Source organism: Sciurus vulgaris, assembly GCF_902686455.1.
Source record: "Sciurus vulgaris genome assembly, chromosome: 11".
Lineage (NCBI taxonomy): Eukaryota > Metazoa > Chordata > Mammalia > Rodentia > Sciuridae > Sciurus > Sciurus vulgaris.
In genome coordinates, this window is record NC_136472.1 from 115,032,597 (window position 1) to 115,103,562 (window position 70,966).

A 70,966-nucleotide genomic window follows, 5' to 3' on the forward strand; every position below is an offset into this window, starting at 1 on the left:
CCCGTGGGATTTATGTCACTGCCCACGCCCCCATGCCCCCTCCTGACGTCAACCGTATTGCCATCTGACATGGGTCTGAATGATCTGCCTAATACCCTGCTCTCCAGGGACAGTACCGCTCTGTTAGGGCTGGGGAGCTTGTCTCTTTCACTCATCACCACTGTGAGACCAAGAATGTTGGGGGCTGTGCCATGTGGGCTGTGCCAAGATGGCACCTGGCAGCCAGCCAGAAGTGTTTTTGATCACATCGGTGGTGGAGGAGGTCGGTTAACATAAACACACTCAGGTGATTTATCATTGACCATATCCAAAGGAGTCCATGCACACAACACGTGCACATGTGTTCCCGAGTGCTCCTGCTTGGGCCTGCTCTTTTTGACCTTTGCCGTGATAGGGCAGCTGGCTCCTCACCTGATCTCAACTGGTGTGGCCCTGCCCTCCGCCTCCTGGAGGGAATATAAGCAGGCAGTAGGTAGAAGGAAGAGAGAAGCAGCTAGCAGAGAGGAGCAGCAGCAAGCAGAAAGAAGCAGCTAGCAGAGAGGAGAAGCAGCAGCAAGCAGAAGCAGTAGAAGCAGTAGGCAGAAGGCAGATGGCAGATCGCAGAGCGGAGGACTAAGCACGCACCTCTGGCACACACCTTTACTTCACAAGATGCAGGACGCACCTCTAAGAAGAAGCAGCAGAACTCTAAGAAGAAGTAGATCTCTGAAAGCGTAGCAAGCCTGTCTTTCTCTAAAACTTCCTCTATAAGCAAAGCCTATCTTCCTCTCAAAGCCTCTCTTTCTCCTCAAATCAAGCAAGCTCTTTTCCTCATAAGCTAGGGAATAAGCAAACAAGCAAGGAAGCAGCACAGGAATAGAAGTAGTTTATTTCCAGTCCCACCTCCGATAAATACCCACACAATCGTTGCTCCGGGCGGCGACACAAGAATAGTGCCTGGCTTGAAGCAAATGCTCCAGACGCACGCGCTGAGTGGAGGAGAGGACGAAGGTGAAGACCACCGCTCTCAGCTGGGCTGCCAGCCTGAGCCCCGAGTCAGCCCTCCTTCCGAGTGGGCTGCTCCTTCCAGCTTTCCTGACTTCTCCACCTGCTTTCTGCCCCGCCCTCCTCCCTTGCCTTCCTCAACTTTTTCCCCACCCATGACATAGGGGCCCAAGCACTCGGGCCTGAGCCCAACCCTGTCCCTCGGCAGTGGCTCACCATCTCCAGAACAAACTTCCTGGATTTGGCAACTTGATTGGCTTCCCCAGTCCCCCACCACCTCCTTGTTTCAGACCAAGCAATCTCAGTACCTTGAAAAAGAAAAAGGCAGCGTTTGACCACAATAAGTCATCCTGCAGCCTCAGAGAAGCCATCTCCCATGGAAGGCTGGTGGGACAGCAGGGTGTCTTCCAGGGACTGGCCGGCCCAAAACCCTGTGTGCAAACCTGACCCAGGATCTCCTCCCAAGGGACTGCTCCTTGAGCCAGAATTAAGGGGAGGTTAACATCAATGTTTATAGCAGCTCAATTCATAATAGCTAAGCTACGAAGCCAAACTAAGTGCCCTTCAACAGAGAAATGGATAAAGAAAATGTGATATGTATACACAATGGAATATTACTCAGCCATAAAGAAGAATGACTTTATGACATTTGCCAGTAAAAGGATGAATCTGGGGACTAAGCCAATCACAAAAAACCAAAGGTCAAATGTTTTCTCTGATATGTTGGAGCTAACCCTCAAGAAGGGGTGGGGGGAGAGAGAAGTTCAGTGGATTAGACAAAAGGGAATGAAGGGCAGGGAAGACAATGGAATGAATTTGACATAGCTTTCCTATGTAGATATATGAATACACCACAGTGAGTCTCACCATGGTGTACATCCTCAAGACTGGGGTCCTCATTAGAATAAGATAAAGTCCATACTTGTATAATTACATCAAAATCGATTCTACTGTATGCATAACTACAAAGAACCAATAAAATGAAAAAATAAGTAAAAAGGGGAGGCTGTCCCTAAACCAAAGGAACAAGCGTCTTCAGAATCATAAAGCACACGAGGACCAGCAGAGAAAGTCAGTGGACATATCTCCCATTCTTCCAAGGTGTACCTGACATTAACTTCACCAGCTGGTGTCTAAACAGCCCCATACAAACTCAGGATTTCTCAGGGCTGTGGAGCAAAGCAGAAGCATCAGTTGTATTTCTCTTAAAATTTTCGAGGAGACATAGTACCCCTAGCTTGCAGATGCATTAAGGCTATATTACGGTTTAGATACAAAGTGTCCCCCAAAGACTCCCGTGTTAAGGGCTCCTTCCCCAGTGCAGCAGGTCCTGCGGGTGGGACTTTTGGGAAGTGATTGACTCATGAGGGCTCTGACGTCATCACTGGACTAAACCCTTGACAGCCAAATGGCTTATTGGGAGGTGGTGGAAACTGTCGTGGTGGGGCATGTTTGGAGGAAGCAGTTCACCGGGGGCATGCCCTGGAAGGAGGGTATCTCTTTCCTCAGCATCCCCCAACTCCCTGGCTGCTGTAAACTGAGCAGCTTTCCTCCACCATGTCCTTCTGCCATGATGTTCTCCTCCGCTCAGACCCAAAGCAAGGGCGCCAACTGACCACTGACCGAAGCTTCTGAAACCATGAGCCAAAATAAATCTCTCCTCCTTTAAATTGTTTATGCCCTGGATGTTGGTGTTTCACATCTACACCAAGTGTGGGGGCGGAACGTTTGCAGACCTTCCCTTGGGGGCTGTGAGGCTTAAGCAGGCAGGTCCCCCCACCCCTGGCAGGGATCTGAACACTTCTGGAGACCCCCAGGAGCTAGGGCAAGCCTGCTAGAAAGCAGAGGAGGGAGACCAACCCTGCTGAGCAATATTCCCAATCTCTCTGGCCCAAATTTGGTTGAAATGAGATGCTTTTCAAAAACAATTTCTGGGTAAGTGGTGGAGAAAATAAGCACGTGGAGCAGAGAAAGGAGCAGCCACCCGAGCGCAGAGATGGTCCTCTTCCGACAGGCGTCAGGGCGGAGTGAGCCTGGACAAAGCGCGTTCCACCACCTTCACACAGAGGCATCGCTGGGACAATGACTTGTGTGGGTTGTCATGACGATGAAATTGAAACTGGGATAAAACAATAGCCACTCAGCCAGCAGCCTCACCTCTGGGCTGACCTGTCATTTTGATAGCAGCTGCCTGGGCCCCTGAGCAGACATTAGGAGGTGAGCGTCTCTGGGTAAGCTGTGAGAAGGTGCCAACATAGGCTGGGAAGCCCACTGGGTCCTTTTGCCCTTTCTTGGGCCAGACTAGGGAATGGAGCAGCCTCCCTTTAAAGGGAGAACCTGGGGAGGCGTGACAAGCCCAGAAAATTAGTGCACTGGACCCCAGGATACACAGCATACCCACAGAAAAGGCTAAGGGCTAGGGGAAGAGAGAAGTTCAGTGGATCAGACAAAAGGGAATGAAGGGAAGGGAAGACATGAATGGAATAAATTTGACGTGATTTCACTCTAAGTTTAAAATCCCTTGGAAATCATCCCTCACTCACTGGGGGATAGCACCCCCAAAGCTCGAAAGGGCTCCCAAGCATTCCTCACCAAATGGACCAAGGCAACATTTAATTATTGAACTAATAATTGAAAATCCCAGCCAGGCATGGGATGCCCACTCACAGTCCCAGCAATTTGGGAAGTTGAGGCACGAAGATGGCCATTTCTAGGCAGTCCTGGCAGCTTAGCAAGACCTGTCTAAAAATTAAAAATAAAAAGGGCTGAGGATTTAGCTCAGTGGTAGAGCACTTGCCTAGCACACACAAGGCCTGGGTTCAATCCCCAGCACTGCTAAAGAAGAAGAAAATCCCTTTGAGTTCAAAGGCAAATGCAAGTGCCCAGCTTCGGCAGCCCTGGGCTCCACCTGCCCTTCCATCTCTGGCTGCCTCAGACACATCTGTAGAGTCTGAGCACCAGGAAAGAGAATAGAATATGCCCCAAAGGGCTCAGCTTGGCTTTTAAAAAGTGGTATTGTTATTTATATTTAATATCAGCTTCCAAAAAAGCTGCAGATCCTAGGGCACGGTAGAAATGTAAATGCTAACTGATTGTTATTCTTACAGAAACTTAGAATTCAAAAGTTTAATCATCCTTATTAGCATAATTTGGGCGACTTCAGTCCATAACCTTACCCTGGAGTTGATTATTTATGGCGCCTTGAACAGAAGTTGAAAATTAATTTTGATTTAATGTTACAATTCCATCCCCAATATAATTCATAATGCAGATACATTCGTCAAAAATAAATCTGGCCCCTCTCCCAACTCAGAACAGGAAATCAAGAAAGGGACGGAAAGAGAATCCCTTATCTTTGGTTTCTATAGTAGTTGCCACTGTACCTTCCTCTCCTCAAGTCTGTGCTTGCTGAGGAACTAGCTCTAGAGAAGGCTGAAAACATTGGAATGTTCCAAGAAAAATCTAGGGATCAGGCAGATGGGCCAGGAGGGAGGGGCTCCCCCAGGATGGACATCCTGCTTTTCTTGAGGGTTTTATCCACGTCCACAACTTTCTAACAAGACTGAGGGAAGAGAATGCCCGCCGGGAGCAAGTCTGGTGGCGAGCACGTCATAGTTTGTGTACTGCAGCTCATGGCTGCCTTCCACTCGATCCTTGCCACAGCAGACAGGGCAGCTGGAAACCGAGGCCCCGGGGAAGCTAAGCAACTTGTTCACATCCCATGGTCTGTAAAAGGCAGTGTGCACCCTGGGATCCTGGTCTCCCAGCTCTATGTACAGGGCTCTCAATCTGTCAGCAGGTGGAAAGGAAGGTGCCCAGCTGAGCAGCATGTCTCCTGTTCCAGGAAAGCTGAGTCCCACGCACACCATCAAGGCAAGGGCTGAGGGTGACGATGGGAGGGGGCCGGAACAGTTCTGACAATGTCATCAGCTTGCCAATTTTTTCCAAAGCTCAGAAGTGGCATTTATTATCCCTGCAAGAAAACCTTAGAAAATGCAAGTTGCAGACATATGGGGCAAAAAGCACTGTCAGGAACCACCCTACACGATGGCCTCATGGTCATCCTGAGATTATGGTCAGATCTACCCCACTGTGTATAAATTTGCCTGTGCAATGTACCAAGCTCTCTCCTCAGAAGGAACTGTTTCCATGGGCAGTACCAAGGAGCCAGGCTGGCACTGCTGTGGGGCTCATTCTCCCTGCTAATTCTGTCTGGGCTGCCGAAGCCACCCAGACGAGCCAAGTTTTAGTGGCAACAGGTTTGCCTGCCAGTAACCAGCCTCCTCTCCCTCCTCCCCATGAGCACCTCCAGGCCGGCAGTGCCAACTCGCCCCTCTCCATGCCAGGCAGAACTGATGCTGTCTCACCATGGGCAGCAGAGCTGTGTGCCAACAGCCAGAGCCTGGCCCAGTGGCTGGCAGGAAAGTGACCACATCAGATTCTGCCATTTGGCTCTCTGGCTTCTGCACTAGGGGAAAAAACCTGGCTGGGAAGAGGTAAAAGCTGTTGGCAAAAAGATGAATTTGGGGTTCTCTGGGTCCCAACTCAGTGGGGGTAATCAAGAGTTGGCACACCTTCTGCATGTGTGTGCATGTGCTCGTGTGTGCGTGTGCACACACATGTGTCCTTGCGCTCAATCCCAGAATTTTAATAGCTGTAAAATTAAGACAGAACCAGACCAAGAGGCTCATTGTGAAGGAGAAAGCACCCAGGGCCTTGGATGAAATCATGGCCAATCTTAGATTGGGTCACCACGACACCAGAACAAAGAATTGATTCACTCAATTAAAACAATCAATTGGTTCATCCAATTCAAACAACCACCTGATCCCACCAGTAGGAAAAAAAAATGTCAGTCATTAGAGTCTTTGTTGACCAAACACTGAAGGAGCTGGCTGAATTGATGTTTTACCAACTGAAGGTTGCAATGCTGTGTGAATATGGGTTTTGCCTCCCTTCTTCCCAGGTACCACTTTGCTGAAAGAAAGGACACAACATTTTGGTCTCTCCTGCTTTCATTTCTGAATACATGTTATTAATAATAACAATAGCAATAACAATAATAGGTGCACATAAGGACAGGTATATCTGCTATAAGCCAAGCACTCTATGGCACACTTCATATACTTTCTTCAAATAATCTTCACAACACGCTATGAAATCAGTGTTATTGTAATCATTCTGACCTTAAAGAGGAGAAATGGAGGCTCAGAGTAATTGAATAACTTGCCTAAGACCACACAGCTAGTATATGACATATCCTGGTACAGACTCAGGTCCAGCCCTTTGTCCTCTTCTTTAAACAAGCTCACATGTATGCCATCGTCTCCCCAACTAGAATGTTCTCTCTGTGACAGAAGGGACCTTGTCTCTTTTGTTTGTTCCTGGATCGCCACATCTCAAACAGAGCCAGCTCAGGAGCAGAGAATAGACTCCCAATAAATAACTATTGGATGAATTAACCAGCCCCACCTTATCTTTGTCCTGAAACCAAACAGCTCATACCCACCCTCTGAGTTGTAGCCCCAGCACAGAGAGCAGCCAAGGATGGAATCGGGGCACTCCCAGAGGACAGGGCTGGGGTGTGCCCACACTCTCTGCCGCTGGCAGGTCCAGGAGGGGAGGGACTTCTGCCTCAGTCAGTGCAGGCTCCCCACCAGTCACCTGTCTCCCCAAGAGGCCCCGTACTGGGAGCAGCCAGTGCCTCTGGCTCCCAGGGTCCCTGCACGGACATTCCCACTCTGCCTTGCCAGGCGGCTGCTGGAGCAGGCAGCAGATGACCCTGGTGTCTTGGCAATCCAACCAGGCAAGTTTCTACCTGAACTTTGGCTCCGATAGTGGTTAGTGGAGGAGGTGAGAGGAGATGTGGGTGAAGGAGGGTGTCTTCTAGTTTCTCATTCCCAACCACACAGGGCCAGGGGATCAGGATGTGCTCAGGATGGTGGGAAATGCCAGCTTTGGGCCTTGGGGAGCTCAGGTCTCCCATTCATCCCTTTTCTTTCAGACATGCCCACTCACGACTCTCCCAGGAAGGATCTGTCTTTCCACAGGCCCCAAGCATGAAGCCCCTACGAGATTACAACTGCTCCACCATGTTCAGAACAGAGATCCATCCTGATGGGCAAAGTCAGAAGAGGAGCAATCCAACATTCTGATGACTCTCTCCAGGGCTCAAAATGGAGCAAACACCCATTCTCAGTCAATGTGTGATGTGGCTGCAGCCGATTTCAAAGGCCTCAGCCTTGCTCCTCCCTAGGGACATGAGAAGCTGAATAAACCAGAAGGTGGGCTCCGTCCTTCCCTTGGCATGGACAGGAACTCACTGGAGATGAAAAGTTTGCAGGATGAGCACCTTGGGCCTGGCCACATGCTGCCCACTGGAGAATTACAGCTGTGGAGTGAGGACTACTATTTTAACTCCGTATCATAGGTGAGACGTGGAGACTGCATCAGGGCCACTAAGGTGCATCTAAGCTACCTCACCTCTCCTCTTTACCCAGGTTCGGGGTCCAGGAGCACAGGGGGAAGAGGAACAGTGGAGAGACCAACTACATAGACAGCAGCGTTGCCCACCTAATGGATGGTACGGTCATCCCGCCTGCAACTCCTCGCTCGCCTTCTGCTCCACAGGGGCCAGACAGGCAGAGAGGGATGTGCTCATGATGTGCTGGTTCACGTTCATTGTTTCACTTGCTCTTTTTTCCCAATAACATTTATATCAACCAATGTTCAACGGGAAGTCTTGGAACTTACCAGCCTCTGTAATTCCTCACAATAAACCCCTTTCCATTTACATATATATAGGCACGTCCTGGGTTTTGTGAACAACACAATCAATAGTCCCTGCTAGTGCAGAGCAAGAGCTGGGATGAGGTGGCCTGAGGCCAGGGCGCCTCGTGGGCCATGGTAAAGACACTAAAGGGGGCCATCAAGGTCCAGCAGAGGAGTGACAGGATATAATTTGGATTTTGAAAGGATCCCACTGACTACATGTAGAGGGGACAAGGATAGAAGAGGAGAAGCCATTTCAGAGGTTCTTGTCAAAACCCAGGTCACAGTTAAAGCCTCCCCCTAGGTGCTGTCACTGGTGGGATTCTGGAAGGAGCCAGGAAGAGGGCGGAGAGGCCCCAAAGCTGAGCAGGCAAGTGCCAGGGCCTGTAAGTTCTGCTGTCTGCCCAGGCAGACAGGATATCTGTTCCAGGACTCCAGAAGGAAGTGCCCGGCCAAAGCTATGAACATCTTGCTCTGGTGGGGGTTGGGAAGGTAATGAGAAGGTCAAGGATTATCCCCTTCCCCAACATCTGGAGGAGTTACTAAGGACTGATGACACCATATGAGTCCTAGAGCTGAAACTGAGACAGAAAAGATGAGGATAATGTCCTCTCATGTGGGTAAAGTCAGTGGTGTGCTGGCAAATTTAACAACTGGTTCTCCAGGAAAAATGTGTGTTGGTGCACATGTGTGTGATTTTACTGACAGAAAGGAAGCAGGGCACGTATTTTACAAATGATAATAAAATATGCAATACTGTTTATTGCAAAGCCCATATAAACAATTGATTTGCATAGAATGCTCTAGATGATTTTTTGCAGGACTCCTGTATTTGTACGTAGCCAGCCATGACTGCAGTTGACAAATGAGTGTGGTTCCCACATGAATGTTGGCTGATTTTTTTATTTACATCATTGGGAGAAAAGAAAGTGAAACAATGAAAATATTTGTTGGAACTTCCTCTGTTCATCAGCTACGTGAGTGACTTCTTTGCTGCATCAGATAATAGTTTTCACTTAAAGAATATTTCCTCGATTTGGGGGGCTATTTGCAACATAATAGCTGCAGACGCAACACACTTTGAGGTTTAAGATGCATTATTAAGATTTTCTCCATCACTTTTTAAAGGCTAGACAAATACAAAACAATAAAGTTCTGATTTACAGCATTTGCCTCTTTTCGTGTTGTGAATATTTCCACCCTGGCCAATTTCAAGGCAGCAATATAATGTTCCTGAATGTGGCGTTGGGAAGAGATGTTTGGTAGGCTGTCCTTATATAGAATTTCCCCCAGATAGAGACAGTCGATGTAAATAACCTCAAGAGCATAGATAAAAGTAAAATGCAGTAAAATAATTAGGAAGTAATGAGTTTTGAGTATTTATTACCTTTGTGTTTAATGCAACTTGTTTAATTGTAGTTTATATAATTTAATTTTAGTAATAGCTATGTTTATCAACCAGCTCACAAAATCACTAAAAGTTTAACACTCAACTCTCGTGAGCATAGAAGCCAGCTCCAGCTGATGATGTGTATCTTTACAGAAATCAGGAAGCTACTGCTGGTGGCAAACGGGGAAACTGGGGCTTCCAGGGTGGGGCAAGTTGCCAAAGGTACCTGGTAGCTGACATTACAGGGCAAAGGTGGTCTCAAGGGATGTGTCTGGTTTGGGGGCAGAGAGAGGGACGGGGGCGGGGAGAGGATCCGAGAGCCACAGGAAGTGGTGTTACACAAGGGCAGTGAGGGCTGATGGAGGTTCCTGAGTGCCCACGTTGCCATCGCTGCTCCCCTAGCCTGGAGGAACTTCATGGAGAGGCAGCTGCACCCAAGTCACATAGGCTGTGGCTGATTAACAAATTAGCTGCAAATCACGCACCCATCAACATAATAACAAGTTTGTCCATGGGGTGGAAAATCTGCCAGTGCCAGCCTCCTCAGCTGAGCGGTCGCCGGAAGTCAGGGGGAGTCTCTGGGTCCCACTGGCCCAATGCACTATTGTTTCATTGTCCCAGAATGCAGGGGAAGACCAGGAGCGGGGTTGAGAGACAGGCACTGGCACCTCAAAGATCACAGATGCCTCTTTCATATAGTTAGTACCTGCTTTGCCCCGGGAACACCCTCGTTTTTCCCTCTGAGGCTGAGTCCTGACCTGGCTCCCTAAGTTCCTTCTCTACCGTACCACCTGTGTTTCCAAACTGCCCACTTGATCCTATGATCCTTGAAATAAGAGCAATAGCAATTCCTAGCCTCCCCAGGCCCACCTAGGTCCTAGATGCGGAGGAAACAGCTACAGTCAGGGACACTGAGCAGTGGCCTTGAATGACCGCTCTGAATGTGGCCCGACTCAGATGCTAAGGGCAGAGCAAGCCTCCTGAAGTTCCAGCTGCTGAAAGAGGTGAGGGCAGCAAGGACAGTGTATCAGCAACAGGCCAGAGTGACCCATAGCCTCGCTTTCATGTATAGGAGGGAGAGCTGGCCCAGCCCACAGCTGTTTTTATCTGAATCCATTAGCTGTTCAACCTTGGACAAGTTAAAGAGTCTCTGTGAACTTCCATTTGATCCACAATAAAAATGAGTTAATAAAAAATGAGCTAATACAATAAATCCTTGGCTTTCATAAATTGAATAGGGGCTGTTCTTGTTTAACTATTTCATGACCTTGCCTGGGCAGCACCTACTGGGTGGCCCTGTTTACCTCTGCAGAAGCCCTTGGTCTGTCGCTTTGCCATCCCTGATGATCACTTGGGAAGAAGGATTCAGTGTCTGCCTCTGCCCTCCTGATTCCAGGCCCCAGCACAGAAGCTCAGCCCCTGAATTCCTTCCTCCAAGGACTTGGAATCTGGGTTGCTGCCACTCGTGCCCCAGGATTGATGGCAAGGCACTAGGGCCTCCACCAGGGTCCACGGCCCATGGGGAACAGCTCTCCTCACAGCCCTAGTGCCCAGGCATTGAGGACCTTGGGTGTGTTGGAGTTGCAGACCTCTGCTCAAATGCTATTTCCACCACTGACCAGGCACCTGCTGCCTTCAGGTTCCCCAGAGCTGCTGTCCTCCTACAGCTTAGCGCAAGTGCCTCAGCCCAGAAAGGAAGGAGCTGAAATTAGGGCCAGCTCAGCCTTGGGCAACCAGGGAAGAGGGAGCGGTAGGAGGTGAGTGGCAGCCCTGGGAAAAGCAGGGCAAGAATGGCAGATAAAAGGAGGCAGAGACCAGAGTGGGAAGGTAGGCGCGGGAGCGAAACGCTGACGCAGCGCTCAGTCTGCGGGTTTCTGCCATAAATCACTCTCAGGGCAGCGGGAGCCCTCGCAGTGGGAGGCCAGGACTCAGAAATCCCAGAGTCTAAGCCCAGAACCTTCCACTGGAGGGCCAGGGGACCACGGTTGGCTCTTTGTTCTCACTAGAACTTCGATCTACCTCATTGCACAAAGGGAAGCCTGTCCCTCCCTGGGTCCTGTGCGGAGAAGATGCTTATATCAGTGCCGGGCATGGACGTCTGCATACAAGGGTGCACGGATCAGCAATGGGCTCATTAATAAGTCATTTTTAACCTGACTTATAATGATATGATAATCATTCTGAACAGTATTAATAAAAATAAAAATATTTAAAATTAATAAAAATCATTTTAAAATAAAAAAGCCCAGAGCTCAGGAATATGCCTGCCATGGGCTGTGGTGTCCTTAACTAATGTTTATGTCAAGTCTCACAGTAAGAACACCACAATCGTATGTATTTTTCTCATTCAAGTCCCACAATGAAGTCATGCAGATAAGACACAGATTTTTTTTTCCCCCTTGCTTATTTAACAAACCAGAAATTTCAGTTTTGAAGGGGTAAGAGGTCACTCCAGGCCATGAAACCAGGTACTGGGGAGCAGGAGGCTGAACACAAGTCTCCGGTTTCTAGACCTTGCTTTCCTTTTCCCCACCTGGAAGCGGCTGGGAATTGCATTGGATGCTGGAAAGGCAGCCATTACGGGACTTTGGGGTCATGTTTGGCTCCCAGCTCTGTGATCTCACCACCCTGGACAATGGAGGTCAGACTGCAGATAGCACCCACCTCCTAGGATGGCAGAGGTAAAGTACATTAGAAGAGATAATGGATACCAAGCTCCTGGCACTAAGTGCTCCATAACATTAGCATTTGTTATTATCTTTCCTGAGGCGCAGCACAAGGGAGCTCCCCCACCAGCTCGCCTGCCCTCCAGAGGCCAAGAGACGGACATGGTGACCTTCCAGTTCTCACCCAGTTTGAGGAGCCTAGGAAGTGATGTTTCCTTTACCCCGGAGGTCCCTCCCCACACAGCCGGTAGAGTTTCTGTCCACAGTCACTGACCTGTCAGACAGGGTTGGGGACACCCCCAGGTGATGGCTATCCTGAGCCAAAGTTGGAGGGGAGCAGGGCCTGAGCCGTGGGAGTTATGGGCTGTGTTCTGACCTTGGGCTTGGAGCTGACCTGGAGCAGGAGACTGAATGCTCACCAAAGCCAAGATTTAGGAGGAGGTTCACAGCCACGCAGAGAATATGATCCGTCACCTAATCCTACCCCATTTTCCTCAGTCATAAAGTGGGGTTCATGGTAGTTCCTCTTAGCAGGGCCCAAATGTGGCCATCTGGGAAAGTGTCCCCCTGCTTCCAGTCCAGAGCAAGACCAGGATGCCTGGTTCTCCAACTTCATGTGACTTTCACTGGGGAGGGAACTTCTCATCAGTCAGGTATGATGGGGTGGCATGGTGGTCACAGGGACATCTGGGGTCCTATCCCACTTCTCCAGAGCAGGTGTCACCCCACCTGCTGCTGTGATCCTTCAGGCACTGCCCGCACCCCTTGGTGGCTGCCCAAATGCCTGACTCCCTGAGGAGCCATTACCTGTCCATCAGCCCTCCTCCAGAGCCACCTTACTGGCCCTGCTGCCCCTCAGAAGCCCCCGGGGCTCTCCTGGCCCCACCCCGTGACAGCAAGCAGGTCAAGTGACGCATGGCAGACCTGGAGGGCTCCACGGCTAAGTGGTATAATTTAGCCCGGGTTCTGTGTTTTGATTTTGCCCAGCTGCGTCTGTGTGCATTTAGATTAATCCTGTTAGCCGGCGGGAGCGGGGCTGCCTGCTGTTTATCAAGAGTGCTTGTACGATTCCCGTTTGATATGCAGCCACCTTCCCCGGGCAGCGCAGACTCCAGTCTCTTCATCTCTCCACAGCCAGAAAGGTCCCCTGAGGTGAATCACTTGGTTCCCCACACTCAGTCTTGCAAATGGTGGCACAGGGTCGAGCAGCACGCAGACCATGCACCTGTGTGCACCTTCTGTCCCTCCTCACTCCCTGCAGGGGGCCTTGCTTTCATCGCCAGGACCGTGGACAGGGCTGCTCAAAAGTCAGCGCAGACAGGGTGCTCTGACTTTCCCTCACTTGGTCCAACTGGCTACCAGGTTGAGGGAACGTTACAGTGTCCCTGCCGGTGGTTGTCAGTTGTGGGACCTTAGGCGAGTCCTGTTTTCCCACCTGGGAGATGGGGCTGATGATACCGGTCCTGCTTATGCAGAAGTGTATCCTCATGGTGGAATGAATCTTGGAGTATCTTGACAGGGCTCTTGGAGGTGTCCAGCCATGTCCGGTTCAGCAGCCAGGCAGGGAGGATGTGGTGGTGGACATGCATTTGCAGCAGGGTCCAGCACCTCTTGGCCATGTGTGCTTTGGAAAGTCACCAATACTCATCCACCCTCTGTTTCTTCATCTGTAGAATCATGTGAGTATCTGCTCACAGGGTTGACTCCAAGTCCAGGATCCCCTGAGGTCAATTTCTGTCCCTGTGCTTTATTTTATTTTATTTTATTTTATTTTATTTTATTTTTTGGTACTAGGGTTGAACCCAAGGTTACTTAACCACTGAGCCACATCTCCAGGCCTAGCTTATGTTTTTATTTTGAGACAGGGTTTCACTAGTTTCCTTATAGCCTTGCTAAGTTGCTGAGGCTGTCCTCAAACCTGTGATCCTCCTGCCTCAGCCTCCTAAACTGCTGGGATCCCAGGCATGCACCCAGCCTCCTGGGCTTTTAATACAACTCCCACTGCCAGGCTGGCAACCCCGTGAGGGGGAACAGCACCCTCAGGCAACTGATAAGAAGACAGAAGCCAGAGGTTCAGACCCTCCATGTCTGTGCTCCTGTCACCTGTGTTCCACCCTGGGGGACACTGAATGGGTCATTTCTGTCCATCTGCACAGAGCCAAGTTGGTGATGTGATGAACTCTGCCTGGAGGGACAGGGTACTGCCAGGTGGGTCAGTGTACAGCCCTAGGAACTGCACAGCATCAGAGGAAATGCCAGTGGGAGGGGGCCCCCATCGGAACCCCCCACCCACCACTGAAGAATCCTCCTCTTTGGAGGCCATGGCACCGCCAGCCTCCACCAGTGCAGGCCCCTGTCATCCCAGCACCTCCTGGGGTGCTCCAACAGCACCTCTTCCCCAGGGCCTGGGCATCCTCCCACCCAGGAAAGACCTCTGAGTGAGGCCCGTGGCCTCGGGGTGTCCACCCGCTGCCTTGCCGTGTCTCCAGCCTCCGCCTCCACCACACCTCACGCTCAGCCTCAAATCTTATCAGTTTCTTTCTCTTCCTTCTCAAAGAGCCCCATTGAGACACAATTCCCATAGGGTACAATTCACCCATTTCAAGTGTGCAGCGCCGTGGTTATTCACAGAGCTGTGCCACCACCATAGTCAATTTTAGAACATTTTCATCACCTCCAAGGGAAAAGCCCGTGCCACTTAGCCCTCTCCTCTGTCCCCTACCTCCCGCCCAACGCAGTCGCCGCTCTACTGTCTGTCTCCACTGATTTGCTTCTTCTGGGCTCTTGTGCAAATGGGAATCACACACCACGTGGACTTCTGTGACTGGCTTATTTCACTTAGCACAGTGCTTCAAGGTGGCCTGTGCAAGAATGTCCTTCCATGACTGAATCGTGTGGCATGGGTTGGCCACATTTCGTTTACCGGTTCATCAGTTGATGGAGGTTTTCCTTGTTTCCACTTGGAGCTATTACTAATTATGCTTTCACGAACGCTTCTGTACAAGTAGCTCGTGTGGAAGTGCATTTGCAACTCTCTTGAGTGCACACCTAGGAGTGGAGTTGCTGGGTCACGTGGTAATTCTTTATTTGACCATTTATTTGGACAACCAGACTGGTTTCCAAAGTGGCTGCACCGTTTGGCATTCCCACCAACTGTGTTATGAGGATTCTCATTTTTTTTTTTTTGCATCCTCACCAACGTTTGGTGTCACCTGTCCTTTTTGTTTGTTTGTTTGTATTTTGAGCACTGGGAATTGAATGAAGGGCACTTTTGCCACTGAGCCTCACGCCCAGGTCTTTTTGCTTTATATTTTGAGACGGGGTCTTGCTAAATTGCCCAGGTCATCCTCGAACTTGGATCCTCCTGGCTCAGCCTCTGGAGTCACTGGGATGACAGGTGAGCCACTGCACCAGGTTTCACTGTGGCTTTGACATGTATTTCCCTGATGACTTAAGATGCAGAGAATCTTTTTGCTTGTTGGGGTTTTGTTCGTTTGTTTGTTTTTGGCCATTTGTGTATCTTCCTCAGAGAAATTGTATATTCAGCTCATTTGCCTATTTTATAATTGGGCTGTCTTATGGCTGAGTTATAAGTGTTTTTATATATATTCTAGATACAAGTACCTCAGCTCAGATTTGAAAAAACTTCTTTCTGTCATGAAGCAAAGACTGCCCATCTCTCATCCCAACTCCCTCCCACGGTCCCTGTTCTGCCTTCTGGAGGACACCTGAGGCCCAGAGGCTGTGTCACCACAGCTGACTCCATCTGACTCAGGAACTCAGGAGGTCCTTTCTCCTCCTGCACTTGCTCATTTGTACTGAAGTGGGGACTGACCTGGGGACTGAGATTGGGGCGTGCAGCCCACATGTCCAGTCTGGCTCTCCCACTGGACAGAGCCAGGCTGCACTTCCCAGGGATCAGGGACTGTGAGTGCCACAGGGAGATGAGGTCCTCATCAATGTTGAAGTGGACCTGTGGATACTGGATTCATGACCTGTTCAGCTGACCCATCAGGAGCCAGATGAGAACAGCAGTGGCCTGTGGTTGGATGACGGGACAAGGGTCCCCAGGGGACCACTCATTACAGCAAGCTTAGCTATCTCATACTTGGTCAGCTCTGCAAGTGACACCATTGCAGTGAAGGGCAGCAGGGATAGGGAACACTTCAATATCTGAGCCTCCAACCCCACTGGAGGTAGGAGGGACCCCCAAGTCCACAGCCAGCTCTTCAGGTATCCCCCAGACTCCTTCCCCATAGCAGAGGTCCTGAGGAGGGGCCCCTTCTGCCCACCCTGGAGAAGTCAGACTGGAGTAACAGGCTGCCACTGCCCTTCCAGCCTCTAGCACAGGACCTCAGTGATCCAGGGCCGGGACCTACAGCAGTGTTCTGGAGTCCACATGGACTCCCCGAGCATGGGGAGAATTGAGGGCCTTCGGTTCAAGTGGCATCTACAGGCCAGCATCCGGTCTGAGAGCCTGGCCGGGGTGAGTGACCTGAGCTTGATCCTGCCTCTTCAAGTCGCTTCACTGCCAGAAACTTGCATTTCTGTAAAATGGGGATGGCGATTTGTATCTTGCTCTGGCCACGGTGTTTGATTCCGAGTTTTTCAAGCCAATCCCCAAAGGTTGCACACTGTATCGTTCCAGTTTTGGAAATTACAAAGCTACATAAATGAAAGGATTAGTGATAGTTGGGGTCAGAAAGGAAGGGAGAAGGGGAAAGGAGGAGTGATATGGTTGGGACCTCTCTTTGGGTGATGAACCACTGAGCCCTGTCCCCAGCCCTTTTTATATTTTATTTAGAGGCAGGGTCTTACTGAGTTGCTGAGGCTGGCTTTGAACTTGCAATCCTTCTGCCTCAGCTTCCCAAGCTCCTGGGATTACAGGCACGTGCCACTGAACCTGGCTGGTTTGGATTTCAAATGTCCCCCAAAAGCTCCTGTATTGAATGCTTGGTCCCCAGTGCAGCAGAGTTCAGAGTTGGGGCCTTTGCAAGGTGACTGGATCATGAACGAAGACTCTGACCTCATCTCGTCAATGGATCAATCCATTGATGAAATCATACCTTCATCAGGTATCGAGAGGAAGTGGAAACTTAGGAAGTGGGGTCTGGTTATGCCCTAGAAGGGGCTATTTTGTTCCCAACCCTTCTTCTCTCTCTGTCTCTCTCTCTCTCTGCTACCCAGCTGCTATGAGATGGGCAGTCTTCCCCTACCAAGTGGTTCCACCATGATGTTCTGCCTCATCACAGGCCTAAAAGCAACTGGGCCAAGTGACCATGAACTAAAATCTGAACCAAAATAAACCTTTCCTCCTTTAAGCTGATTTCTCTCAGGCATTTTGTCACAGCAGTGGAAAACTTACTAATACAAGGAGCCTATGAAAGGGCAACAGCAGAGGGTCTGTGATGAAACTTCTCTGAATCTTGACCATCGACAACATCCTGGACATGATACTGTGCTTTGGTTTTGCAATATTGGGGGAAACTGGGTAAAGGGTACATAGGTTCTATTATTTCTTAAAACAAAATATGAATCTATAATTAATCTCAAATTAAAATGTTTAATTTTTTAAAAAAGAGAATGATAAATAATGTCAGGTGGAGAGTACACATCTCTAACCTTAGCTGTCCTTGCTCCTGGTTCTCCTGCAGGTCCTCTATGGACCCGTGTGTCCTGGGGATCATTATTACATGAGACCCTCAAGGCAAACGGGGAGAGGGCTCAGGTAGGAAGCGCCTAACTGTGGGTTTAACAGCTTTTCTTTCTGCGCCTGCCCTGAGTGCTAAATAAATGTGGGAGGGAGGGACGGAGGTAGTAAGGAATAGAGGATGGATGGATGGATGGATGGATGGATGGATGGATGGATGGATAAATGTTAGCAAGGACCTATTGACCTCTCAGGAACTGAAATGGGTTTAAAGCAAAAGGCACTTGGCATAGACCCAGGGACAATCTCAGCTCTAGCTTGGCGGTCCCAGGCCCCTGCCTTGCTCATCCACGGATGCTGGGGCAGGCTGTGTGCCTGCAAGGACAGCAGAGCGACACACTTTAATTAGTGTAAGAGTAAATTACATTGGACGAAGAGAGTCCCGACTTCTCCCGACGGCGCGGGGAAAATAGAAGCCCAACATTTTCAATTTAAGGTTTAGTTAGATAATGCCTATTGGTGCCAGTAGATTACAGAGTGGATATTAAATCCTGCAGGATTTGGAATCGGAGCATACAAGTGGAATCCATAAATAGGGGGAGGCAGCCGGAAGGAGCTGGCCCGGGGTGCTCGGCTAATGAGAGTCTCTGTGAAGGAGCAGCTGGTGCAGAGCTGGGTCCTAAGTGCCCACTGACTGCTCCAGGGTCAGTGATCCCTGGGATCTAGGGACTGGGATGGCTCTCCTTAGCGGCTCCTGAGCAGTTTCCCAAGGTTCTGGTCACAACAGGACCCACACTTCAGTCACATTCAACACTTCCTCCTTTCCCTATCGTCAGCTCGTATACTACCTGCAAAACTCCTCAAGCAACCCCTCCTCCTGGAAGTCCTCCTGGACTACCCGCTTTCATCCTTTCTGAGACTCCGGGCTTCCCTGGCGTTCCATCCACCACCAGTCATCACAAACAAGGACTCTCCTCTCTTCTTCATCCCTCACTCTCTGAAAGGTGTGACCATCACTCTCCATGCCTTGGTTCCCACGCCCAAAGGGGCACCCCACGTACATGCCCTGCACGAATGGATTTTACAGTATATTTGTTTTTATCTTGCAACATTTTTGAATATGTGATGCATTCACAGTATTTGAGACTCAAGACACCTCCAAGGAAAGTCTCCCTGCTGTGCCTGGCAGCTTCCGGCTCCTCCCCCAGGACAGCCTTCTCTTACCCATCCAGGAGGCTTTGTCCTCATCCAGGTAAATATGTACGGGCATTTCCCACTTTCTTGACAAAACAGTAGAACGTGATGCGTATTATTCCCACTCTGCTACCTTTGCTTTACAACCTTTAGTAGAGACAGTTCCTCATCACCCCACACAAGACATCTTCATGTTCCCAGGCATCTGTGCCCTGCCCTGCTCAGAGGGAGAGCGAGCTGGCAGGGCTTGGGGCTGGAAGGATGCACTCCCAAGGCAGGGTGTTCCTTCGATGGGTGCCAGTGTCTCTGAGGGGCCTGGTTCCAGGACCCACATGGTACCCAAATCCAGAGATGCTCAAATCCTTTACATAAAATGGTGCAGTGTTTCCAGATAACCTCCCCACATCCTCCTAGACACTTTAAATCATCTCTAGATTACTTATAACATCTAATACAGAGTTAATGCTCTGTCAATAGGTATTACACTACATTTTTTAGGGAATGATGACAGGAAAAAAATCTATATATGTTCAGTACAGATGCAAATATCCTCCATCTGCAGTCGGTCAAATTCACGGATGCAAAACCCGTAGGTATGGGGGCGGACTGTACTTGTTGATGGGCACCTCAGGATGGCTCTGGGGCATTCCTGGACTAGCAGTGTCAGGAACTGGACACAGGGCCTTGAAGCCTAGGGCCAGGGCATGCACAGCAGTGGGGAAACTCGGTCTCCCCAGGGCCCCATGTGACGTCTCTGGCAGGCCCAGGGCTCAGGCTCGGGCTTGGTGATGGCGGTCAGGGAAAGCTTATTAGTTTAAGCAGGATGAAATGTGTAAATTAATTACCCCAGTCACCCGTGCATGTAGCAGCCGGCCCTGCGCGCTGGGGAGAAGCTCTGGCCTCCTGTAGCCTGGCTCCCCAACCAGATGCAGCCCAGAGGACCTGTGGCCACATGCCCACCAGGGAAGGAAGGGCCCAGGAGCCTCAGTCAGGAGATCTGGAGGAGATAAGCAGGCCTTTCCTCCAGGCCACCACCAAGAAGTCAGGAGCCAAAACGACAGGGAGGGGAGGGAAAGGCCAGTCCTCTGCCTTGCTCTGTCATTAAGCTCCTATTCGCCAAGTGATTACAATGTGCAGGCATGGTGGTGACCCTTCACTTTCTTCCTTTTAATCATCACCAAAAAAAAAAAAAAAAAAAACCTTCCACTTAATCCTCACAAAAACATATTGGTCAAAAATATTAGTCCCATTTTGCAGATGAGAAAATTGAGTATCAGGGGAAAAAAATATCCTGTACCATGGACCCAGATGCTCCCTAGCAGAGTCAGGATTCCAGCCCAGGAGAGCACGCTGCCTCCTTCATGATCACAGGCCAGGCATTATGGGGGTTAGGTCCTTGCTTCCCCATTCAGTCTATAGCAGAAGTCACCCCTCCCTGGTGTTAGTGTCCCCTGCAGCTGGGACCTGCTCCCCCTCCTCTGCCCACCAGCTCTCTGTCCCCCAGGAATTTCCCAAACTATGAGATTCTGCTCTGCGTCCTGCCTCTGTGTCTGCCTGTCCCTCCACCTACCCCAGTTAGTCCCATGAGCTATCTCAAGCCACCAGACTAGATCTCCACTCACAGTGTATCCTGAGTCCTCTTCTGAGCACTGATTTGATCTCTCCTGTGCCCAAGAAGCAGCCGCGGGACCTGCAGCGAGAGCCCAGTTCCTTTGCAGCCTGCGCTTCTCTGCTCCTGGGCTGGCCTCTGCCCTCCTCACACCAGAAACATCCCAAGTCTGGTCTCCCCAGACCTTCCCAGCACATCCACCCCCTCCTCAGAGAGCGCAGCTCCCGCCACCCTGTGTCTCTCTCCCATTTGCCACACCTAGAGGAGCCCACGGGTCCGTCCACCCTCACCTCCCCAGGAGATGAGAGGGGGTTTCCCTCTGGTGCCTCCTATCACCCATGCAGAGATCTTGCCACAACACCAGTACAGTCACCCTTGGAGTCCGCAGAGAACTGGATCCAGGTTCCCTCTCCCATGAATACCAAAATCCATGGACGCACAAGTTCTTTATATAAAATGATGTCAAATTTGCATATAGCCTACCACACATCCTCCTGTATGCTTTAAATCATCTCTAGATTACTTATAGCTAATACAATGTAAATGCTATGTAATTAGTTGTTACACTGTATTGTTTAGGGAATAATGACACGAAAAAAGACTACATGCTCAGTACAGACGCAATTTCCAGTATTTTTGATCCACAGTTGTTTGAATCTGGGGATTCAGAATCTCAGATGCAGAGGCCCACTGTATCTGTGAAGGAATGAAGATCTTTTCCTTCATACCCCTCCAGTCCTGGTCCTCCACGGGACCCTTATGCTCCTATGTGTCACCTGGGCCTGGGTCATCTCCAATCCACATCCCTAGGACAACATGGAAGTCCTAGACATAAGCTCCCAGGGCTGTTCCTTCCACGGCCAGATCAACCTCCTGCAAGCTGCCAATCCAGAATGGGGTTTGCAGTCCATTGGTTCAGCCCCACGGAGGGTCTTAACATGATATTGAGACCAACCATCGAGAAATTTAGAGTTTGGTACCAGGGCCCACCACAGGCCAGTGAGGAACCAAATTATATGTCCATATGAGGTTTTTTTCCTGATCACCATGAACTCAACCAAAGACCTCCCATCCCTCCCTCACCCAGCTCCCTGTCCTCCTTGGTGAGTTTTGGAGACCCTAGGAATCACTCTCATCCCCTGGAGAGGAGGTTCCTGGATCATACATTCAGTGCCACATCCTCGTGAAGGAGGGTCTGTTGGCCCCAAAGGTCCCGGTCACCTCTTCTCTCTTCCTTTGCCTGTTCTTAGCCTCAGCTTTGGCAAGGTGATGAATTAAGAACCAGAGGTTGGCACATCCACCAAGCAATTAGTGTTTATCTCCCTCGTTTATGTGGCTGAACAACAGCTCATTTTCAAACTTTATAGTCAATACTCAGAAAGATAAAATTGACTGGGTCACTCTTGGGAGATGGTTTGAAGGCTTGATGGAGAAACAGGGATGGGTCATGCAGAAATGATCCAGGCATGCCCACCCAACCGGAAATGCCCACCCAGGCCCTCCTCAGGCCAGTCTCCTGCAGACAGAGGCCAGGGTGGTGCCCCCTGTCCAATCTGTAGCCTCCATGCCAGCCTGGGCAGGAACTGGTGGGGTGAGCAGTGCACCCCTTGCTCCTGCTCAGACTGGGGTCTGCCATCCTATGGTCACACATTCCAGTCTAGGACAGAAAGGTCTAGAAACAGGGGAAAGGGGTTTAGTGCTAGGGCTGTGGAACCCAGTGCTGTTGACCACTAGGGCTGGGAAGGAAGGCAGAGTGCCCATTAACCATGGTAAAATGCTGCCACCTGCTGGTAATGCCTTCAAATTGCAGGAGACCTGGCACAGGTTTTGTGACTGGGTAAGAGTTAAGAAAAGGAAACTAGCCAGACTGCAAGACACCCCTTCCCTCCCCAGGTGCATTAGGTTAAAAAAGATGGGAAATTCAAGCTTCCTCCAAGTTTGGGCAGTTTCATTGTTGCTTGGTTGTTAATTTGACAATAATGATAACGATAATGATGGTATAACATAACCTCTATATTACTGAACACTTGCTATGCAGGTATTTGCACGCATTGGTTTTGTTGCTTAAAACAGTAAGTTGTTATCCCAGCTGAGGCTCAGACATGCTGGACAGCCTGCCCAAGGTCACACAGCTGGGGTGTGTGCCCAAGGTCACACAGCTGGGTTGGGGGTGGCACAACCAAGATCCCAGTGGAGGCCAGTCTGGCTCCAGATTACAAGCTGCCCTTGTGAAACTGTCTCAGCTCCCCACGGGATAGAGTGCCCTATCACTGGACACCTTCACAACTCCCCTTCATTACTCATCCTCCTCTCCCACCACCTCCTTTCAGATAACTGCATCTTAACCTCCAGGATTAGTCCAGGTGTTGGAGGGGTACAGATTCCAGGCGTCCTAGAGGATCAGAGTAAGGACCAGAAGTTTCTGAGGTTCCTAACCTCCCTCCCTTCTGGACCAGAAAGCTTGGAACCAGAGTCTTTGACAGTCAGTTCTAAAGGAGAGATAGACAACTGAGGTGGGTAAGGAAAGCCCAGGGGATCTGAGAGTACCAACTGCCTGACCCTCAACCCAGTCCTGGTCACAGAGCCCCAGTCTGTGACCAAGCCCAAGTTTACAGTCTTCCAATCCTCTTACCATGGTCTTTATCTCACAGATTATAAGAGCTAGAAAAGAGCCCCAGAAATGACCAGATGAATAGACCTCGTTTTATAGATGGAGGTCAGGACCAGAGAGGGCAAGTGACTTGCTCAGATCATAAAGCCAGAGGTACAGAGCCAGGATGCCAAATTGGGTCTCCCAACCATCTAGCCAGGGTTCCCTGATGAGCCCAGGGCCACCTCCCACCTCCCTTATCTGCCAGCAGGCTGCCAGTGTCGTGCTCAGAACTGCTTACAGCCTCAAGCCGGGTGAGAAGAGGGGATGGGAGTACAAGCCAGCACTTTGCTCTGGGTCTGAGTCACAGCCACAGAGGGGATGGAGTCTCGCTGCGTTCCTTCCTCCCTGGGAAGAGAGGCCTCCCCCCACAGAGCCCTGGGACTGCCGCAGGCCTCCTGTCCTCACTGACGCTGCCAGGGGAGGGGTCTCAAAAACAGCGAGGAGAGAGTCTCTGGTTGCTGCGTAATCACAACTCTGACGGTAGTGGGACGAGCAGGGATTGGAGCAGGGATGTGGAGGGGGGACAGCCCCAGTTCCCGGCAGACGGCCAGGTCCTCTGATCACTGTGGTCTTCCTGACTTCCCATCTTGGCCCCTCCACACTGCCGGTGGCGGCTGCTGGGGAGGCCCAGGTCCAGGTCAGGCAGCAGCCCGTCTGGGGAGGAATCAGCCTGACCTGGGTTCCATCCAGGGCCAGGTGGGTTAGGGCAGGACCACAGGAGCACCTGTGCCTCAGAGTGTGGGCAGCACGGAGCCCAAGAGAATGGCCTCCCACCCTCACAGCCACAGGGACTGTGGGTCCTAATGGTCAGGAGACTCCGTGACACTGTGAGTTGGCCCTGCTGGGCCCCTGAAGGCGCATTCCTCAGAGGGCACTCCTGGGGGACACCAGCACCCAGGGCAGGGGCTGCAAGAAGCAGCAGCCAACCCAGCAGCACTCTGTCCTCCCTGCTCCCATGGGTGGAGCCCATGCCAGCGGGAGCGTGCGGGCCACTGCGTCTGGCAGTGCAGAGGGCCCTCTGCAGGTATGTGACCCGCTCCTGTGCCTTTTGAACCCTCCTTCTCTTCTTCTCTTTCTATTCATTTCTCCCTTCCCTTTTCTGGCTCCAAGGAGTCCCCTTCTGGGAAACCTGGCCACTGGCTAGGACCCAGAGCCTTCCTGGTCCAGCAGTGCGGGAGGGGCAGGAGGGAAAGGCTCCCCCTCCAGGAAGTGCCGGCAGTGGGCCTGGGTAGGGGCCTACTAGGGCTGGGCTGCTGCGCCCACGTATCTTTTAGTGCTGCATGAGGACCAGGAGAACGGAGGGCCTCAGGTGTCCCTGTCACATCAGGGGAAAGGCTGTGGTTTCTGCATCCTCTTACCTCCACAGGGCTCAGGCACCTCTCCCAGGAGCCTGCCCTGACTGCCCCTCCAGGCCTCTCTGGGCTCCCAGGAACTGGAAGGCCTCATTTCCTTCCTCCATCCCCCAAGCCCACGATGGAGCTATCCTCGGGTGTCAGCCTCAGGTGCTGGCTCCCCTGCCTTGATGACCCTCCCCATGCTGAGGAGGCCCCCAGGTCTAGAGCCTCCAGTCGGTTTCCACCTCTGGCATGGTAGCACTAGAGGGCTCTGGGTTCCAGGCTCCCAACGACTCTCTGGGGACCCTGGTGCAGGCTGGCCAAAATCCCCAGACTCCCACCCTTTGTGCTTAATGTCAATCAAGGCCTGCCTGAGAAAGTTCCAGTCTCCTGCACCCCAGAGAATCAGCCTGGGGTGGGGAGGGGTGGAGGGAGACCCAAAGGTGCCCCATCTTCAAGGTGAAAGAGGGAAGATACTCGAACACTCCGAGCCCTCTAGGGACCCTCAGGGAAAAAGCCATTCAATACAAGAGAAATGAGTGACAATGGTTTATTCAGGAGGGGAAAGCCCAAGCTGAAAGTCTGCCACCCCCCTGCAAGCTGGCCACCTCGAGACAGACCCCATCAGTCCTGGGGTGAAGAACGACCCCACCACGCTGCTCCTGGTTTGGTCTCTCTCCCAGCCCGGGGCCCCATGGCCTGTGACATGGAGGGCAGGCAGGGAAGAGGCAGGCTCCCCTCTGGGGCAGCATAAGACACCCTGGTAAGCAGCACTGGCTGCCACGAGCCAGCTGGCTCTCCATCACCAGGGAGAACCACTAATTAGAAATTATGAGATTCTACAGGTAAATGGTATTTCCCTGGGGCAGCCGGGCCAGTAGCTACTTTCATGAGTGGATTATATCATGTTGAAGAGGGGAATCTCTTGGCTAAAGTCAACCTGTCACTCTCTGGGGTCTGGGACTCCAAGTAGATATGGCAGAGACCCATGGCCTGGACTGGGTGAGGTCGAGACACAGGCCTCGCTCTGTGGTGACCAGACCTGCAGTTTCTTCCAGGTTGGGCATTACTGATAGAACCCAGGGGACAAGGGGCTGGTCCTCTCCTCTCAGGACCAAGCGTCTGGAAAGAAGACAGGGATGGGAACTGGGCAGCCGCCTCCCCGGGCACCTGCTGACCACAGTGGAAGAGGCCTTGGAGACCAAAGGGCATGGGCAGGAGGGCAGGCTGATACCATGAGGACTCAGTGACCCCACTCCGGAGGAGGAGGGTGGCGGGTTGGGGAGAGAAGCACCCCTGTCCTCACCCCTGTGGTGGGTTGGCCTCGGCATAGGAACAAGGCGCCCACCCAAAGACACCAAGCAGGACAGGGGCCTGGGTGGAGTCCTGAGAGAGCTGGCAGAGGAGGGGCAGCAGGCAGAGCCAGGCCCTCCCACCCGGAAGAGCACAGTGGCTTAGAAGGCAGGAGCAGCAGGAGGAGCAGAGAGGACAGGGGTGGCGGCGCCTCTTCCCTCTTGCCAGAGCTCAGGGGGCCTCGTTAGAGCCCATCCCGTTGCCTTTGTTGACGTAGAATGGCCGGTAGTGAGACTGTGGGGAGACAAGAGAGGTTAGGGAAGCTGATGGCCGCTGAGCCCACGGGCCAGCCTCCCCACACCCGGCCTCCCCGGAAGCAGCAGTGGCCCAAACCCCAACAATCTAGGGGCCCCGTGGCTAGACCCGCAAGATCCACCTACCCAGGGGTGGTCCTAATGCTACCAAATCTCTGAGCTCAGATCCTATCTAGAGTTCATTCCTGCCAGACAGTTGATGCGCTGGAGCCTCAGCCCACACCAAGGCCATGGCGCCTTCCACTCCATAAAGCTGCACAACACCGTGCCAAGTGTTTTATACGGGTGGACTCGTTTAATTTTTACAACCACCCAATTAAATAGGTTACTGTTATCATATCCATTTTATAGCTGAGCAAACCAAGGCACAGAGAGGCTAGGCAACTTGCCCAAGGTCACTCAGCAGGTGAGTAGGGGAGCCAGAGTTGAAGACCTAGCAGAATGGCTCCAGAGTCGCCCCAGCCCTCACCCCCAGGCCATGATATCACTTCTTGAGTCTCAAGGACTTCAAGCATCTGCTTCTGTTCTCTCTGCATAATCCTCCCAGACAGAGGAGGGGCAGACAAGACAAACAACTGCCACCATTCCACAGGGCCCTGGGCTCCCCCAGCCCTGCTGCCTCCCTCCTAGGTATTCAGGGAGCGTTACCTGACAGCCAGGAACATCTCCCAGCCCTCTCTGTGTCCTCCAACTTGTAATTTCATCAAAATAGTGACCCCCTCTCCTTCTAACCCCTTCATCAGGTCCTGAGAAGTTAGCAAAATTTAGCTGCTGCTTGCCCAGGTGAACCGTTGGCGCCTAGAGGGTCTCCGGAAGTGGACTTGTCCCTGAGCTGGGTCAGAGACTGAGCTTGCCCCATGCCCACTGGCCCCCATAGAGAAGATCCCATCTCCCGCACATACACCCAGGTGACCTCAGCCCCTGCCCTGGCCCTGCCTGCCTGGGCTTGCAGCTCCCAGCCGGCACCCTGCCTGCATGTGGTCCATGGCAGCACTCGTACAAGGTCACTCAGCAAGCTGGCAAGAGAGCTGGGGCTGGAACCTGGTAGCGGGGAGTGTCGCCCCAGATCCAGGTCAGCACCACATTGCCCAGGCCAGTCTCTGCCCACTAGCACCTGCCCCATTCTCCAGCCCTGAGAGCTCATTGGACACCGGGACCCTCTTCTGCCAGGGTCTCAGGTCGTGATGCCCTTCCTCTGCAGGGACCCAGGTTCTGGGAAGGTGGGGGAGGCTGTGGCGGGGAGGCGAAGGGCTGAGCCCAGGAGGAGGGGCCTTCTTTTTCTCCCTATCTGCTTTTGCAGCCCTGCTGTGGCCATGCCCCGGGGCCCAGCTCCAAATTACACACGCGATCACTTAGCTCCCGACACCAGCAAATTAAAGTTTCTCTCCAATTAAACCAGCCCCAGACACTCTTTGTGGTCCACAGAGTCACCTCTCATGTTCTAACCTCCGAATGCAAAGACCGCAGGAGCCCAGGGCTCAGCCCTGTCCCCAGCAAACCCTTGACGCTACCCACATGGCAGAGCCATCAGCGGACGACTCAGCAGGGCCGGGCATGGGCCTCAGAGAAGAGCCTTGGGGAGATGGAGAGCAGCATGTGAGCCACCGCTCCTGACACAAAGTCCTGGGCAGGTCATTTTCTACTGAACCCTCAGTCCACCTCTTCCTAATATTCCAGCCTCTCCCACACCATCACCCCCACATTATCATCCCAATGGTCTCTATGCTGTCAGAGCTGGAAAACTGCCCCAGGGAGGTAGGACCCATCTCCAGGCCCATCCCTTGGACTGGGCACTTTACAATCTCAGAGTTGATGGAGGACGAACCACCCAGTGCAGACACCCACCAATCACTCAGAGAATAAAGAACCAGATTGTCTAACTCATAGACTAGAAAACTAAGGCCCAGACAGTGTGCTTGCCCAGGCCCTCTCCTTGTAAGCCCTGGATCTCTACTGGTATCAGGGCCACTGCTGCTTCCTCCCCAACACATGACCCAGAGAAGGCCTCCTCCTCCCGCAGACCCTGGGACATGAGGACCAGGGGCCCTGGGAAACCCACTCCATGCCAGGCCTCTGGCCATGCCTGTGCCCAGCTGGCCCTCCTGGCAGCGTCTTACTCACCAGCAGAGTCTGCTTGCCAGATTTCCAGGTCTGGGGCTGGGCCTTAGGGGTCTGGCTGCGGATAAGGGAGGGATAGCCTGGGAAGACAGGAGGCTGTGGTCAGAGGCAGTGTCTGGTGGTGCAGCAACACCGCGGTTACCTCTAGTGACCAAAAGGCACCATCCAGCCCCTTTCCCAAGGCAGCCACTGAAGAGATGAGCAGCAGCCTGGAACCGCAGCTGACAACTGAAAACCCCGGGAGGCTAAGCCAGCCACAGGGAGGAAGCAGGGAGGCAGACAGAGGAGGAGCCCGCCAGGCAGCAGGGAGTGTCGCCCCAGATCCAGGTCAGCACCACATTGCCCTGCAGATTTCCACCCACCCAGCCCAGGGCTCACACCATGTCCCTCCTGCCCCTCAGCCCGTAAGCACACTTGCATTCCTTTCTATAGGCTGAGAAACTGAGGCTTCCTTTTTGCCAAGCCCCACTTGTGCCAAGCACTGTGCCAGGGACTTTGCTTGCGGAAGGCTCCTCACCTAGCCCTCCCTGTTTCCAGAAGCTCAGTCGTTTGCCTGACTTCCTTGGCTAGTATGCAGTGGTCAGGATTTGAAACCAGATTTTGCCAGACTCCAAAACCCTTATTTCTGCTCCTTCCACCTAGCTCCACTGCCTCTAGTAGGAGACTGGGACCCACAGAATGGCAGTGAGTTTCCAGGGTGGCTGCCACCCAGGGTCAGGACAGCAAGCCGAGACAGGCCCAGAGCAGGCGGCACTCTCTCAGAGCAGGCCAGCCCCGGGCCCGCCCTGCCACTCCTTGCCTTCCCCGTCAACCCAGGCGGGCTGTAAGGAGCTCTGGTCCCAGAACAGGGAAAAGTTGGCCATCAGCCCTCAGGGACAGGCAGCAGTCTGGGAAGAAATAGGCTGTGACCTGGATGCTGAGAAGCTCAGGAAATAAATAGGGTTTGTCCTTGGACAGTCCCCTGCCCAGTGAGGCTGTTCCTGCCTTCCTGGGGGCATCCCTGTCTTGCTCTGCTCTGCGCCAGGATGAGCAGGCCAGGCCAAGCCCAGATCATCTCAGCACGTCCCCATGGCACTGAGCAAGGAGGCAGGGCAAGGAGACAGAGCCAGGACCCCAGGACTGCACCTGGGGTGGGGACAGGCTGGGAAAAGGAGCTCCCGTGAATCCTGAGTGGAGACTGAGCGAGGGAGGATTCAGACCTCACCAATCAATTACAGAAAGAAAATCCCATGCCAGCCATGAGAGAGGTGAGGGTGGGGGCTGGGGCAGGGAGAGGGGTGGCCCGGGAGAGCAGCCTTGAGCAGTGGCAGAAATCCGGATAGAGTGAGTGGGGCCATGCATCTCTCTCCAGGGAGCTCTGGGGAGGCAGGACCAGGGTACCCTAGAAGTGACAGAGAACCCCCACAAGATGTCCCCTCTGCCCTGCTGTGGGAGAGGGAAAAGGGAAGGGACAGAAAATGGGCAGATACCAGGATTATTTTTAAACAGCCCACTGCGGTCCAGTGGCTTGGAAAACTCTGCAGTGGCCTGTCCCAAGGTGGTGAACTGATAGGGGGTTTTCCCAGCGCCTGCTGGGAGAGAGAGAGGCATTAGCGGCAAGTGCCGTCCAAGGAGCCCGAGGCCCTCAGTTCCTGCGGCTGTGCTCTGCGCTCTGCAGCCCTCTCTCAGCCCCTGGAGCCTGCAGGCAGCCCAGGTGCTGTCCCTGCCCAGGGGCTGCTCAAGAGGAGTGGATGGGCCCGGTCCTAGCAGGTTGATCTCCTTACACCCAGGGCAGCCCCGCCAAGAACTCTCTTCAGGCCACTCCTGGATGGCCTCGCAAACTGATCTGCATGAAGGTGGGAAAGGGTGTTCTGGGTTCTTCCTCCGAGGCACGGTACATTGGAGAGGAGTCCTTCTCAGGAGACCCGAGACAGGAGGGTCTGTGCAGGTCCATGGGGGCATGTCGGGAGGTGTCCAAATCATGCCCAAGGGTGACTGTCTTCCATGCCAGGTGGCCCTCAGGCCAGGCTTGACCAGAAGTCATGGAAAGTGTCTGCTGGTCAACACAAGCCCCAGAGCCTCCCAGGTCAGGTTCAGGGACAGGACATCCCTGGGGTCCCTGCCTTCCTGTTCCTTTCTCCTCCACCTTGCTGGTTCCTCCATGAACTATGCTCCAGGTACAGGCTGCGCCCTAGCCTGGAAAAGACTGCTGGGTGCTACCACCACCCCAGAGGCCATGCTGAAGAGTGTCAGCCTCGCAGAGCCCCTTCCCTCCCACTCCCTGCCAACCCCGAGACAGCCGATCCTTTCTTCCAGGACAGTAATTTGGGTGCCAGAGAGGGTTATTCCCACCACAGCCCACCAGAGCTGACCCTAGGACCTATCAGGAGAGACACGAGGGCCCCAGGCCTACTGTAAACCGAGGTCTGGTTCAAGTCTATCCCTTCAGGATGACCCCAACCCTAGTGGACAGGAGGCAGTGACCACTCAGGCTAGCCCAAGAATTTTAGGGAGCACGGCAGGCAGGTGGGGTCAGAGGGCTGGAAAAAGATCACACTTGGGAGGCCTCGCAGTCATCTGGGCCACCTTCTCCAAAAGCACACCTGCAGGACTGGCTCTGTGGGCTGCTGAGGGTACACCATGGCCCAGGGGCCTGGGAGTCACTGGGTGAGCGAAGTTAAACAATCTCTGCAGTAGAAGACCCTGCATAAACCTGGGCTCATGGCCCATGAGGACAGGGCACAAGAGGACTGAGAAGTCATCCCTTCCCCTTCTGAGTAAGTCCTCTTGTCATAGCACATCTTGAGGGACGAAAGGAACCCAGCCCCATCCTCAGCCCTATTTACAGCAAAGATCTTGGCAGTTTTTTTGTTTGTTTGTTATGTTTTCTGGCCAGGGCTCCCATCTGCAGAAGGTGAGGGAGGAACTGCAGGAAAGGGAGCAGAGACAAGCAGGGACCAGCAGGGACCAGCTGGGGACCAGGTGGAGAGCTCACCTTTCAGGGAGAAGGAGGAGCTGCCCTGGACTGCGGGCAGGTCATCGGAGCTCTGAATGCTGGAGGAGTACTCCCAGACCCGGGAGGTGTAGTTACCTGGCAGGGCGAAGAAGGGGCATCAGACCTCGGCGGGGCATCAGACCTCGTCAGGGCATGGAAGAGGGAGGCAGGACCTGGAGACGGCTGACTCTTTCTCTCCGGCCTCTCGCCACTTCCCAAAACAGGATGCTAATGCCCCTTAGCCATGCCTTCCCCCATTCTTCCTGCCATCAAAGTTATCTTTTTGAAACCTAAAGTGTCCCTGCCCTACCTAAAGGCCACTGTCTTCCAAATAAGGAGTCAAGTCTTTTACATAGGCCACAGGTCTGTCGTGAGCTGCTGCCCCCGCCACCCCCACCCTCTTCTGGCTGTATCTCTTCCTCTCTGTCCCTCAGCATCCCTCAGACCCCACCTCTGAGGGGGTGTCTCCTGCCTCAGGCTTTCCACCCACAGCAAAATCATGTAGTGAGTCTTCATGCGTGAGCTTCCATGTCCCCGCCACCAGTCTGTGTGTGCCTCAGCCCTCTACCCCAGAGCACCTACATTCCCTGTCCCCCGGGATGCAATCATTTAAGTTCCCAACAGGGCCTATGGGACCTGGGGAAATGCCTGTGCGGCCTGGCCTCACACACCGTGCCTGGCACACAGCCCGGTGCCTGCAAGGTGCCCACTGTCTGGTTGGTAGGTGGATGCATGAACAAACGAATATATGCAAACTAACATATCCAAAAACCTGGGTACAGAGGCAGCTGATAGAACACCTGGCTTTCTGTTTGCTGGGTTGAACAGGCTAACAGATGTCCCTGTGTACATATGTCCCTGTAGTCTGGAGGAGGAAGCAGTAGGGAGGTGGCGGGAGAAACAGCAGGGCACCATGAGGACGTTTGGGCCTGGACTCAGGGCCTCGTGCATGACACCCTCTCCAGCCCCTCTCAGCAGAGCCTCCAGTCTGCTCTGCTCTGCAGCAGGGACCACCAGTCCCTGTATCCTGACATAGCTGCCTCAGGGAGGATAAGGATACCATTTGGTGCTCAGGGGTTAGAGGTGGCTGGGGCTGGGTCCTCCCTGGTGCATGCCTCTCCCACAAGGATCTTGGGAAGCTCCTGTGCAAGGCCCTCACCACCTGAGGCTCTGGGAGGTACAGGACTTGCCTGTCCCTTCCCTCCTGCCTTCACTGTCTCTGGGTTTCTGTGACTATTTCCTAGGATCTCCTACTTCTGGGCCCTGAGCTTGCAGCTGTGAGCTTGGCAGATCCCACTGCTGCCTACTGCAGATGTGGAGTAGAGGATTGTGATGGGTCACAGCTGGGCATCTAATGCTGGACAGAGAGGCCTGGGCCTGCCATCCACTCCAATCTCCATGGGCCTGGTCACCACCTAAGTGTCCTTCTGCTGTTGGTATAGTGTCTGGGGTGGAACTCTGCCAGAGCTGGCCCAGTTCTCTTCCTCCCCACACACTGTGGGCAGTACCCAGGAGCCAGGGTCTCCCAAAGCTGGGGTTCATGGAGCACATGGCTCTGTCCTGGCACACAGGGGACCCCTCATCCTGCTGGACAGAGGGAGACCCAGTGCTGGGCAGCTCCCCCTGAAGAAGGCACATCCCTGCCTCCATTTCACCTCCTTTGGGTCTTAAGGGGTCTCCTCACCCCATGTAAAAATGATAGCTCCTGGATTTCTGGGGGTGGCCCCATTTCATACCACGCCTTCCTTTCCATTCATAACAAAGCTTGTTTGTTTGAACCACTATTCAACTTTTCAATGCAGGAGAACACAAATCAGTAGAGGTCTTCCGTGGAGATACTTGTTGGGAGAGGTTCCCGAATCTGACCTCAAGGTGGCCACTCACCGTATTTCCTCCAACCCATCGTACAGGGACAGGAAGAGCACAGGGACCCAGGGATCCACAGTGATGCTGAGGTTCCAGCTTCTTCTCTCCAGCCTAACTAATGATCCCATGTACACCTGTGCACGCCCATGTGTACACAAACACACACACACACACACACACACACCTCGAGCTCAGGAGAAGCCCTTCCTGTCCCAGCTCCCCACATGCATCTCATGCTCAGAGCCCCTGTGCCCCACCCTGGTCCTAGCCCCAGCCCACCTCCACCTGTTCCTCATGTGGGTCTCTGCCCAGCCTTGAGCTGAACCCCTCCTACCTTTGGTGCCATAGAGGTTGTTGAAGTTCTTCTGATTGGTCTCCTTGGAGAGGCGGCCAGGGGACCCTGGCTGGTAGGATGTCCGTGCGCTCCCTGTGAAGCACAAAGGCTCATCATTGCCGAAAGGTGGGTCCTGCTCAGTTTGGGACACCATAGCCTCTAACTTGGGAGACCTCCCAAACAGGTCTCCAACTGCTCACCATAGGACCTGGACTCCCCCATCAAGAGAGGTCACGAGGTCTAGCATCAGGCTATCACCTAACTTACCCGCCAAATGGAGACCCTTTAGGAGCGAAGAGGCTCGTCGTTCCCTAAGCACTGGGGTTCTCCTGGATAGTCCTGGATATGCTAATACATATGATCACTCTACTTAGGGGACATAGGGGCTACGAGGAGGCTGACAAGCCAACAAGTCTGTCCTGAGCCAGTCCCCATGTGCTTGAAAGGAAGGAGAGGCCATAGCAATGACAGGAGCAGATGTGTCCTTGGCTGAATGAGGGGCTGAGTCACCTGCATGTGGCCAGATAATCTGGTACTGGCACAGCACTGAAGCTCACCCAGGGCTCCGGGAGCCTATGCCAGCCTGTGAGGAAGGCAGTGGATCAGTGCCTGTCTTTCACAGATGCAGAAAGTGAGCTCCCTGTGTTCCAGGATCCCCCTGTCGCATCTACCCATTCCCGCCTAAACTTGATGTGACCCCATCCCCAAGCCTGGTCCACCAGGTCCAGCACCAGCCAGTCCTTCTAAACACTTGTGCTGTGATGGTGATTCCTTCATCCTCCTCTCTGGGCACTCAGCTCCTCCTTCCGGGAGCCTGCAGACCACTTCTCCTAAGATGTCCCAGCTCCCAAATCTCCCCGGCTCAAGGCCTGTGACCTTAAGTGGCCTTGCTTCCCTGATATTGACAAATCTCCTTGACTTCTCCCTTGCCGCTTCTCTACCTGGCCCTCCAGAAGGCAGGTGTCCTGCCTCTCCTGTCCCCAACACAGGTCTCTGCCACTGTGCCGGGACAGGCATACCGGGAGAACCGGTTTCTTCCACCTACAGATGCCACAGACTGATTCATAGGGGCAGAGCTGGGAGGGCTTCCAGCCCTGGGGGCAAACTGCTGCTCTTCTCAGATAGGAACGGTGAAGCCAGATGGGGCACTGACACCCTCGGGTCACCCAGGCCCTGGGACTCTCCAGGTGACAGCTTGGCAGGTTGATTCTTTCCTTCTTGTGGCCTGCAGGGAGGTCACGCTGACCCTCAGTCTCTCACTGAGGGTCAAGGAGGAGCCAGTTGGAGGCCTTGCTGGGTGAACAGGACTGGTCCATGGACAAAGGGGAGGGCCAGAAAGATCAGGCTGGGGACAGGCAGGTTGGGGGCCTTCTGAGGACAGTGACGCTGGGGCTGCCTGGTTAGTGCAGTTCACACTCTCACACAGCTGGTCCAAAGAGGCAGTGCCCGGGCAGGGGAGCAGGTGGCACTGACTGAGGCCTGGCCCATGCCAGGAATGCTGAGGGGTGTACCTGGCACCTGGGCTGCTGGAAGAAGCCTAGGTATTGTTTTCAAATTGGGCTGGGCACTAAGGTTCCTCTCCGGTGAGCTCATTCCTCCAGATTCCCAGCCCCTCCCATTGTACATGTGAGTGACAGCTCAGGGCCTCGGGCTTACCTTCCCCAGGTCTCCTTCCTCCCCTTCCCCCATGTCCCCATTCTTCTCCTAGTCCCCCGTCCCACACATACAAGTGCACTCCCACCTCCATCCTGGGCTGATGGCCTGGCACACCCACCCTTACATAACAGGTTTGTTGTTGGTGCCCAGGGATGCACCAGGCTCTCCCAGGGCCAGGCCAGGCAGGCCCCAGGCTAGACCCCACCAGACTGTTACCCTGCAGGCTGGGGCTTCTGCAGGGCCCAGGGAGAGAGAGTTCAGGGGCCAAGTGGCCAAGAGAAGCAATGAGGAAGAAGAGCAGTTGGCCCCAGAGGAGGCCCCAGAGGAGGCAGCCCTCCCAAGGCCCGAGACCCGCAGAAACCTAAGTGGAAGCTCCACACAGCTCCTGTCCAGCAGAGAGGATCCCAGGGAACCCTCTGGAAGGACTAAGGAGCTAGGGCAAGGGGTGAGACAAGCTGCCTGGGTCAGGGATGGAAATCTCTGAGGAGTAGGGTGCTGGATGATTTGTCATCTAGTTTAGTTTACACTTGTCGCTCGTGGGAGTGAAAGCAGGCGCTGTTCATAATCACACCAAGACAACAGGCAGGCGCCAGGACTTTCCCAGGCAGGTGGAGGGTAGTGTCGCTCCACCCAGGAGGAACCTGGATGCAAGTTGCTCTGTGGACTGGGGAGCCCTTGGGCAGCAGGGGGATGCCAGACCTGGGCCAAGGAAGTTCACCCTTACCCTTGGGCGTGAGGTACATGGAGTATCTCTTCATGGTGTCCGGGGCACTCCACTCGCTTCCGTAGCTGGTTGAGAAGTTGTTCATGTAGCGATGGTCACCACCTGGGCAGGAAGAGGTTGGCTCAGGGGAGGGGGAAGAGGGAGAGGAGGAACTGACCCATTGAGACCTGCCTGGCTGGCTGAGAACCCAGAGACCACCCACTCTGTCCTGGGGAGAATCGAGGTCCCACAGCCTCAGAGAATGTGACGATGCTCCACCAGGCATGCGCTCTGCTCTTCAGTTTTTGGAGTGGGGCGGAGGAGGTCCTGCAATGAGCCACCTGCTCTGCTGGACTATGAGCAAGGTCATGTGCACAGCACTTTTCAGTTTATAAGAGGCTATTGATATCCATTTCTTATTTGATCTGTACATTGACTCTTGGGTATAAACCTCTCTCTGTGACAGATAAGAAAAACAAGGGGCTGGGGAGATAGCTCAGTTGGTAGAGCGCTTGCCTTACAAGCACAAGGCCCTGGGTTCAATCCCTAGCACCGCAAAAAAAAAAAAAAAAAAAAAAAAAAAAAAGAAAGAAAAGAAAAAAAGAAAAACAAGGTTCAGGAGATGAGAGAAGCAAATTGACCCATGTCACATGCCAAGAAGAATGGCATTGGGATTTGAGCCCTGACTCCCCACTTTGCAGCTCAGTCCCAGTCACTATTTGCAACCTCAGATGCTGGAACGAGGTTCCAGCATTGGCTTCCATGGCCCAGGAATCCAGGCAGCTGAGCAGAGTTAGCTGTACCCACCCAAAGACCCTGAAACCCAAAGAAATCTGCCACTCGATGCTTGACCTCTCCACCTATCCTCTGCCCCATTCCTGTCTTCTACACTTCCCTTTCTTCTAGTTTCTCTGTCCTTCCACTTTTCTCTCTCCCAGGCAAGAAGACGGAAGTGTGGCTCAGACACAACCTTCATCTTCAGCACGTGCATCTGGCAGGGTCCTTGTACTCAGTAATAGTTCAAAGAATAAATGCAGCCAGACACGGTGACACATGCCTGTAATCCCAGCGACTTGCGAGACTGAAGCAGGAGGATCACAAGTTCAAAGCCAGCCTCAGTAATGTAGAGAGGCTCTAAACAACATAGTGAGATCCTGTCTCAAAATAAAAAAGGGCTGGGGATGTGGCTAAGCATCCCTAGATTCAATCCATGAAACCAAAAAAAAGAATAAACGCATACTTGACAAGGCAGTAGCCCAGCCCTCTGCCTCACTGAGCCCAGGGTGAAGGTGGCCTGCTGCTTCTTAACCCCAGGGCCTGTGAGGGTGGGATGAGCCCACCGTCAGGAGCAGTAGACAGTCGCTCCACAGTCTACCTCGCCAGCCTCCCATCCCCCACCTCCCGGAGCAGACACAAAAAATAACACAGAGGCAAAGGAGGGTCCCCTGGTGACCCCACGGAGAGGCACAAGGCTGCTGATTCATGAGCGCCCATCTTGCTCCTGGCTGCCGTCGCTCCGCACACCTCATACAGGGACCAGGACCAGCACCTTCATGACCTAGAAACAGGATGTGAGCAGCCAGGAGGCTGGATGGTCCTGCAAGGCTCACAGGTCAGTCAGGGACATCTTCCCAGGTCTTGCCAGGGTTTGAACTCAGGGACAATGGTCACCACACCCCTCAACTCGCTGTAGCATCTCAGATAAGAAGGCCCCAGGACACTGAATAGCACCCCTGTCCAGCGACCTGCACTTTGAGAACATGCTTCTCTGAGTTTCAGCCTTCTCACCTGTAAAATGCAATGCACCACAAAGGGAGCAAAAAGTAACATAGGTGAAGAGCTCAGCTCTCTGCCCAGCGTCCAGGGAGCCCTCTGTCACCTTCCGCCATCTCTATCACCATTAGGAGCATCGCTATTGTCATTAGGAAGAGGCTGCCAGAACCTGAGTGCCATTTAAAGCCAAATGATTGTCTTGCTAAAATGTCTTATCTATCCTCAGGTATGATGGAATGTCCCCTTATATTTCACAGGGATACTGTGTGAAATCAGCAAGATATATAGGTAGCCCCTTTCCTGACCCTGCTCAGTGGCCTACTCAGCCCCCTCTCCTCCTGGAAAAATCCTGTGCTCCATCAAGAGCAGACAGGGGACATTTCCTTTGGTGTTCATGGCTGGAAGATCTTCATCAGGTTGCATTCTGAAGACCTCATTTTAAAAGCTGGGCTGGGCTTGGGCCACTGGGTGGGACCTTGGGGAAAGTATCCAGGCTTTAGGCCCTAAAGGGACTGGATAGAAAAGGACTTAATAGGGGTAGTTTCTCAGGTTTGGAGAGTCTGTAAGATGTTCAGTTGACCTTTGCAAGGACAGCATGATTCAGAAGAGGGGTTGATTTCAGGGACACATTGAGTCATAGAGACACGCTACCTCCTGTTGTCCCCAGCCCAGCCCACCAGGCCAAGTGAAGCCTCTGGGCTCAATACTACTCAACACAGCCATGGTGACAGGTAAGTCCTCCCTCCAAGAACAGGTGCAGTTCTAGGTCACTTCTGCTGGAGCTTGCAAAGCCACCAGCTTGGTGTCTAGCCCATGCAGCAACAGCATCCACGCAGCTGCTGGGTTGGGCTGGACAATTAGATGTAGATCTGATTGAAACCAATCCCCAAGTTTGAGGATGATCCACAGAGAGGAGGCACTTATGCAGCCCATGCCCAGGAATGACCCTTCCCTGGAGGTTGCTTGCAATAGCTGCAGACTCAGTGGGCCCTAGTTCAAATCCTCATACGTGAATGGGTGGGTAGAAACAGTGAGGGTCTCACTGAGACCCTGTCTTTAAATAAAGTATTGGGCTAGGGATGTGGCTCAGTAGTTGAGCTAACTAGGTGTCAACCTGCACCAGGAAGCAGGAACTGACCTGGGAGAGAGAAGTTCATGACCTTGGGCCTGCACACAGAGGGGACCTACCATTCTCCATGTGGTTCCTCTCAATGAAGTTACGGCTCAGATCGGCCTTGCACATCTTCTCAACATGGCGCATGCACACATTGAGCAGGTCATCCTTGAAGTTGCCGAGTGACTGTCCCAGGCCCTCCCCCTCCAGCAGGACATGATAGGTGGGTAGCGGTGGGGGGAGAGAGTAATTGCTCATTAATGCACCAAATTCCTACCAAGAAAGGAAAGAAACCATTAATTTCCTGGGTTTTTCTGGGTCTTTGGTCAGCAAGGGGCCTGTCACAGCCCAGCTGGAAGATTCAGTGCTGGGAGCCAGAGGAGACAGGTTCTAGAATCAGCTAATTAACTAGCCTCACTCTTTCTCACTAGGCAAAAGGTTCTATTAAAATACACAGATGCAATCAAGTGCTGTAGTGCACACACCTGTAATCCCAGTGGCTTGGGAGGCTGAGGCAGGAAGATCATGAGCTCAAAGCCAGCCTCACCAACTTAGTAAAGCCCTGAGCAACTCAGTGAGACCCTGTCTTTAAATATAGTACTAGGCTAGGGATGTGGCTCAGTAGTTGAGTCCCCTGGGTTCAATCTTCGGTACTCAAAAAAAAAAAAAAAAAAAAAAAAATCCACAGATGCTAACATCTCTGATGGTTTTAGCATTCAGATATATGACGCCACAGTTCCTACCTCTAATCTGGGTGAGCATTCCTACCTCACCTTTGTGAGAGGGACACAGGCTATAATGACATTCTGGGAGAAAGCAGAAAGAAATGCAAGGAATTACCAGAGTGTTCTGGGTCAGTTGGAGAGGTTTTTCCACCTTTACATGCCTTGCTCCATCCTGCCTCTGCACATTTGTGCTTCTCGTCTCCCTTCCCCTGTAGAATCCCTCCTCCCTCTCAAATTCTAAGTGGCCTATAAGACCTCATCCAGACTCCTCCTTCTGTACAAAGCTGTCCTCAGATTGCTCCAGCCTGTTCACCCTTCTCTGAGTTTCCACAGGCACTTATCTCCTGAGCCACATGCTTTATCATTTAATTACATGCTTTCCTATATTGTTCCCTAATTGTACATGTCTTATCTTCCCAGCTGAATTGCAGCAGCTTGGGGGCAGAAAACATGTCTTATACTTCTCTATTCACCACAACACCTAATAGAGTCCTGGGCATCAAGGAGTACACAAAACATTTTAGTAGACAGAAAGATGGATGCACGAAGAGACAAACTGACAAGAACAAAGATAACTATGCAGCACTCATATGCCATTCCTCCCTCACCCACAGCAGACATTACTAATCAATCACAGAACCCTTTTACTTTGCCTAGAGCACTGCTAGGACATATCAAATGAAGTTGGTTCAAGGTGATCTTCGTGCACCATCTTTAGGGGAGTTAGGAAAATAGACTGGATGGAAAAATTAATTGTGCAGGTGGAACAAAGTGTGGATGGATGGATGAATGGAAGGAAAGATGATTAATGAGGGTCTGGGAAAGTGAATGGAATGATAAGGGGTAGGATGGGGGCAGTATTTAGGGATTGAATGGTGGAGGACTCTGTTTTTACCTGCAGAAATAGCACTGAGTCGCTGATGCTGTGTAGCTGCTCCCGGATCTGCTTGTCCTCATGAAGCACCTTGGCCCTCTCATCCAGGGCATCCACGATCACCTTCACCTGGTCCACAGCATCCTGCTCCCTCTGCTCCAGTGCAGCCCTCACTTCCTCCTTTTGCTTCTCCAGGTCACGCACCAGGTCTCGGAAGTTCTGCTCCAGGATGGCCTTCTCATTGGTGGTGAAGCTCTAGGTCCAGAATCAGAGGAAGGATGAGCGTTTCATGAAGGAAAACTGAGAGAAGCACACCCTTAGGTTCTCGACACAGGATCGGGGCATTCCCAGAGCCCTAACTTGGCAAGCCTGTTTGGCTGTGAATCTCATTCAAAGGCATCGATGAGGAATAGACATAGCCAGTGCTTTTATAGCCCTCCCTTCCTAATCCACCTGTGGCTCCTTCCCCTGGGTGGGTTGACCTGAGCAACCATTCCACGATTTAGTGATTCCCTGTAGGCCCAGACATTCTCCCAAGAGTTAAGGTGTGCTCAGTGAAACTTCAACCAGAATAAGACATCATTCAAAAAGTGTACTGTCTGGCTGTTCATGTGGCCAGGATCAAGAGACAATGATTTCAGACATGGTTTGCAATCACCCGAACCACAGCAGATATCCTTCCAGTTACACTGGCACAAGTAGAAGAGAAATGGTGTATATTGGGTGCCTGGGGCATCTGAGGGGCAGAGCGCACACTAGCAGACGTTGGACCACACCCTGGAGGATGGGTCTGGGATGTGATTTGCTAAGATGATACAAAACGAGCATTAGGTGACAGGCAGGATCCCATCTGGATGCCAGGTGGGAATGCAAAATGGGGTGGGAGAATTCACAACAATCAAGTGTGGGATGTCACTGAGGGCCACAACCTTGAACAGGAGCCAAGGCCTGCCTCCTCCCAGGCAGGATGGGCAGGGCAAGCGCAGTGAGGGGAGCCTGGGGCTGCTCACCTTGATACGGTCCTTCTCCTTCTGCCATTTTTCAGCTTCATCCTCAATCTCAATGATTTTCAGCTGCAGCTGTTCCTTTTGCAGTGACAGCTCTGTCTGCAGGGAAAGGGTTAGGGTTGGAGAAATTGAGGGGTAAGGGGCACAGATCCAGGGTACCAGGGTATGAGCCCACCAGAGATCCAACTCTCAGGTAGGGCTCACTTGCATCCATTTCTCCATCCAACAAACATCTCTCAGGACCTCAGACATGCCAGGCTCCATGCCAGTCATCAAGGATCCAGCAACAAGTCAAATATCAGCTCCCTGAACTCAGGTCACTAGAGCTGAATATCCTCACCATGTCTTTGTAAGCACTAAACCTCCCTGTCCCCCAACCCAACGTGAGTGGAAGGATGCTCACTTATGGAGTTCTTGCTCCTTTCAACGGACCTGGGGATGCTGGGAGAGAAAAGAAGAGGAACCAGCCCAGCCCAGCCCAGCCAGGGAGTGTCTTGTGGCTGTAACCGTGTGCAACGTTTCTATGGCATGATGTGGGGCGTGTGTTGCAAGCAGGAGCCGGGGTTGCCGCCGGCATGGGCTCTGTCTGGGCAGGCACAGCTATAAACAAGTTTATAGGAAGGAACACATCCTGCAGTTTGGATGAGACAGGGACTTTTACCTGGGGGTCTCTGGAGAAGGAAGAGGCTAGAGGATGAGGCTAGAAGAGTGGAGAAGGCTGGGATGGAGAGGTCCTAGGAACCGTGCCCTTGGGCACATGGATGGGGGTGTGGATTGGGTTGGGAAGAGTCTCTATCAGAGTGCACTAGGATATCAGCGCTCATATCAACATTTGCCTTCCATGTGAGGAAAGGCCCTTCTCTGAAAAGCAGCTCCAGCAGAGGCAAGAAGCCAAGGCCAATGCCACCCAGCCTAGTCAAGAGGCACCTCTTTTGTTCAGTTGAGGTCTCCTCTAGAGCTTTGAAAGCACCTTCCAGCATGGAAGGCAAGTAGGTGATTTCTACCTGACAAGCAGAAAGCTCCAGGCAGCCAAGAAGCCTTGGATTGCTCAGGGTCTCCCCAGGACCCCTGGGTTTTAAATGCACAGTCCCACCTCTTTCTCTAGCCATCTCTCAGAGGAGCTCACGAGAACAGTCAAGGTAAAGAAGCAAGAAACCATGAGGAACTGAGCTCCATCAGCAGGCGTCATGAGCGTCACCACACAGCACACCTCTGAACACCTCATGGAGCTGAGCAGGGGCCTGTGGGGTATGTGCTGCAGACACCCAGGGAAATGGATCTAATAGTGCTTAAGGCTTTTAGGAAATGGCACCGGAGGGTGGGGAAGGCATGGGGCAGAAGGTACAGAGCTCCCCAGACAGGGAACCCCTGCCCCACCACAGCCTGCCCCTCCTCCACCACCACACTGCTGGGCTCCCCATGATCAAAACTAAGAAGTTCTCAGTAAGCAGCTGCCCTGCCTGCAATGGGTTGTAAATCCCACAGCATGGAAAATGTGTTCACCAGAGATGAAGACGGTCTTTTGAGAGGAGAGGAATACAAGAAGATGAGGGTAGGGACTTGGCCCAGTCTCTGGAACGAGGCTGGGAGAAGACACTGTGGTAGCAGAAACTCGACCCTCATACTCTGAGGATGCAGAGCTGGAGAAAAACAGGTAGACAGATCCAGTGGCCCTGAAGACCGCTAAGAAGGCCAGGCCTGGGTGACAGATCAGGGCCCTAAGGAACAGACGAACAGGCTGGACAACAGGTCTGTTCCAGGCAACTTTTCCATCCATGAACAGCTACTGAGTGAGGCATGCTGGAGACCTCCCACCCAGCCAGCTGAGACCTCCTAACCTGAAGGATGGAGGAATGGGGCTTCACAAGGCCTGGTGGCAGGGAAAGCAGAGAACAAAAGTGCACCCCTTCCCACCCTCAGGCCCAGGCTCACTTCCAGAAAAAGCCCTATTGCCAGTAAGGGAATGGGCCACTCCTCCATGTAATAAGCTACTGGGGGCACATGAGGGGGGGCGAACAGTTAGAATCTGGTAACCACCACCTACAGGCTGGGGGCCTTTGGGAGTTGCTCGACTTCTCCGAGCCTCGGTAGCTCCATTTGTTCCATGGAGGTAGTGAGGGAACCTGCCTCCCACAGAGGATGTGGGATGGAAATGATCAGGGACTGAAGAGCCCAGAAGGCACCTGGCACAGAGCAAGCATTGACTGAAGAATGGTCCCCATCATAATTATTGTCACCGGGATTGCAAGGAATGAGGGCAGAGGGATGGGCAGGTCAGTGGGGCATAAGTGAGGGGAGAGGACAGGAGTGGTCAGGTGAAGTCTCAGTGGTGTTGGGTGGTGATGACAGTGTGTCATTGGGATGCGTTTATAAGTGGTGTGGACACAGTCCAGGCACAGAGGGCAGTGTGGGGGGTGCACAGAGGCCGGGAGGTCAAGACATTGCACAGAAAAGGCAAAATAAAGGGTTAGAACATGAATGATTGAAGGTGGGAGGATCTTAGGGGAAACAGAACAGAGGTGGGAGGAGGGGAAGAGGGTAGGCTAAGCACCTGCCAGTGGGAGGAGGTCTGACTAGAGAAGGTGAAGGCCAAGGAGTTGAATACCAAGAGTGAGCAGCTGTATCCAAGGAACACCTAATAAAAGCTGTGGTCAGCCCACAGGTGAGAAAATGTCTCACCTAGGTGAGCACAGAGGGATGGAGTACAGGGGACCAGGGGATGGGAAGTCCAATGAGGCTTAGAATATGAAGCATCTAAGCAAAAGGCAAAGACAGGTCAGCCCCTGGGAGTCCACACTGTGAGAGTGAGTGCAGAGGGCAGCCAGCTAGCTGAAGTCTGAGAGCTGGAGGTGTCTGCCAGCAACCTGAGAGGGGTGGAGGAGAGGTGGCTAGTCTGGACACGCGTAAGGGCAGGGTCAGAAGTGGAGACGACCTGTCTGCAGCAGTGGGTGGAAGAATCAGCCAGGGTGGAGAGGAGACTGGTCCTCCTTTTCTTTGGGGCACTAAGGAAGTCAGACTTGGCTGGGAGGGGCCTGGATCCCACAGCACGGCCAACAGGACCAGACTTGTGGGACACAGAGGATTCCTGAAAGGATCCTGGGACCAGGAACTGTGTGCTGCTAGAATGATCCTTTCTCTGAGATGAGCCCTACCCTGTCAAGGAGGAGAGCTCAGGGTGAGAGCTCTAGCGATGTCTAGGAATGCACTTTATATCTGTTCTGCTCTTTGAGATTTTTCTGGTACAGGAAGTAATAGAACACGGGAGGTTTCCAAAGATACTGGATTCTCCTGCAACACTAGGAAAGGAATTTTGATTACTGAGTACATAGTATGTGCCAGGAATTTTCTTATTTTCAGGGTACTGGGGATTGAACCCAGGGCCTCATGCATCTAGCACTCTACCGCTGGGCTACATTCCCAACCCAGAATTTTCTTTAATTCTGCAAAAGCCCCCATTTGCAAAAGTGGGGAGGTCTGAGTCCTCACAGTTAGAAAGAAAGCAGCAGGAAGGACAAAAGACAATGACAGGGTTCAGATCCTATTCTGCAGCCTTCAGAGGCACTTCCAAGGGTGGTGGCACCAGGTTCTCCTCTAAAGCGTTGACCTTCCCCCTTTATTCCTGCTAAACTAAGTCTACCTCCCAGAGGGTGCATTCGGCAATTCCACTGCTCTCCCTTTTCCTCCCCATACCTACGCCCGAGGCCCCAGTTTTCTCTCTCCAATCCTCCCCCTACAGAATGCAGTGGAAGCCCCTGACGTCTGACAGGGCCTCAGCTCTCCACAGTCCCACCCCTACCCACACCTCCCTCCTCCTTCCTACTCCTCCCTACTTTGTTCCCTTCACCCTGCCTAGGCCTGTCCCTAAATGCTTCCTTTGTTCCCTTCTCCCACACTAGGCTACCCGCCCCCCTCTGATACCTGGGATGGACCCTATGTGGGTCACCCAACCTTGAAATTTTTCTGGCCTCGAGTGAGCAGAGGTTTTCCTGAAAGTGGAAAGATGGCATAGCCTGGCAGTGTCTCAGCCTGGATCAGACCTATGGGTAGGTGTTGGCACATCCAAATACTCACCTGGACAGGTGTACCTGTATTGCCCCCAGGGAAGGGGAGATAGACCATGATCTTCCCCTGGCATGAATTAACTTCATGGGCCGTGGGCTGTGACATTTGCCAAATGAGCTAGTTAATTGCCAAATTTGTTCTCCCAGACAAATGGTAATTATTCAGATAGGAATCTGAACTGCTGGGTAGATTTTTCTGTTTCCATTCAGATGTCAAATGTCCAATATCAGCCCACCTGCTAGATTGGAGGCCCCTGTCCCTTTTGCTTCCTCAGGGCCTCTGGACAGAGGAGGTAGAAGCTGGGCCAAGAAAAGCCTCACTCTGGCATCTGCAGACCAGCAGGGGGCCCTTGCAGAAGTCACCTCAGTTCCCTGGTTTCCTTGTGGTGACACTGGACTAGAGTTCTGATTCCCACTCTGGCTATACATCAGAACCCCTGATATGTAAACATCATGGATTAACATACAGACCCTAGGCCCCAACTCCCTGAATCAGAACATCCTTGGATAAAGCCTGGAAATCTGTGTTTTAACAAGTCATCAAGTGATACCAACCTGATGATAGTCATCTGGGAGCCACTGGACTCAGTGATCCCAAAGAGACCCTTCCAATTCTATGGGGTAAAAAAGGTTTAAAATGGTGGTGAGGAATCCCAGCTTCACCCTCTCCCACACTGTGCCTTGTATAAGTCTCTTGACATCTTTAAACATGTTTCTTCTATAAAATAGATACAATTTCCCCCCACCCACAAAACTGAGCATGTGTAATCACCCTGGTGCCAGGTTCAGCACCAGCACACAGATGTGCTTCATGCAAACTGAATCGCCACTTGCCTATCTGCTGGCCGCTTTCCTCCTCTGACTCCTCTCTCTAAACCTCTTTTATTTGATCACCCCTCCCTCTGTCTCATGCCCTGTCCCAGAGCAGATATTCTCCCTGAAGATCTCCTGGGAGTGGTTCCAGGGCACCCTGGCTGTTAGCCTGGCTCCTCATCCCAACTCCCAGCCCTCACTGTCTGCCCAGACCAGCACAGCTAGAAACTCAGTGACTAGGGGCTACGCAACCCAGCAGCCTGGTGGCTCGGCCTTCCTGGGAGAATTGGGCAAGAAGAGGAGAAATAAAGTCAAAAGGCATGGTGAGAGAAATGAACTGAACCAAGTGATGGAGTGGAGACAGTGAATGACGCTCAGAGCTGAGTCCCTCCAGAGCGATGCTCACGGCTGAGTGTTATGGGAAGGTGTGTTACTATGCTGATGGTACTGTTACCCCAGAACCTAAGCTGGATCGGGCAGCGCCCTCCAGAACAGCCTGTCATCCCCCAGAAGAGGTCCTAACATCCTGGCCTGCTGCAAAGGAGGGAACTGGAATAGATGGAAGGGACAATAGACACAGGAAAGGGTGCCTCAGTCCATTTTCATTTCATTAATTAACATATCTTGGAAAATATCCAGAGGTGGAGGATGGACCAGTTGACATCTATGGGACCCCTTTGTGATACTTGGGGTGAAAAGGGAAACATTATGACATGGGTCCACCAGAGGAAAGACCATTTTATTGCCACTCCAAGTGACCTTTTCATAGCATGGAGTCTTTGGGTCAAGCCGTGGTCCAGGAGATGAGCACTTGCAGCCACGGGTGTCATCTGCAGCTTTAAGCAACTAACCCACGCAGGGTTGGGTTACCCCACCTGGCCTTCACCAACAGGCCTGCAGAACAGGTTCTTCCCAGGCTCCTTGCAAAAAGCTATGTGTGGGCTGATGTTTGGGTCTGCAGGAGATGCCTCCCAAGGATACCAGGATTGACACACTCAGTCCCTCTGGTCCATCAACCCATGACCCCTGCTCCATGCTGTGCACCCCTGATACAACATTCTAGCGGAGTCAGGTCTAGACAAATGGCTTCAGCTCAGTCACGGTTCCTCAGCTCTGCTCTGCCTGCATGTCCCTGTGCTACAGGTGTGCACATGTGTATACACACAGGCTGCCCAAAGTTCCCCCGTGGCAGCCCTGATCAGTGGATCAGCCATTTTCTCCTAAAGCGCACGCATCCTGAATTCTATGTTCCCATGCCCTTCCCCTGAGGTGCTCTCAGACATTGGAAGAAGACTTAGGGATCCTCCCACCAGGATCTTGGACAAATCCTTTGTTTCTCTCAGCCTGTGTCCTCAACCGCAAGGTGCAGGAGGAGGCCATTGGGACTTCAAGAGTTCCACAAGGCCTGGTAACCTGTCCTGTGTTTATTGTTTATTTTGTCCTTCCATGTTTACTCCCAGCTGCTCCTGTGAACTAGGAGGATGCTCCCCAGTCCTGCTGTGCATCTGCGCTCTGCCTCCTGACCTACATCATGAGACCTACCCTGGCTCCTGGAACCAGAATTTGAACTAAGACCCCAGACCCTCCTGCCCACCTCTTCCACAGGCACTCAGGATGTTCTTAAGTGGAGACACCCTTGTTCCAGATGATATTTGGGGCCAACCCTGCATAGAAAACAGGTCAATATATGTGATTTGCTTACAGTAGAAGTGGTACCTGGACCCTGTGTCTTCTGGGCACCTCTCTTCGCTCTGAAAATTTAAACACTTTTCCAAGAATCCTAGAGCTCCATGGAGGAATCTGAAAACCAAAAATCTAGCCCAACCACTCGGCTTCACATAGAGGGAAGCCAGGCTGAGAGAATGGAAAGGACTTATTCACTGTCTTACCACTAGTAAGAGATAAAAATCTGGACTCCTAAAACTCAGTCTGAGGCTCTGCAATGTCTTGGCTGCTGTGGCCAAAAACTGTGGCTGAAGGTGATTACCTTGTGCTCTTTTTTGACTTCTGAAGTAAGGTCCCCGAAAATGGGTTCCATGACCGTGTCCCATCTCTATCTCCTAGTACAAAGTTTGAAGAAGGCTGGGATCAGGGACCAGAGGGAGCTGAGGATACCTTCTTTTGAGGCCAAATGAAATTTATGGAAAGGCTCTTTGATTCTGTTCCCATCTCAGTTTCATCCCTCCCTGCCCAGGGGTATGAGCAAGAGGTACAGAGAGAGAATAATCAGCAAGTTCCTGATCTGGAAGGCTGGGCAGAGAGGGACCCTGTGCTGTCTTATTCTGTGGGGTGCAGAAACTCTAGAGAATGCAGAGTTGCCAGCATTGGCCCCCCACAGAGTCCTCCTGCAGTAAGGAGCTGAGAGATGGTGGGCCCAACATATGTGGAGCAAGGAGCAATGGTCACAGCTGGGCTCTCAGCACAGAATACCTTCCCCAGGTGTACCACATCCACAAGCCTCCACTTGCCTCTGCTCTGCCCCATGGAAGTACCGCATAATCACATACAAGGAACTCATGCAAAACAATTACGTATCCCATACACAAATATGTGCAAACATCCACATGCGCACATAGACACCCACATGCATAGAAAACACGTACGCATTTACCTACACCCCGCCCCCGCACAAACTCCAGAAACATCCACCCACAGGCACAGGCATGTCCACCTGCAACCACACACAAAGCACACTCAGTCCTGCTGAGCAAAGGATAAAAGAGACTGGGAGCAAAGTGAAGGGCCTGGCTAGGACTCAGACAGAACCAGGAGCCACCATCCTGCAAATGCAAACCTGAAGCCAGACAAAAAGGACATTTCAGTGACCCCAGGGCACTGGGGTGGGACTCCATTCTTCCAATATCTGCCCTCACTTGTGACCTATTCCTCAGGGGCCAGTCCTGCTCAGGTGGGAAGACAGAAAGAGAGAGAGGAGGAAAGTGAGAGACACCCTATCCAGGCAGAGCCCAGGACAGACTTCTGCACCACTGGGTCTGATTCTTTGCCCAGACTTGAATGCATCCTATGACTTTGGTCAAGCAATCTTTTCTGAGCCTCTCTTGGCTCATCTAAAAAAATGCCCCTGCCTCCCAAGACCTTAGGGGATTGGGAGTCAACTTTGATTCCCAGCCTGCAGGTGCAGAGGGGAAAGAAAGGTTTTCTAAGAGGGCATGGAGCAGTCTTAAGCTCCAGTTTAGAAAACCCCAAGGGGATCAAGGTCAGAGGGCAGGTGAGGGAGGCCAGGTCTGGAAGGACAGCAAATAGCCCAGCACCGCTACCTCTTTCTCGGCCTTGGCCACTTCCACGGTCACCGTGCTGTGGTTCTTGTGCTCCTGGAACATACAGAGGTAGCAGATGCAGGTCTGGTCCGTCTGGCAGAAGAGCTCCATGGTCTTGCCGTGCAGGGGGCACTTGCGGGCCTCGAAGTCCCGGATGGGCTCCAGCAGCTGGTGGTCGCGGAAGGCGGCGCCCTCCAGGTGGGGCTTGAGGTGCAGCTCGCAGAAGGAGGCCTGGCACACCAGGCAGGACTTGACGGCCTTCTGCTTGTTGCCGATGCAGGAGTCGCACAGCACCTCCTCGGAGCCGGACTTGGACCGCAGGAGGCTCCCGTCGGCCCGCGGGTAGCTGTTCCTCCGGACCTCCCCGGGCTCCACGATGGACACCGAGGGCTTCCGGGGCTCCGAGAAGATGGACTTCTTCTCAGCAAAGGTGACAGGCGGCTTCTTGGAGGCCCCCAGCTGGAGCCCCGCATACGGGGACCGCCTGCCTTCGGCGGAGTCCATGCTGAAGTAGTTGGAACCCTTGTCATCCACCGAATCCACGAACTGGATGATGGGCCGCCGCCACTCGTTGCCCGAGAACAGGGCGCTCTTTCCCTCCCCTGCCTTCAGGGCGCTGCCCAGGCTCTTGCCCTCGGCCACCTCCCCGCCGTGCCCGTTGGCCGTCTTGCTGTCCTTGCCATCCGCCTTGGTGCCATTCTCCAGGCTGCCGTTGGGGCCCGACGGGCTGCGGGCGTCCCTGGCTTCGGGGCTCGCCCCGTTGCTCCTGGAGGCATCTGCGGCTTCCATGGCAGATCACCGGGCTGGTCTGGTTCGGGCTCGCTAGGGCTGCGGGGTGGGTGACCTCTCAGCGGGTGTCCCGGCAGGGAGTGGGGCAGGCAGCCACAGGGCCCAGAGACACACCTGCCCGGAGGAGGAGCTGCAGATGGAGGGGAGGAGCGGCCCGGCCTGACACAACGGGCCAGGGAGAGGCGGTGGCTCCGCCAATTACTCAGGCCCACGCCCTGCACATTCATCCCTAACCTGGATTTTTAAAGAAGTGGGTTTTTTACCTCCCTCGGTTTAATTATTTTCCCCAGCTCAGCAACCAGTTGGGCTGCTTCCATGTGACACACTTGCTTCTCATCAGGGAAGCCGGGAGCCTCTATCCTTAGGTGGACTGGCTTTTCTGAGCCCAGTGGCCCCTGGGGCAGAAGCTGAGGTGTCTGCAGAGGGCCACCGGACAGAGGGCTATTAATTGGGTCACACAAGCCAAATAGCCCTGTAATTTGCGGGTCTGGATTTCAGAGGAGACAGACTCCACCTGGGGAGAGTGGAGATGCTTCTCACCCTAAGGGGAGCCATGACTTCAATCTGATTTGGATTTTAGGATTGGAGTGATGTGGCCGCCTATTGTTACCAACTTCCAGGCACTTGCCTAGGTCCTTTACATAAGAGTTCATTTAAGCCTCACTGTAATGTAGTCCCCATTATGCCTTTTTCTTTCTTTCTTTCTTTTTTTTTTTTTTTTTTTTTTTTGAACAAGGATTGAACTCAAGAGCATTAACCACTGACCAAGATTTTTTATTTTATTTTGAGACAGGGTCTTGCTAAGTTACTGAAACTAGCCTTCAACTTGTGCTCCTCCTGCCTCAGCCTCTCAAATTGCTGAGATTAGAGGCACTGGGAATACAGACATATGCCACCATGCCCAGTTCCCTCATGCCTTTTGAATAGTTTAGAAAAATGAAGCTAAGCCAACTTATTGGCTTCAGTCAAGTGGCAGAGCTGGGATTTGAACCAAAGGTCTTTAAGATTCTCAAATCCCTTCTTCAGCCTGGGTATCTCTCATTCTTAAGATGGCTTCTGAAGTCTTTCTTGGCCCAGTGGCCCTAACAAGATGCATATGGACCTTAAGAATTTCACCAGAGCAGGTCAGAACTTGCTTGGATCCAAAGGCCAGAGACACAGTAATGGAGGGAATCCAAGCAACACAAGCCAGGTGGCTGGGTCCTTGGGGCTCAAACACTTGACTCTCACCTTTCTGCACAGTAAATTTGCTGTGTGACTCAGAAAAGTCTTCTCACCTTCTCCAGGCCAAGCCATAGGTAATATCCTGCAAAATGAGGTCAGTACAGTGTGGGATTCAGATAATTCTGGATTCTCTAGGAGAAAAGTGAGAGCTATTCTACTTTTTCCTCTCCCTAAACCCTGCAGAAATCCTGGGACCCTCAGCTCTCAGGGTCACTCCCTGGGAAGCCGGCACCCCCACACACCCAGTACAGGGCTATGCCTCTCCTGGGCTGGGCTGGTCAGGGTGGAGCAGACAGTGGGTGTGGCTGGAGTGGCAGGTTCAGGGCTGTGTGGAGAGGAGTGGGTTTCCCTTCTTCCCTCTCGAATCCAGGTCAGGCTCTAAGAGCCCCCGCCCCTTGGCTCACCAGGCTTTGACAGCTAATCCTTTGCAATAACAGCCCTGGGAACAAGGGCAGAGACAAGGGTGGCTCACAAAGCAGCCAAGTTTTAAGAGGAGGTATGTGTTGGGGCTGGGGAGTGCTGCCTTCATGACAGGGATCCTCCTCTTACCTGAGGTTTCTGTCCTCAGACCCCACAGGAGCCCCTTCTTGTTCAGTGACTGTAAAAGCTCATGGGAACTTTTAGGATGTGGGGGTCCCCTTCTCAAAAAGCCTGGGCTCTTAGCCAGGCTTGGTGATACACACCTGTGATCCCAGCAGCTTGGGAAGCTGAGGCAGGAGGATTACAAGTTCATGTCCGGCCTCAGCAACTTATCCAGGCCCTAAGAAACTTAGCAAGACCCTGCCTCAAAATAAAAAATAGAAAGGGCTGGGGATGTTGCTCAGTGGTTAAGCGCCCCCAGGTTTAATCCCTGAGGCCAAATAAACAAAAGCCTGTGTTCTTGTCTGAAGCCTGGAGGGAGAGAGAGGGAAGCACTCTTCCGGTCTGTGGTGTGGACATGCACCTCCCTCCCAGGTCCTCTACCCTGGGAGGATAGACTCTAGGAAAGAGAGAGAGAGAGAGAGAGAGAGAGAGAGAGAGAGAGAGAGAGAAAGAGAGAGAGAGAGAGAGAGAGAGAGAGAGAAAAAGAGGGCACAGAAGGAAGGCCCAAGGGTCCAGATACAGATTCATATCAATGCTGGCTGAGCCTGGTAGACCTCTGCTAGACCTTAGAGTCCATCCACCTGCCTTGCAGAAATTTGGAGGAATGTTCTGAACCTTAGGAATAGGTTGACAGAGAGAAGATGTCCTGAAAACGTTTGTGGGTAGATGGATGGGCAGAAGGAAGAAATAAAAATTCGATGAATATGAATGGAAATAGGTGAATGGATGGATAGAGTTGAGTAGTGATGGATGAACAGGTGGAGAGAGCATGGATAGAAGGAAGGAAGGAAAGAAACAGATGGAGAAGTGAAGAAAATAACTGAAAAAAGAAGAGAGAAAAGGAAGGAGGGAGGGAAAGGGGGAGAAAAGAAAATAAGCAGGAAGGAGAGAGAGAAAAAAAGGAGGTGTAGAGACCGTAAGTGATGGAGTGGATTACAGAGGTGTGCTAGTAGAAGCTTAACAACCGGCTCTTCCAAGGTAAGAAAAAAAAAAGACACTGGTTTCTAGTGTTTTCCAATTTCTGTACCCTGATCAACCTCTAGTCACCATCAAGAGGCAGGCTAGGAAAAGAAGCACAGTCACTGTCCTGAACCAGGGTGAGCCCTGTCCAACACATCCCAGGAGGACCAGTGGATGATCAAGGGAGGTGAATGGACCACGGGAGGAAGGATAGAAGATGCTGGAGAGTCCCCATTGCAGTTGTCCCTAAGGGAAGGGAGCAGGTTCAAGTGCTTCAAGGCAAATGAGAAGAAGGTATGACTCTCTCTTCTAGGAGGCTATACCTCTGAGACGAACCCACAACCTCAATTGCTGAAATCTCCCTGTCTGTCCTACTCAGAAGGCATTTAGCTCGGACCACCTGTGCTGTTCACTATTCATTCATTCATTCACACACACATCTTTACTGCACACTCTGCCACGGCCAGGTAGCAAGCAAGGACTGGTCCGACAGCCAGGAATGAGTCTCCCAGCTTGCCACTGGGGTTGACGGCCCAGCGGGAAAGGAGATCAGTAAGCAGATAGCTTGAATTTGGAGTTAAAAATGAATAAGAGAAATATGTGCAAGGGGCTTGGGCTGCCCAGGAGAGTGGAAGCCCAGGACGTCCTGAGAGAGTCCGTCTCTCCAAGCAGGCTGAGCAGGGCTGGGAATCCATGCTGAGAAGCATCCTCCCCACCAGATGGGGTGGGCGGCCTTGGATCTGACTCAGCAGGGGTTTATTCAGTTGAACTCTCAGTCGGTGCAGACTGACTGGTCTTTTGGTCTTCACAGGCCAGAAAGCAGGGTTCCCCTCCTTAGTGGGGCTGTTCACCTCAAACACGTGGTGCAAAGTAGAGTCTTCTGGTATCCCCAAAATTTCAGCGCTGAAAAGACCTTCTCAGAGGAAGAAATCAAAGAAACATTGTCCTTCCAGGGCTGGTCCAGGTCCTTATACCACCACCTCTGTCCCCAAAGAGACAAGGCTTTCTATATCTCCAGTGCTGAGGTCTGAAGTGGGCACCAAGGACCCTCCAGGGAAGTGATGGTTCCCCCAGCTCCCCTGGGCCCCTCACTCCAGCTTTGCCCACCAAAGAACCTGACTACACACCAACTCATCTGTGGGGCTCCTGCCCCTCTTCAGCTGAACTCCAGTTTCACTTCTTCCCTGAAATGTCCCCCAGATCCTGTTTGTCACATGCCAACTGGCAAAAAATCTCCAGAGGCGGTCAGATCTACCACCATGGCTGACGGAGGGCCTCAAAGCAGAGGGACCTTTTAATTTTAAAAAGCCTTGAAAGAAAGAAAGGGATTCGGTGACACCCCTCAGTCAATCATCTTCCATCTTATTCTGTTCTCCCTCTGCAACGCAGGGCACCTGGGCTGCTGCCCCCCAACCTCATCCCTTGAAGGACCAGGAGGAAGGAGTTCCTGGCAGGTGTGGCCTCCAGAGAAGAATCCTTATGAAGCAGAGGTGACTTCTACGTGTTCCCTTGGGCTCTCTCAGACCAGGTGTGGCCTGCCAGCCGGCCCCCACTGAGTCCTCTCCCACACCCTCCTCCAGCCAGCCCCAGGCCTCCTCCCAAGCTTCCTTCATTAGGCATCTTAAAGCCATTCTCCTCCTCTCCTGGCAGCCTCCCTTGATTCAGCGGGTGGAGCAGCCTCACCCACCCACTACCATGGCCTGGTAACACCAGACTCTGTCACCAATCATCAACTCATGAAAGAGGAAACCCCTTAAAAGGAAAAAAAAAAAACCAAAAACTCCTCTGCCATTCCTGGAATCCCCCCAGGATTGGAGGGAAGCAGCCACCAGGTTCATCTGCCTGCCTCTAGAAAACAATATCTAGAAAGATATATATATATACATATATATAACCTTTTAAAGGACTATACGGCATTTAAAAGACCTATGAGGAAAATGATTTCACAGTCTCTCTCAGCTGTTTATTTCAAGCATCAGAACTGTTTGCTGCAGGCAGTTCTTCTTTGAGTCTAACTGAAACACTCTAGAAATGATAGATTACCGTGCAGTTGAAATTGAGGAACTAGGCCTCTGGCTCTGCCAAGGGCGACCTAAGAGTCAATGAGGAAGGCTCTGGTTGGGTCCTAATGCATCTGCGGTTCTTTGAAGGTCATGGTACCTTTGTTCTCTTAGAGTGCCTCTAGCTACAGACAGCAGCAGGAAGATTGCAGTGGTTTGAAATTTTATAGCAATAATAAAGCGTCTGAAGTCTAATTTTCTCATTCCTGCTAGCTTAATACAACACAGTTTATCCTGAAATCAGGGAATGGGGGGTTTCAATTATGGATTAAGAACTCTTTGGATTGAGATGTACCTTTCCTGTTATCAATAATTCCCTTCCCAAAGTACTTTAAAAGCACTTTGATTTCTACCTGCCTAGAATATTTCAGGGAGGGAGGAGGAGGGAAAGGATCCAACCTGCGTAGCGCATCTCCAGTGGGCCAGGCATGGTCCCAACCCTGGGGTGCAGAGAGAAAGGAGACACTCTATGCTCAAGGGGTCCCTCAGGACTCAAGCAATATCCCTCTCCCCCAACCCCAAAGACTGCCCTGTGATCTTTCCAGGCCTTTGCCCCTGGGAACACACTGGATCCTAAAGTGGCTGTCAGGTAAGCAGAAGCCAGGTGAGCCCTCCCTGGGGTAGGTGGTCAGGCCTGGACTAGAGTCCCAACCTGACTCACCCAGGATGGTTCCGTGGCACCTTCTCAACACTGGCTGAGCAGCCGGGAAAATGTCCTTTACATTAGAAAAGACTTCTTCTTAATCCCAACATCTGTCCGGGGCTCCTCACCAACACCAACAAGGAAGCCATGATAGCGACTGCTGTCACTTGGCTAAACCATGAGAGCTGATTATCTAATAACACTAATCTAGGTGTTGCCGTGAAAGCATTTTATCCATGTGGTTAACACCTACAGCCAGCTGACTTTAAATAAAGATGACCCTCAGTGACATGGGTGTGCCTCATCTGAATCGTTGAAAGGCCTCAAATGTTAAAGACTGAGGTTTCTCAAAAGAAAAAATTCTGCCTCCCATAGCAGCCTCAGCTCCAACCCAAATTCCCCCCTCACAATGTACCCTCTGGATTTCAGCCTTGCCAGCCCTACAGTCATCTGAGCCAGTTTGTGGAAATAAATCTCTTCATAGAAATACGTATCCCACTGGTTCCGTTTCACTGTGGTATCTGACTCTTTGCCCCTGTGGCCCAGCTCTGGCTCCCCAGGGCCTGAACAGCTTCTCAGTGAAAGAGGAGCTTCCCTGAGGGTCATAGGCTCTCTGGGGACAGTGGGAACTGAGGTGGCAGCAGTAGGGCAGGAAGCGTGGATGCAGGAGCCAAGGGACTTTCTTGTGTGAATTTGGCCAAGTTACTTGAACTCTCTCAGCCAGTTTCCTCGCCTGCAAATGAAGTTGCTCCTCACTCCCCGGCTGCACTGCCGAGTTAAGAAGGTCATAATTGTGCAGATGCCCAAAAACTGTTGGGGAAGTTTTCGTTCAGCACATGGCTTTGAGGGGAAATGAGCAGGGGTTTCCTCTGCTAGAGGGGAAATAGGGAAGGGCTTCATGAAGGAGAAAGGACCAGTTTCCTTCCTGTTCTTGTAGCGGGGGCGGGCGAGGCTTGCCACCTCTGCTCGTGGCTCTCCTCTACGGCATATCCAGGTCACTTTCAGCTGTGCGTTTCTGTGATTATAAGGTTGCATCCTAAAATACACAGAGAGAAGAGCAGGGTAGATAATTAAAGACTTTAAAAATAGGACCTGAGAGGAAAGGGTTAAAGGTGGTGGAATTTTTTAGCCTGGAGAAGGGGCAGTTTCCTAACACCCTTCCTAACCTAGGGAGGGCTGTTTGGATGCAGGCCTAACAGGCTTCCCTCTATCCCTCTAGAGGAAAAAATAGCAGGAAACTGGCTAACAGGCAGCAAGAAGGATTGAAGTTAGACAGCAGGATGTCTACCTTGCTGAGATAACACCCACCCTTTCTGTCTGTGTTGGAAACAGATTGTATGACCTCTGGGTTTTCTCCTTGCTATTTGAATTCTGGAAGCTAATTTTTGCAGAATTGCCAGAAACAGGAGGAAAAGGAGGGATGATGGACAGAGCAAACTGAACAGGTGTGTGGAAGGGCTGCTGGCCCAGGGGCATTCCTGACTCTGGGCACAATGGAGTTAGTTATCAGGGAAGCCCAGAGGTCATGAGGGTCACTCAGAGAGAAGCATTTGCTCCAGGCTGGCTCCTTGACCCAAGAAGATGCCCTCCTCCCAGTTCTTTTTATACACAACCTGCCCAGGTGCAGGCAGAGCTGATTTCCCAAAAAGAAAAATATATGTTTCTCATCCTGCCACCAAGCTTCTTCCCTGTCTCCGCCATCAGCATCATTACTACCACCAGGACTATTTTCGGTCAAGGGCCTACTTTCTCCCAAGGCCCCACAGCCGAGCCGGGAGTCAGCCCTGAGCTGTTCATCCATGCCTCCTGAACTTCACTTCTGACCATGTGATGACATTATCCCCATCTCACTCAAGAGGAAATAAGACTGAGTTGAGTCACTTGCCCTCAGTCACTCAATGTCAACCAATGAAGCCAGATGTCCCAGCTCCAGAACTTTATCATTTCCCCTTCTGAGAATGTGGGGTACTTCCACTTTCTGCAGTATTCTCATCCCCAGGGATAGAGAGAGAAATCCCTGTGAGGCTCCCCAGTGAGTGTCAGACAAGGGTCACTCGCCTGTCCTTCAGGGGGACTGGAGAGAATAACAATAAATAGCCTTTTCATCATTATTTGCTAAGCATGTACCAAGTAAGGTACCAGGCCCAGAGCTAAACCCCTGGCATGGTTCTCTCAGCTGGTCCTCCCATAATTTGAGGTGGACCGGCTTTATATTTTTAAATATAAAGAAACTGAGACAGAAAGGTGAAGTAACTTGCTCAAGTCACAAGATTAAAAACTAGCAGAACTGGGTTTTGAACTCCACATAATCTCACGCTAGAACTTTCTCTCTAATCCCTTAAGCTATGCTGGTAATTTTTTTCCTGCTGGCTGAGCAGGCTAACTGATTTTAAAGTCAAACAGCTACCTTTGTGAGGTCTCTAACAACTCTTTCCAAGTCGTCCATGTTCTTCCAGTCTCCGTCCCTGGGAAAGTCACTCGTTGCCGGTCACCACCACATGACTGTCCCTGTGTGCACCCTGGCCTCGAGTGCAGGAATCCAGGAAGGCCCTTCTCCAGGAGGTGGCTGTGTAGTCAGAATCCTGACCTGTCTCTGTCAAGGCTGGGCTTCTTGTGTACAGCCATCTGGGGGCACAGCTAAGCCAGAACCAGACTCAGAGCCCAACCAAACTGGACGCAGAGCCAGAGTCCCTGAAAGACAAAAGGGTGCTGGAGGAGGCAACCTGAGCCTACTGCAGCGGAAGGAAGGCATGAGTCACATGGAAGGCAATGAGGCCAGCTCTGCCTGAGTCACTGTCCAGCCTGAGGCCCCTGGTGAAGAAGAGAACCAAGTGAGGGGGCACTGGAGCCCCAGCATGCTACCATCCTCCTGAGGCGGAGCCTTTGCTGCTCCTGCTCCAGGAGAGGCCATTGGCCCCCCTGGATTCTTCTTGATCCACACAGGGATAGGGAGCCCTGGGAGGCCAGACTGTGAGTCTGGATGAGGCTATTTCTGGCAGGGAGGCTACTGGTTCTCCAGACCTCCTCTCTTGCTACACCCTCCCCTCGAACTACAGTTGCCAGGAAGCCCCTCCAAGGAGTGCACACCCTAAGGCCATCCCCCATGCTGTTCCTGTGCCTCTCCAGCCATTTTGGCTTTTAGCTTAGTTAGCATTTTGTCCAGAATCACGACTGAACCTCTTCATTCCAATCCAGGCTGAGGGACCGCTTTGGGGACCCCACAGCTTTCTCAAATACCCCAGGAACTGCCCCTGACCACAATGTATTGCGACCCTCTGTTTATGCCACTTTTCCACCACCAGACCTCAATCCAGGGTCATCTCTATGGCCACAGCATCAACACAGCACCAGCAAACAATGAGTGCTCAATAAATACCTGTGGAGTTCATGGATGGTTAAAAGAGAACAAAAGTGAGCAAGAGTGCAGGCTTTTCACAGGGACTGTCCCAGAGCCAGCATTTCCAGAGCAGTGCCAGGTGCTCAGTTGGTTCCCTGCAAAAGCAAGCAGGGTGCAAGGGCTGGGTGCTGACAGTGCAGGAGGCGGGGAGTGAGAGATGAAGCGGAGGGCTGGGTGGGGCAGGGCGCAGGGCTGGGAACCAGAGTCAGATTCCCCTCTAATCTGAGAGTTTTCAGGGAAGTCAGGTGGAGGTGACAAGTCAGGGCCACGCAGCCTGTCCGCCCTCTTACAGGTGTGCTGGCTCTCAGACAATAAAGCAGCAAAGCATCACCTGTCACCTGCCTCCTTCCTGGGGAGACATGTGTGGTGGAGTGGAGCAGAGCAAGAGAAGAGGAGAAAGCGCAGGAAGCACCTCAGGGTCCCAAGCCCCCTCTATATCTTCTCCCTCAAAGTCGGGGACTGCTGCCGTGGAGCCACCCATGGACAAAGGGTAATGGAGGCAAGGAAGGAAGGTGGGCAGGAGGGACAGAGGAGAACAGGGAGTTCAGGAAGGAAGAACAAGAGTGCAGCAGAGGGAACAAGAACCCAAGGAGAGGGAGAGGGGGCGGACCCCACGGAGAGAGCTTATGTCAAATGCACTTCTCAGCCTACAAAACCTCTCCCCAGCCTCGCCTGGTGCGAACACACAGCAGCCCCGGGAGATATAATTATCCTTTTCTTCCCCTTTATTTTATTTCACTTTTTATTATGGAAAACTTCAAATATACACCAAGTAAACATCATAGTACCATTTAAATCCCTGTGTGCCATCACCCGCTTCAACAAGCATCCCATGATGCCGTTCTCATCTCTTCCTACTTTCACCCACTCGATTTTTATTATTTTATTATTTTTGACATTACTATGTTTGAGGAAAATTTACATACATTAAATGTACAAATATTAGCTATACAGTGTCGGTGAATGTTTATATCCGAGTACCCCACATGCCTATCAGAATAGGGCACATTCCCATCTCTCTGGAAAATTCTTTCACATTCCCTCACAGTCGATCTCACCACCCACCTCCACTCCCGACTAACCTAGTTTCCAAATATAGATCACACTGCCTAATCCAGAACTTCACATAAGTGGAGTCACGTGACACGCGCTCCTCAGTGCCTTGCTTTTCCTCTCAGTATTGCATTTTTGAGATTCGTCTGTCTCCATGCACGTGAGTCATTTGTTGCTTCGGACCCCACTGTATGACTACGTCAGAATTTGCCTAGCAATTCCGTTGGTGAGCGTTTGGGTTAAAGCCAGTGTGTGACGATCGTGAACAAAGCTTCTGTGAATATTTGGTTTTGTGAGCATGTTTTCATTTCTCTTGGATAAATACCTAGGAGTGGAATTACCACGTCAAACAGTAGGTGTCTGTTTAACTTTATAGGAAACAGTCGAAGCTTGTTCCAAAGCGGCTGTGCTATTTTGCATTCCCACCAGCAGCACGGAGGCATCCCAGTTGCTCCAGGGACTCGTCAGGGCTGGGGTGTTATTAGGCTTTTTAAATTTAGTCATTCTGGAGTGTGTGTAGTAGTGTCTCATTAGAGTTACCTTATGACTAATGATGTCAATGTTTCGTGTACATATTGACATTCATATATTTTCTTTGGGAAGTATCCGTTCAAGTGGCTTGCTCATTTTTAACAGGGTTGCTAGTCTATTTATTTTTATTTTTAATTTTTTGGGTTTTTTTGGTGCTTAGGCTTAAACCCAGAGCCTTCCAGAGTCTACCACTGAGCTTCATCCCCAACCCCTATTATTGAATCATAGGACTTCTTCATATATTTTAGTGGCCCTAAGTCTTGGTCAGATATGTGTTTTCTGGATATTTTCTTCGAATCTGTGGCTTGTCTATTAATTTTCTTAATAGTATCCTTTTATCAGTTATTAAAGTATAGTTTGTGTAAGCCATAATTAATACAATATAAAATTACATAAGGCATAGTATCCATAAATCAATTTTAAGTGTACCAATCAATGAGTTTTAGACAAATGTGATCATGAAACCCCTGAGAAGCAAGATACAGAAGGTCCCCAATGTCCTTTGTGGTAAATCCTCTACCTCTAGCCCCTGGAAATCACTGATCTGCTTTCTGACACCAGAGTAGTGACTTTTCTAGAATTTCACCTTAGTGCAAATGTGTAATGTGCAATCTTTCCTGCCTGGCTTCTTTCACTTAGCAAAACATTGGTGAGATTCATTGGGGTTGTTGCCTGGGTAAGTGATTTCTTTTTAATGTTGGATAGTATTTCATTTAAGAATAGTCCATAACTTATTTATTCATTCACCTTTATGGACATTTGTCTTTGTTTCAGCTTGGAGTATTATAGATTGAGCTGCTGTGAATAATTACCTAAGTGTCTTTGTGTGATTATTTTATTTCTCTGGATAAATACCTAGAAACGGGTTTGCTAGGTCTTAGTAAAAAGTTTAACTTATAGGTAACTATCAAAACTGTTTCCTAAAGTGGCTATACTATTTTGCATTCCCTCCAAAAAATTATGACTTTCTCTTGTTTCTTATCTTGCCAACACAGGGTGTAATCATCCTTTTAAAATTTTAGCCATTCAAGTTGTTGTATAGTAGCTCGATTTGATTATAAAGCTTGTTTATCTAGTGATTAATGATGTCAAGTGTCTTTCCATGTGCCTGATTGTCCTTTGCTTACCTTTTTTTTTTTAATTTATTTTTATTGTAAACAAATGGGATACAAGTTGTTTCAGTTTGTACATGGAGTAACAGCATACTATTTGCATATTAATATATTTACATAGAGTAATGATGTTTGATTCATTCCGTTATTTTTTTCTCCCCCCCCACCCCTCCCACCTCTCTTTTGCCTCTATACAGTCCCTCCTTCCTCCACTCTTGTCTCCCTCCTACCCCCCATCAAGAGTCATCATCCACTTCTCTTTGCTTACCTTTACTGGAGAAAGGTCTCTCCATATCTTTTGCCCAGTTCTTAATTAGACTGATTGTCTTCTTACTAAAAGGGAAGCAATTTTTAAAAATATTCTGTAGCCAAATCCTTGTTAGATACATGTTTTGCAAATATCTTTGACCCCAATATGGCTTGCTTTTTTACTTTCTTAACCAGGTCTTTTAGAAAAACAAGAGTTTTTTTCATTTCTATGGAGTCCAATTTATTGATTTATTGATTTATTGTTTTTGTTGTGGGGTTGTGCTTTCTACCTCTTACTCAGCATATTAATTAATTTATTTATTTATTAATTTATTTATTTATTGGTACTGGGGATTGAACCCAGGGGCACTCTTGCTACTGAGCTACATCTCTAGACCTTTTTATTTTTATTGTTCTATCACTGTGTTTTAAGTAGACTACAATTTCCCCCATTGAATTACCTTGGCATCTTTGTGAAAAAAAATCTATAAACCATATATGTATAAATCTGTTTCCAGGCTCTCTATTCTATTCCAGTGATGTAACTATGTATTCTCTACCATAATACACTGTGCTAATCACTGTCATTTTATTGTAGGTCTTGAAATAAGGTAATAAGCTCCCTAGACTTTTTCTTTGTTCCTCATATTTTTTTGTAGTTATTGCAGACCTTGGCATTTCTATATAAATTTTAGAATCAGTTGGTCAGTTTCTCAAAAATCCTGCTGTGATTTTGACTGAGGGTACATTAAATCTGAAAATCAATTCAGGGAGAACTGACAGATTGAAAATATCGTCTTCTTGTCTATGAATATGGTAGATCTCTCTGTTTTTAAATCTACTTTAATTTCTCCCAGCCATGTTTTGTGTTTTTCAGTATACTGTATAAATTTTGCTAATTTTCCCCAAGTGTTTCATACTTTTATGCTACATAGGTGTCATTTTCAATTAAAAATTCTAATTGTTAGTTTCCAGTATATAAAAATACAATTAATCTTTGCATATTTAACCTGTATCCCACAACATTGCTAAACTCACTTATTTCTAGTTTCTTAGCTTATTTGTGAATTCCTTAAGATTTTCCAGGTGGTGCCAGGTGTGGTGGCTATAATCTCAGCAGCTCAGAAGGCTGAGGTAGGAAGATAACAAGTTCAAAACCAGCCACAGCAAAAGCAAGGTGCTAAGCAACTCAGTGAGACCCCATCTCTAAATAAATACAAAATAGGGCTGGGTGTGTGGCTCAGTGATCAAGTGCCCCTGGGTTCAATCCCTGCCTGGTACCAAAGAAAAAGAATTTCTAGGTGGAAAATATGTCTATAAAGACAATTTTTTCATCTTTTTTTCCATTTTTATTTGTTCTAATTATTTATATATAACTGTAGAATGCATTTATGCATTTTGATAAATCATACATAAATGGAATATAATTTCTCATTATTCTGATTGTATATATTGTAGGGTCACATTGGTCATGCAGTCATATATGTACATGAGGTAATAATGTATGTTTCATTCTATTATCCTTTCTACCCCATACCCCTTCCCCTCCCTTCACTCCCCTCTGTCTAATCTAAATTAATTATTCTTCCCTAGTGCCCTCCCCATTTATTGTGAATTAGCATCCACGTATCAGAGAAAACATTCGGCCTTTGGTTCTTTTAGGTTTGGCTTATTTCACCTAGCATGATATTCTTTTACCAGCAAATGCCATAATTTCATTCTTCTTTAAAACTGAATAATATTCCATCGTTTATATATATATACCACATTTTCTCTATCCATTCACTGTTGAAGGACACCTAGGTTGGTTCTATAGTTTAGCTATTGTGAGTTGAGCTGCTATAAACATTGACGTGGCTGCATCACTGTGGTATGCTGATTTTAAGTCCTTTGGGTATATGCTGAGGAGTGGAATAACTCAGTCAAATGGTGATTCCATTCCAAATTTTCTGAGAAATCGCCATACTGCTTTCCAGAGTGGCTGCACCAATTTGTCCACTTTTGGGAAAGTCATTTCCTTGGGGGCCCTCAGTGTCCCTGTCTTTGTAAACCAACATTTATATTAGAATAAAGAGTTTACAAAATGTTTTTCCCCTACATACTCTCACTGAATCTTCCTAAAGGATGAAATTATGGCTCTTTAGATTATCATCACAAGGGAAAGTTCAGGAAAATGCAGGATGTATAGAATAGGAAGCAATACAGAGGTCAGCAGTTATTCCTGCTACTTTGATGAATTCATTTATTAGTTCTAGAAGTTTTTGGTGGAATTTTTTGGATCTTCTAAATACAGAATTATGTCATTGGCAAATAGTGATAGTTTGAGTTCTTCTTAACTATTTGTATACTATTTGTAGGCTGTTGCTTGCCTACGGGCTGCTTCAAGCAGCTGGTGCCGCTCTTACGAAAGACCGTGGCTTCTTTGTCCTGCGGCTCCAAGCGGCTCCACTCATGGAAAGCCACTTCTCACGCTTTCGCCCGACCAGAGGGACAAAAGACACGTACTCTTTAGAAGTTCATGAAGCAGCTTCCCGTTTATTCCAATAACACCCTCAATATATAAGCAGTCTCATGCATAAGCAATTGTAACCAGATATGTCCATCCAATCCTGTTAAAGGTCAAGCGATCACGAGCTCGAGGATACATACAAAGTATATCTGTCCACGTGCTAGGCAGCTGAACTGATTATAATACAGCCAATTGTAAACGCGTTCTGCCTTTCTCCATGCATATTCGGAATGCCGTTTGCTCTCTGCCAGCCGCCATCTTTGGATGCACGTGGTGTAACCCTGGGCCCCGGGTTTTGCCCGCCACAGATTTTATGAAGCAAAAACTAAGGTGTCGACAAGGCTGCATTCCTTCTGGAGGCTCTAGGAGAAAATCCATTTCCTTGTCTTTTCCAGTTTCTAAAGGCTGCCCACATTATTGGGTTCATTAGTTCTTTCCATCTTCAAAGCCAGCCATTGCCAGCAATTGCATCAGTTGCATCAGGCCAATCCCTGCTTTTTTCTCTTCTTTTGGTACCAGAGATTGAACCCAGGGCACTTAGTTACTGAGCCACATCCCCAACCATCCAATTCCTATTTCTGTCATTATGCATTCCTTCATCTGACTTTGAACACCCCTCCCCTGCCTCCTGTCTTCATGTATAAGGACCATTGTGATTACATTGATCCCACCCACGTAATCCACTATCTCCACCTCCTTAATTACATCTGCAAAACCAATTTGTTATATAAAGTAGCTTATTTAGAAGTTCTGGAGATTAGGAGATAATTATTCTGCTTAGTACATGTGGTAAACTGTAAATGGACTTTTCTTCAAATTATGATGAAAAAGCAAACACACAATGTTAAATTTACCCTCTTTGCCATTGATTATTCAATAGTGTTATCTGTATTCACATAGTCATAAGATAGATCTCTAGAACTTTTTCATCTTCCACAACTGAAATATACCTATTGAACAATTACTGTTCTTTTCCCCCTCCCCACCAGCTCCTGGAAACCACCATTCCACTTTCTGATTCCATGATCTTGACTACTCTAGATGTGTTGTTATATGAGTAGAATCATATGGCATTTGTCCTTTGGTTACTGCTTATTTCACTCAGCACAATGTCTTCAAGACTTATCCAAGTTATATATAGTTAGACTTTTGAATGTTAAACCAATATTGAATTTCTAGGACAAATGCTATTTTGTCATGATTTATTATAACTTTTATATATTGTTGAATTTTATTTGCTAAAAATTTTGTTAAGAATTTCTGTATCTGGAGCCTTGGTGCATGTCTGTAATCCCAGCTACTCAGGAGATGGGCGGATCATAAGTTTAAGACCAGCCTGAGCAACGTGGTGAGACCCTTTTCCAAAAAAAAAAGTCTGGGAATGTAGTTCAGTGATAGAGTTCCCCTGAATTCAATTCTCAGTATGCCACCACCACCTAAAAGAAGAAGAAGGAGGAGGAGGAGGAGGAGGAGAAAGAAAAGAATTTCCATATCTGTTCTTGATGGATAGTGGTGGGTAATTCGTTTTATTTTTCCATACAATGTCTTTTGCCTAGTTTGGTATCCACGTGATACTAGACTCCTAAAATAAGTTTTAAGTGTTCTTTCCTCTTCTATTTTCTGCAACAGTTGTTTATAAAAAAGAGGTATTAGTTTTTCCTTAAATATTTAATATTCCAGAAGTGGCTTTGACTCTCCTGCTCATGAAAACCTATTGTTAAATTTTCAGGAATTTTGTGAATAAGTTATTGAACAAAGTCATCATTTAAAGTTAAATACACTGCTGGTTACTGTGGCAGGTCTGGCAAAATTGCTCAGTGGCAGAGTGCCATGGATTTTATTTTATTTTAAAAAAATAAAAAAGACTTTCATCAACATGGCTTTCTCCGGCCCATCTGTTCCTAGCTCCGTGATCAGTGGCATTGATCCCCTGAAACTGGTCATGGTAGGAATATTTATACCATGGAAATTTATAAGTGCTAGAAAATAGGGATTTTTTTTTCTATTGTGAGTCAGGTATAAAACATGCATTAATGAAATCATCTGATCCTGGCATTTCCTTTATAGGAAGGGTTAAGTTTTAAAAATTTTTTAACTATGTATTTAATTCACTTAATAGATATAGGGTATTCAAATTACTTATTTCTTATTGAATGACCTTTACAATTTGCGTATGAAGAATAGGTCTGTTTTGTCTAGGTTGCTGAATTTATCAGCATATAGTTGCTCATAAAATTTCCTTGTTTTTTCAATGTCTTTTAGATCCACAAGGACATGCTCTCTTTCATTCTTGATACTGGTATTTGTATCTTCTCTCTTTGTTTGGTCAGGCTAGAGTATTATCAATTGCATTAATCTTTCTGTGGTGTAAGCCCTAATGGTAAGTCCAGAATTGCATGCTGCCTTGACATCTGGTGACACTGAGAGGCCTCATCCAGTCTAACCGTGAGTTTCCCTCCTGACTACTCTGTGCTAAATGTCCTCTGGGCAAATGCTCTTCATCAAGAGGACCAGGTACAATTGCTTATCCATTTGCTTATCCATTTGCTTATCCAATTGCTTATCCATAGTTCCTTGACGGCCCTTGGAATTATTCAAACAAGCCCATCACTTCTTCCTGGGAACCATGGGGCACCCTCCTCCTCTGGCTCCTGCCTCGCAGAGCCTCTGGCTAGCTCTGCTTCCTAGTACAACCCACTGTAGTTGCTTATCTCTCTTCCCAATTATAACATCCCCGTATGCTCTGATGTGTCCTTCTCACCCTGGCTCTGAGCATATGTGACTAATAAACTTTCAATCTCATCTATCCCGTGTCAGGTATTATGTGTTCAACCATCCCCATAATCCTAGAGTAGGAATTCCTCACCAACTGGGTGAATAGGAGGCAATTAAAATAAATTTCCAAAGAATAAGTTTGGGATTTTGCCAACCATTCTGTTTCTCTCTTTCCCGGACCCCATTTCATTGATTTCTACTACCATCTTTTTATTTCCCTCATTGTTTAATTGCATTTAATTTTCTCTTTGTTCTAGTTTCTTTTGGTAGACACTCAGATGGTTTATTTGAAAACATTTTTAATAAGCATAATAAGCACTTAGTGCTATTTATTTATTTATTTATTTATTTATTTATTTATTTATTTATTGGTACCAGGGATTGAACCCAGGGGCACTTAACCACTGAGTCACATCCCCAGCCCTTTTCATTTTTTTTTATTTTGAGACAGGGTTTTGCTGAGTTGTTTAGGGCCTCACTAAGTTGCTGAGGCTGGTTTTGATCTGGTGATCCTCCTGCCTCAACCCCCTAAGCCACTGGGATTACAAAAGTGCACCACTATACCTAGCAATGCTAATTATATCTAAGCACTGATTTAGCTGCATACCAGAAATTTTATGTTATGTGTATACTTTTTTATACACATTTCAGAAGCATTTTCTAATTATGTTTTTGATTCGATTTATTTAGAAGTACTTTGTCTAATTTCTAAATACTTGGTGGATTTTCTAGATACATTGTGGTTATTGATTTCTATCTCTATTTCACTGTGTCAAAGGACATACTTTATGTGATTTCAAACTTCTTAAATCATGATACCTCTTTTTATATTTTTTTCCACCCCCACCCCCATGATACCTCTTTTTATAGCCCAGAACAATGTATATCTTAGTAAATCTTCTCTGTACACTTGAAAAGAATGTGTATTCTGCTTTTGTTGGATGCAGTGCTCTATAAATGTCAATTCAATGAAGTTAATTAATGTTGTTCAAATCTTCAATATCCCGATTGATATCTTTTCCAGTCATTCTATTAGTTGGGTGTTGAAAGCTACAACTGTACTTATAAATTTGTCTCTTTCTCTTTTCAGATCTATTAGTTTTCACCGCATACAGTTTGAAACTCTGTTATTAAATTTAGGATCTGTGCGAGTCTGCTTTTCTTCACTGTGATCAAAATACCCAACATAAACAACTTAAGGGAGGCGAAGTTTATTTTGATTCCCAGTTTCAGAGGTTTCAGTTCATGCTTGACCAACTAACTCTATTGCTTTGGGCTGAGGTGGGGCAGAACATCATGGCAGAAAGGCATGGCAGATGGAAGCTACTTAGCTCATGGTAGCCAGGAAATGGAGAGTAAGCAAGGAAGGGACCAGGGACAAGCTATAGTCCCCAAGACCATGCCTCTAGTAACTTACTTCTCCAACCATGTCTGATCTGCATATAGTTTCTTCTTCCTCCTGGTGGTTCATTCAAACTGTTAATCCATCAAATAGATTAATATACTGATGAAGCTACAGTTTTCATGATCCAATCACTAACCCAAAGCCCCGCTTGGACATTGCTGCACTGGAGACCAATCTTCAACAGCGGAGCTTTGGGAGATATTCCAGATCCAAATCAAAACAGTATCTTTGTGTCTTATTAATTATTTTACCCATTTTTCAGTGTCAATATTTCTCTTTGTTCTTTATAATATCCTTTGCTATGAAGTCCACTTTGATCAATATTAGTATAGTACCCCTAATATCTCATCAGTGTTTGCATGGCATGATTTTCTCATAATTTTACTTTTAATTAATGTGTGTATATATATATATATATATATATTTAAAATATGTGTTCTGTAAACAGCATATATCTTGAATCTTGCTTTTTTTATTCAATCTAACTATCTCTGAAATTTAATGGGGGTATTTAGACCATTTACATTTACTGTAATTATCACTTTTGTTAGATATAAGACTATCTTCTTGATATTTGCTTATTATTATTCCAATTTGTTCTATTGTCCTTTTCACCTTTTTTGGGAATAAGCATTTTTTGATGATTTGGTTTTATTTCCAAAAGTGGTCTATTAGTTGTTTCTCTTTATTTTGATTTTAGTGGTTGTACTAAACCTTATAATATGCATTTTAGCTTACCACATCCCTTTAAAAAATTATTTATCATTTCACATATTGTTTAAAAATAGGGGTCAGTAACCTTTTTTTTTTTTTTTCAGTACCAGGGATTGAACCCAGGGATACTCAATCACTAAGCCACATCCTCAGTCCTTTTTATGTTTTATTTTGAGACAGGTTCTCATTAAGTTGCTTAGGGTCTCGCTAAGTTACTGAGGCTGGTCTTGAACTTGCCATCATCCTGCCTCAGCCTCCCAAGCCACTGGGATCACAGGTGTGTACCAGCACGCCTGGCTCAGTAAACATTTTTATGTAAAGGGTCATATAGTAAATATTTCAAGCATTGTGAGCTGTGCAGTTCCAGTTGCAATACTCAAGTTTGTGACTGTAGAAAAAGTAGGCATAGCCTATACATAAATGAATGGGTATGGCTGTATTACAATCAAATTATTTTTACAGACACTGAAATATGAATTTTATATAATTTTCATGTCACAAAATATTATTCATCATCTGATTTTTTTCAACTATTTAAAAATATAAAAAACTACTCAACTCATGGGTCATATAACATATAGATGGCTAAATCTATCTAAAAGGACAACTCTTACTATATATACATCCCCTCCTGTTATATTGTTGTTATATAATTTCAGTTCTACATGTTATAGACCCAGAATATACTGTCATTATTTTTGCTTCAAAAATACTATTAAGTCAGGCAGGGTGGCACACGTCTGTAATCCCAGTGACTTGGGAGGCTGAGGCAGGAGGATCACAAGTTCAAAGCCAGCCTCAGCAACTTAGTGAGGACCTAAGTAACTCAGTGAGACCCTGTCTCTAAAGAAAATACAAAGAATGTCTGGGGATGTGGCTCAGTGGTTAAGTGTCCCTGAGTTCAATCCCGTCAAAAAAAAATTCTATTAAACTTTTTAATGAAGGGGTTGTATCTCAGTGATAGAGCACCTGCCTAGCATGCATAGAGTCCTAGATTCTATTCTCATCACTGAAAAAACAAAAACAAAACCAAAACAAAACAAAAAACAATAACACCTCCTTCTCAGCCCTGAAAACAAAAATTCTTTTAAATAATTAAAAAAAAAATAACCCACATCCTTATTTTTTCAGCGCTTTTTATTCCTTTAGGTAGATTCAGATTTCCATCTGGCATTATTTGTCTTCTGCCTGAGACTGCCTTTACATTTTTTTGGAGTGTAGTTCTATTGGCAATGAGTTTTCTGGTTTTGTTTGTCTGAAATCCTGTATTTCATTATTTCATCTTCATTGTTAAAAGATGTTTAACTTCCTGTAGATGTCCAGCTTTCAAAGGTTGGTTTTATATTTGTTTGTTTTCCTTGCAGTATTTTAAAGATGTCACACACTTATTTTCTGGCTTGCATTTTTTGACAAGGACTCTGTTGTCATTCTTATCTTTGTTCTCTGTACAAAGTATCTTTTTCTCTGTCCACTTTTAAGATATTCTCTTTATCACTGACTTTATCACATTAGAATGTGCCTCTGTACATTTTCTTCATTTTTATTTTACTAAGTCAATTGAACTTTTTGGATCTGTGGGTTTATACTTTTTTTTATCAAATTTGAGGACATTGTAGTCATGAATATTTCAAATTTTTTCCTCCCCTTGATCCTCTCCTTGTGATATTTCAATTTTACCCATAATTAGGTTGTTTCACATTGTTCCATAAGTCACTGGAGTTCATTTTTTAACCCCAGCATTTTTCTCTCTGTGTTTCATTTTTTATATTTCTGGATCTTCAAGTTAATTGACCTTTCATTGCAGTTTCT

General features: G+C 49.7%; 1 protein-coding gene across 3 annotated transcripts; it reads right to left on the bottom strand.

Moving 5' to 3' along the window:
- Nucleotides 1-24,787: 24,787 nt before the first annotated feature.
- Nucleotides 24,788-50,048, bottom strand: TRIM29 (tripartite motif containing 29). 3 transcript variants are annotated; one of them, XM_079105284.1, is made up of 10 exons: nucleotides 49,155-50,048; nucleotides 41,006-41,101; nucleotides 40,017-40,250; nucleotides 38,471-38,669; nucleotides 35,531-35,632; nucleotides 33,151-33,243; nucleotides 30,951-31,046; nucleotides 29,446-29,544; nucleotides 27,980-28,056; nucleotides 24,788-25,838 (listed from the first exon to the last, which is right to left on the bottom strand). In XM_079105284.1, the coding sequence occupies exons 1-10, from the start codon at nucleotides 49,941-49,943 to the stop codon at nucleotides 25,776-25,778; spliced, it is 1,848 nt and encodes a 615-aa protein (XP_078961410.1). In that variant the 5' UTR covers nucleotides 49,944-50,048; the 3' UTR covers nucleotides 24,788-25,775. The 3 variants fall into 3 exon arrangements, with proteins under 3 accessions (XP_078961410.1, XP_078961409.1, XP_078961411.1); XM_079105283.1 differs by having other exon boundaries at nucleotides 29,446-29,547; XM_079105285.1 differs by lacking the exon at nucleotides 29,446-29,544.
- Nucleotides 50,049-70,966: the final 20,918 nt, after the last annotated feature.

Bases quoted from the DNA above. Each gene is read 5' to 3' on its own strand.
- TRIM29 (XM_079105283.1), bottom strand. From the start codon at position 49,943: ATGGAAGCCGCAGATGCCTCCAGGAGCAACGGGGCGAGCCCCGAAGCC. The intron at 31,047-33,150 runs GTAGGAGGGGTT...TCGCCCTGCCAG, and splicing joins CAACCTCTATGGCACCAAAG to GTAACTACACCTCCCGGGTC. The intron at 29,548-30,950 runs GTGAGCTCTCCA...TCTCTCTCCCAG, and splicing joins CTCCTCCTTCTCCCTGAAAG to CAGGCGCTGGGAAAACCCCC.